This window comes from Agelaius phoeniceus, chromosome Z (assembly GCF_051311805.1).
Source record: "Agelaius phoeniceus isolate bAgePho1 chromosome Z, bAgePho1.hap1, whole genome shotgun sequence".
In the NCBI taxonomy this organism is placed as follows: Eukaryota; Metazoa; Chordata; class Aves; order Passeriformes; family Icteridae; genus Agelaius; species Agelaius phoeniceus.
The window spans coordinates 49,114,603-49,186,691 of NC_135303.1; the positions used below are offsets into that span (position 1 = coordinate 49,114,603).

General features: G+C 42.1%; 1 long non-coding RNA gene across 1 annotated transcript; it reads right to left on the reverse strand.

The window, feature by feature from the left end:
• Positions 1 to 5,206: 5,206 nt before the first annotated feature.
• LOC143692186 (uncharacterized) lies at positions 5,207 to 49,236 on the reverse strand. The gene is made up of 6 exons (XR_013180042.1): positions 49,035 to 49,236; positions 41,610 to 41,788; positions 38,274 to 38,380; positions 37,276 to 37,391; positions 37,087 to 37,182; positions 5,207 to 10,569 (listed from the first exon to the last, which is right to left on the reverse strand). It is a non-coding gene; the product is annotated as an uncharacterized LOC143692186 (long non-coding RNA).
• Positions 49,237 to 72,089: the final 22,853 nt, after the last annotated feature.

The following is a 72,089-nucleotide window of genomic DNA, read 5'->3' on the forward strand; positions in this document are numbered from 1 at the left end:
CATGATCCATGAATGGTTGTTCTCTTTTCTGCTGCTTTCTACATATAACATGACCTCCTGTGTTCCTCAGTTATGGGTTAATATCAAACGAGAAAACAACTTGAATTGGGAAACTACACTTGCTGCTAGTAATTTTGATTTTCCTAAATTCATGGCATTTGTGTTACAGAGCATTCAAAGGGCAGACTATCTTGGTAAGGTTGTGGTGTGTTCAACTAATGCACACTGTAACACAGTGACAGGACCAAGCCCCATGGCAGAGCAAACAACATCTAAACCACCCTTGACTAATATTCCTCCAGTTTGTCCATATGGGAGGCCATTCACTGAGTCAGGGCCCACCAATTCCTCATGACTTCTGTTTAATGACTGCCTCAATTATAGCATGTAATGGTGGCAAAATTATGGAAAAGTCTTTAACACCTAACCTATATTTCTGTCCCTTAAATTAAACAAACTACTTTTTCTTCTGCTTCTCTTGGCTACAAGGTACAATTGATGATCATCCTCTTCAATCTTTTCTATACATTTGAAGATTTACCAAGTCCTGTTTAACCACTCCTTTTTCTAGATCAAACTCTAGCCTTTCTTCAGAACTCATGTTTTAAGCCTTTTAACATTTTCCTCTTGCCTCTCTCCAATTTGTCTGTATCTTCTTAGAGCTGGCATACAACTTCAAGAGTTACTGTAATGCAGTAGATTGCATACATGTGCATTACCAACCTCAGGATAATCATCTTTTCTGTCTCACAAACTATGCTATTAATAAATTCAAGGACAAAATCTGGCTTTTTCACAACAATATATTCTGAAGAACCTAATCAAAGGCCCTGACATCTCATCCTTTTCTTATTCTCTTGTTGTAGTTGAGCATTTTATTTCTTTTTCATTACTGAATTTCAGCTTTCTGATTCAGCCCACTTTTCCAGTTCATTAAGAACAACTTGATGCACATCAGAAAGAAACAAAAACATTAATGTAACCATGATTTGGTTTGGTTTGGTTTATTTTTTTTAACAAAATACGAATCTGTTCTTGAATGACAAATTCCTTACCTAAGTTAGAGAAGCAAGTAGGAGAAACAATGAGATAATTGAAGAATTTATTTTCAAGGTAAACATGTTTTCATCTTCCATAGCTACCACATCTTATTTCAGAGAAAGTTTAGATGTTTGTTCTAAAACTAAACATTTCAAAACAGACAGTCTGAGGAAGTAAAAAAAGATAGGTCCTCACTGTTCTTCAAGCAGAAAAAATAAGTTGCAAACAAATTAAAACAGGTACTCATAGAAGAATATGTTGCCCAACCTTACTATTATGTAATAGTCTACTCTCATAGCAGCTTAAAACATCAAAACAAAACATGTTTCCAAAAGATCATTAATTTCATTACATCATTTAACAATGGTTATTATTTTCTGCAGTACTGCACTGTTGTGAGGTGGTTGCCTTAGCAACTGAAATCTCTCTTAACTCAAGCTCCCATTCCTTAATAGTAAAGTCATCTTTTGACCCTAAGTCTTATCAAATCAAAGTACAGTGAGGTTATAAAATAGTGTGGGGAAAATTTCCTGCAAGCTTATTCCAAAATCTCTGAAGTTCAGAAATGGCATTTCTTAACTATTCCAGCATGAAGTCCATTCTCTTTCATACTTGTTTTTTTAATCATTTGCAGCAGCCTGAAGGAACTTTTACTGAATCAGCCAAAACTCACACAGCATAGAGTGTTTAATATCAAAACTCCATCTCCATTTACCAGGACACCAGTATTACCAATCCATAGCAAATAAATAACTACAGTGCATATTAATTTGCATACTTCCTTCCCCTGCATATTCTAAACAAAAAAAAAAATTGGCAGCAACATAAAAAGAGTCAGGCAGATATACGTGAAAATTGAAGAACATACACTGAGCCTTCAGTGTGAATGGCAAGTGTTTGTTCTACATTTCTAATCTAGAGAATAAAAAGGAAGAGGGACATGTGGTGTCCCACATGTGACCACTCCAAATTAACCAGCATACATCAAATCTTATCTTTTATATCAAGAACTTGCAATGAGCAATTTATAACTTGAAAAGCAGAAGAGTGGTAAGTAACCGCAAACAATGAAACCTAAATAAAAGAATGGCATCCTTTATAAAAAATCAAATAAAAAAAGAAGTTCCTAAAAACTGCTTGCCTAGTCTTCTTTCATCACCCTTTCCTCTCTGAGAAGGCCTGACTCATTTTCCTTAGCAATATGTTCCTTTCAGTAAATATCTCAAAATAGTGAAGATGACAAAAATCTCAAAAAAATTTTGGTTTATAAACTGGTTCACATCCCTTGACTTTAGAGACTAAATTTCTGCATAGAGGGAATAAAAGTACATGCAGAAACTCACAGCAAATTATTGTAGTGCCTGCTTGGGGAATAAGAGATGAGTTATATCTTCATCAAGTTTTGCAGAAAGAGCTCGATTTGCAGCTTTTGTGCTGACTGGAAGCTTGAAACTGCTGGGGCTAAGTTAATGTCCTGTGCCTATGAGGTGACTCTTCCCTAAGTAATATCACAATGATACAGCTTCTACACTGATTTTGGCTCAGGGCATGGAATGATTGACCCCTTATCTGCTTCCACAATACCATATAGACTTACCTGCAGAAATAAATCACTGACAATGTTTTTACATCTTATTTTATATGCACCGTATTTTACAACAATTATGTTTCAGGTGCAATTGGATCCCCAGTAAAAAATCATCAAGCCAACATCTGTCTGGAGACTGTCTCAAGAGTTAAATAACCTCTTAGGATTTGTTTTCCTTCATTTTCAAAGGATGACCTACAGATAGCATTTTCCTATCTGTAGTCAATTATTGTCACTCTGCAAGCCTTCTCCAGCTCTTTCTAATGTACATAGGAGGAGTGTCATCAGAGGGCACATGGGCTGTGAGGATAACCCCTAACTGTACCTCTGAGCACTCAGGGAAGCCATACACTCCCAATCTGCAATGATGCTACAAGCATGCCAGAAATTAAGAAATTCCACTTGTTGAATCCTTAGAGAATCATGGAACAATTTATGTTGAATGCGGCCTCTGGGGGTCTTCAGGGCAACATCCTGATTTTGAAAATCTCCATGCTCTAAGAACTTATCAGTCTGGTCTCTGTTTAAGGGAAATCCTGATTTCAGGTGATTTTTCTTTTTTTTTTTTTTTACTGTTCAGTCAAAACTTCCCTTGCTGCAACTTGTTTCCATTGTTCCTCATCCCTTCACTCTGCACATTTGAGCAGAGTCTATCTATCTCCTTCTTCTCTGTAACCTTCCAATGGGCAATTTAAGATGGGAATAAAAAATCACAGAATCATAGGATTATTTAGGTTGAAAAATATTTTTAAAATCATCAAGTCTAGCTGTTCACCAAATACTGCCAAGACCACCATTAAACCATGTCCCTCAGTGCTACATCTTAACCTCTTTTAAAGACTCCCAGGGACAGTGGCTCAACAGCTTCCTAGCCAGCCTGTTCCAGTGATTGGCAACCCTTCTGTGAAAATATATTTTTCCTAATATGCAAACCTAAACCTCCCCTGATACAACTGGAGGTTGTTTCCTCTCATACTGTCATTTGTTGCCTGGGAAAAGAGATCAACCCCCACCTCTCTAAAGTCTCTTTTCCAGTGGTTGTAGAGGACAATTAGATCACATCTGAGCCTCCTTTTCTCCAGACTAAACACCCCAAGTTCTCTCGGCCACTCCTCGGATTGTGATCTCGAATCCAGATCTTTCAAGATCTTTCATCAGTTCCATTGCCCTTCTCTGGACATGCTCCAGCTCTTGCAATGTCCTTCTTGTAATGACAGGCCCTAAACTGGACTCAAGGTGTGACCTCACCAGACCTGAGTACTGTGCCCTGGTCTTGCTGGCCACACTGTTGCTGGACTGTTGGGTCGTGTTCAGATGGCTGTCAAACAAAACCCCCAAAATTAGAATCCCTCTTAGTATTTCACTTCTGGGCTAAACAAATCCATCTCCTACCAATAGACACCTTGGATTATTGCCAAACTCTTCAACCTAATCCCTATCTTGTGTTGGAGTCACTCCAGTTTCTCAGTATTTTGGGCACTGAAGAGCCCAAAATTTTACATAATATTCTAGATGAGGCCTCAAATCTGCTGAACAGAGGAAATAATACTTTCCTCTATATGCTGACTACAATTTTCATAATGTAACAAAATACATGGTTATTCGTAAATGCTTCAAGGGATCATTTCTGGTTCTTGTTCATCTTGCTGTCCATCATCAGGTTCCTTTTTAGCAAAGGTCCTCCCTATTCCGTTAGAACCCAGCCAAAGTTGTTGCTTGTGGTTATCTTGTCACAGACAGGAATTCACACTCCCCTTTGCTGAAATTCTTGAGGACCTATCCGTTAATTTCTCCAGATTATTACATTCTTGTAATGGGAACTGGTACATCCAGTGTATCAACAATGTGCTTTGATCCTAGATTTGTCACCCAAAAAAGACATAAAATGCATTTTGTCCATCATCTATATTATCAATGAAAGTATTGGCTCTGACATTGACTCCAAAGGAACATCACTCTCTCAAAGCCTTAAACTTTGAGCTCTCATAGAGTGCATCTGCAAATGCACCCACAGAATCATTTCCTTTCATGTCCAACAGGACAGGCAGAAAGACATAAAGACCCTGAAGATATTGTCAGCTCTTTTCAGGTCAGTGAAGGCAATCTGAATATTTCAGTTATATGGGATATCACAGAGGCTGTTTGTGTGAAAACAAAAGCTTTTAGTGGCAGGATCTGGCTTTGGCATTGTATTTTTTCATAGGGTTTGCCTCAAATGACACATTTATCCTATGCTGATTCACACTGTTCTACATGACTGTTTAAGAACAGATTGTGGTCTCACATGAACCTTGTGTATTTACCCAGTCATCATCTTTAATGTGAGTCTCTCCTGGTGCAGGTGTCCTCCTCATGAGCAAATCCAGCCTGAGCTCACTAGCAGATTGCTTGTGCTCACAGCATGCTGCACACAAACACACACAGACACCTGAAATCCTCTGGGAAAAATTGAACACCTTTCATTCTTTCCCAGCTAATGACGCTTCAAATATTGGGCCCCTATTGCTGGTTTGAAAGTAAACCAGTGGGAGAAATGAACCCCACACAAATATCTTGAGAGATATTTCAGGTTGGAGTTATGGTTTAATAGAAAGATTACAAAAAATGCAACAATACAGGAAAAGTAGCTTAGACCCACAAAGTCAAAGTAAAACCTGTCACCCTGTTGGACAGGGTGGTCGCTGCACTGTTGAAGTGATGGTTGCAGACTTGTCAAAAGTGGTGGTCCTGTGGAAAGTCTGGTCCTCCTATAGAAGTCCGGGTCCTCCTCTGCATCTGTCCAGTGGTGGTGGTGTCCCAAGTCCCCAGAGTGCCCAGTTTGTATGGTCAGATTTAGGCAGGAAGGTTCAGTGCGCTGGGCAACTGTTGCAAGAGACCTACCATTCACAGTTCACCAGAAAAATGTAGGTGGGAGAAGAATGCATAGCTTGGTTACATCCCACATTGTAACCCAGGAGAAACCTTCAGTCTGTGTTCTGGCACTCAGACTCAAACAAATGCACCTTGAAAGGAGAGTGAGGTGGTAAAAACAAATAGGAAGAGGCTGTTATGTACCACAGCAGGTGCACCTGCGGTCCAGGTGCAGGATTCAGCCACACCATGTCTGTGGTCAGCAACCTGTTTTGCCCTCTGTGATACTCTTCCCACACCATCCATTCACCAGACCTGTTGCTTCAGGATCCACCATAATGGATCCACACTTCCTGCTTTGGCCCTTCTCTTGAACATCTTGTAAGTAACACACATCCCCACTGTCATCTTGAAAAAATCTCTTACACAATCCTACAAGACTCAAAGGTTTCTCTCTCCCTTAAGACACATGGTAACCTTATTTTTTCCCTTCCTGTCTCTCCTGTCTGACTTTCTCCAAGGAGTGACTCCTACCCAGCAACTAGTGATATTTGAACTTTGGTACTGTCTGTTACCTCCTGCTTGTTAAGATTTGTGTATCTAAGTGTGGGTGATCAGATTTCCCATCACTTGCCCTTGATTTTATGCTGAATACCAGCTAACAGGATACGTATATATAGCCTTCCACATATCCTTCCACAGGCATTTTTTGAATGACACTACATTAGGTCAGGTTACATAAAGGAAGAGGAAAATGAGGAAAACAGGGAGGAAACAGTTCACAGATGTCAGATGTCTACACACAGCAATGTACAATATCTTGCACATCCATACACGTCTTTCCAAGGCTGCAAAATTTCTTTGGAGCATGCAGGCAACATTTAAGGAAAGCAATACAGAAAATGTTTTCAAGCATTTACAACAGGGTCTTACCAGAGTTTTACACACCCTTTCTCTAACCCAAGATATCACAGAGCTGTAACCTAAAACCATCAACAGTTTCAGAGGCATCCTACTGAGTCAGCCCTTTTGTTAAATCTCCAGCTTGGATGGTCATGGGAAGGAGGACTCAGTGTTGAGCAAGGTTCAGGGTCATGCAAAGAGAGGGATGGGGACATGTCTGGATGCAGGAACAGCATGTCCCTGTCTCAGCAAGCATGTCCATCAGGCCTAAAGCAGATAGTCTTCTCATTTCTTACACAATCCTTAGGGTGAGTGCTGTGATGTGCTATGATGGAGCAGGTACTTGGTGTTCATGCTTTCATGCCCTTTCACACTGCACAAATGTGCTGCTGGAGTCAGAGAAGAGCAGGGACCCAGATAGCCCAAGTATATTTCAGAAAATATATATTTGAGGCACATGTTTACCAGAAACCCCACTGCTTTGAAGAGAGACTGACAAAAGGAGACTGGCAAAAGGAGACTGACTTGTTAAAGGGAAAGTTGAGGAAACTCTTGGTGCAGGAAAAGAAAATGAAGAGCTAGAAACAGGTCTTCCTGCTTTGTGAAACAATTTTTTTTTCAAACAACTTTTTACCCAAAGTACCCTATTTATCAGAATGAAGATTATGACACAGTGAAAAGTTGTTGACACCAATTTAATGCAGACCAAATTGGAAAAAAAAAGAGTAAAGAAACATGAGAGAACTTTCACAGATTCCTTTTACACTATAGACATTTGTTTCAAAGTATAACTTTCATGGAAGCATCATTGAATATTCTTCCTGGCAACGGCTATTCCAAGATAGTCTGCTGACAAACTCCAGCATCCTTCCAAAAGAAACACAGCTCAAACACTGAACTTAATTAATGTCTGCATTATTTCTTCAGTCCTCTTCAGAGCTATTGACTACATCTGCCTTAAGATAGAGGAAAGGTATCAATGTTTTTCTCACAAAAAGAATTAAAAGGGCAGACATTTCTTTCACCTCTAACAGCATTTTAGCCATTCTGAAAAAGTAGCATGATAATACACCATCACATCAAGATGGACAAGATAGAATTTTTTCAAAGGAAACACAAACTGCTCAAAGGAGGTATTGAAGCAGTTTTGCTGGTTAGTTATGACATGACTTTTATCCTAGAGTAAAAGTGCAGACACTTCACAATAAAGCTGGAAGCACAAAACATCTGTAAGACCATCTAAAGACAAATCTCCTTGAAAAATCTCACAGCAGAGATTTAAACTCCCATCACAAATGCAACTCTATATTTATCTTGTCAGAATAAGCTGGAATGCTACTGAGTCTTATGAAGCACGATGCAGACAGAAGCCACTTAACCCTCACAGATTCCTCCTGCAAGGCACATCCACATTTGTCCTGTTCATAGAAGAGGAAACAAAGTACAAAAGTGTTGACTAAAGACCTCACAGAGAAAGAATGATGATGCTTTTCTCAAATTATCTCTGCACTGTGGCAGCTAACATCAACAGGCTTGTACTGTCTACTGCTAAACATGGAACTCTGTGAAGCTTTGCAGTGCTTTGGAGAGGTGTGATGACTGTGATGTGAAAATGGTTTAAAAGGAATGCTGTTTTTTTACCCATGAGCAATTTCAGGCAACAGAATCCACAGAGAAATTATCCTCAGCACTGCAACAGCTCAAGTTTCCCACTTAGGATGAAGGTGAGAAGCATTCAATGGCTAATTTTCTCTTAAAACTAATTTTGTCCTAAACTGAAGACTTTTAGAAGAGCTCAGGAGAAATGAGAAAGAAGGGAGCAGAAAACAGTGAAAGAGCCTTAGAGAAGGCTGGGAGTCTGCTGTCTGAGCACCTCTGGTCATAAATACATGTATTTAGGGATTGTACAAGTATTTGCTTCAGCAGGGAAGTGGTACAGTCATTCCACTGTGGAAAGCATAAGAATAAGCTGGAAAGCATAAGAAGAATCAAGGCACAGAGAGGTCATTATTTGCTAGGATAGGATAGGCACCCACTACAATTTCTCATAGCCCCAGAGGAAATCTCCAGCCTAAGATGTGCACCAGCTTTAAAGCCAGACAACAGAATTATGGGACAGCTATGGTAGGGATATTTGGTCAAAAGCAAGTCATAATTTGACCATAGTTGGTTTGGGTTTTTTTTCAGAAAACAGCTGGATTTATGCCACCCTTTTATGACCAAGAACTGTAGACCAGGCACTGGTAAAACAGCTAAGACAGCAAGGTTGGCAGAAGACATATACATGGGGACCTGGCATTAATAGTCCAACCTTTTTGGAAACTAAAGATTTTTGTAACACAGTGTGTTGGATATACCAAGCATCATGATCAGCATCCAGGAAAGTATGTCTCAGATTCTTCTAGCATTGTCCTGAGCTTTTGCATCTGTTGCTGCATCATTAATGCTCATACGACTATTGTTTTTCCTGTCAGTCTGCAACAATACCTGGCAGTAGGATAAGAACAGACAAGATGGGAAGAAACTTTCCTTTTCATCTTTCACAACAAAACTTGATGCTCTCCATATCATACAGCTATTCTGTAATCTACCAAATGGATGAAATTTTCATCCTTGATTTCCACCTATGGAATCAACCTCCAGATGTTACTGCTGCCCAGGAAGCACACTCTTTCCTCAGGTGGCAGGGATCCCTTCTGTCCCACTGCACTGTCTTACATACCTTTGTAGGCAGCCTAAGAGATCAGCACAGTGCCACAGCAGGAAACATAAATTTTATCTTGACACACAGAGACAGATAAAATGTTTGCACCTCAGTCCTCATAGCATTTGAGTAGTGCAGACAGCTGTGTGACAAAGAGCTGGTCTCATGTTTAGATCATCTGCTGGGATTGGCAGCCTGTGCCATGGCCACGCCACTGCCATAGCCAAACAGAGTCACTGCTCTTACTGCAACATGCAAGCTAGGCTTCCAGAAAAGACAACCACCAAATACAGACAAGCTAGCTGGCTCCACCAGGAACTCCTGTGCGCATTGTTCATCAGAACAAGATTGCTTGTTCACAGCTACTTCTTTCCCCATTTTCTTAATTTAACCTCACACAACTGTCCTTGACCTGTGAAAGGTGGTGGTGAACACAATGGCAATGGCTGCTTTTACCACCCAAGTGTGTAAGAGTTATGCTTCCTTCCACCAAAGCGAAGGGAAGGCAAAGAGAGGAAGGGTACTGGTGAGGAAGATGGGGCTGGGGACAGGAAAAGAAGGGGAGGGGAGGATTCTAGTGGGAGAGTTTATTCAGAACATAAAAGCTATGTGGTGTTCTTCCAGAAGTATGATTTAAAGTATCATTCATTAGAAAGCATCATATCTGAGCATCTACTACATAATTTGTCCCTCTGGTGCAACAATTCACTAACAGCACTCAGATAAAGGAAAAATGTTTCTAAACTTGAGATTAGTACCAACAATGAACAATCCCAATCCTGCTGCTGAAATTGTACACTGAAATAAGGTAAGTTGTGTTAGATCCTATCCTGAAGTGCCTGAAATCCCCCCTCCTCTGTGCCTTGCATCTGGCAATTAGTTTTCAGGAGACAGAGCGTTGCATCGGCACATCAAAATATGATCATATTGCCAGGTCAGCAGACTTGGCTTTGTCCTTCAGAAATCTGTATAACCATGCCAGATCCTTTCAGCAGGCAACGGCACACGTTCTCCTGGCATTCTGCCAGACCTCCCTTCAGTCTCCAGGGCTCACTGAACTTCCTGTTGGTTGTTCATGGCCTGTGTAGCATTCAATATTGGGATGAGCAGTGTCAGGCATGTCAGTTGCCACCCTGGGCTCTTCAGAGTGATTGGCAGACATCTCATTGAGAGAAGTATTCCAGAGAGGGCCAGCTGCTTTTCATGCCTTTCAGGACTTGCTAAATGTTGTTATGCAGTTGTTCAGCAAGAGGAGAGACTGTAACTATTCCGTTTGAATGATGACAGCCTCCTTAAAAACCTTTGCTCTCAAAGCCCACTTTCGCCCCTCAAACGTTAATTATACATTAAATATGGTGACTGTATATGTCCTGTGCATGTAGTTGGTGGTATTTCTTTCCTTTCTTGTTTCCTTAGCAGTCAAAAATAGAGAGGAGGAGAAAACACAAGAATATTCTCCTAAGGTACCTGATGGTCCCAGCACCTGGAAGACAGTAAAGGACATGTTTCAGCAGAATAATACCTGTTCAGAATAACAACAGTTCCTGCAGCACAGGCTGGGAAAGTGGGAGGAGGGAAGTATCACTTTTATGTCTCTAAATGCAGTGATTTTCCTTGCCAGAAATCTTTGCTATTGGGGTGTGGTTGACCTGTGCAACACACTCTGACCAAATTTTACTGTGCATTGCTGAAGCATATATAAGATGGTTGTTGATGGTGAGAAATGTCTTCTGAACTGCAGGAACACGTATGCAAACATGGTGGTTTCTGAGTAATTTTTTGCCAGGTGTTCCTGCAAGAAACTCAGAGGGCAGCTGAGAGCCCAAAAACTTCTCTGGGGCAAAGGCATGTGGTCCCTTCCCCCACTCTCAGCAACACACACACAAAGACATCATATTACCACTGCTTCTTCACATGAAAGGAGAGCTGAGACTGTTTACTGTTGTGAATCACTCAACATCTTACTCATTAGCAAACATATTCTCTCCAACTGTCTTTTTGTTTTGCAATATTGCACACATCTCCAGCCACTCCTTATTTTCTTCACTTCTAAATAAATAGCTTTTGTAGACAGGAAGAGAATAGCATTACTTAGAATTACCTTACTTATACTGAACCTATATTCTTACTCAATGTAAAAGTACAAGCCATTGTTCTCAAAATCTATTTCAAATCCATTTCAAATCCCCAAATATTTTAGTTGTAGTTTACCACATTCATACAGTCATTACTTCTCAGAAGCATTTTTGAAAGCTAATCCTTTAACATATATCTCTTCTGAACAAAAGCAAATGCCTATTGTTTTCCTGTACTTGCCTTTAATTATGTGTGAAGAGAACATATGAAATCACATGGAAACATTTACCAGCCTGTATCCGCAGAAGTTGCTCAGATTCTAGCAGCAACGCTGTTTGCCATCAGCAAAGGAGGATTTTATCAAACAAACCCTGCATCCTCCACCTGCCAACCCTGCTCCCCACAAAAGATGCAGCTGGATCAACAAGGAGAGAAAAATGTAAGAGTTCACAAGTCCCTCCATAGTATATCCATACTATCTGGGAGAAGATAGAGCATAAAACACTAGATCTTTTGGTAGAGAAAAACTGGACAACTTGACCCTGGGTGCAGCAAATCCCCATTTTATGTTTCAGCATCCCTCCTGCTGAAATCTAAAATTTGCCAGAAATGCTACCGGCCTAGAAAAGCCATTGTGCTTTCTCAGTTACTTTTAATTAACTGAGTGATCTGAATTTGTCAGGGTGCAATTAAACAACCTATATGGCTAGTGTGGGACTCTCCGGCTGCTGCACCGTGATCATCAACACCTCTGTCAACCTTGCTGGTAATGAACATGGCAGAAGGTCAGTGTGATCTCTCCTTCTCCTTCTGTGTCAGGTTTTACTGCTCCTTCCGTTAGCAAGGAGTTAATCACCAGGGCTTTGGATCAGTATATAGTGTAAAGTGTCACATGTGACAGCAACATTTGGTCTGCAAGGGGCAGAAAGTGCTCAGGGCTCTGGAGCTGCAGAAATAGGCAACAGAGCTGAGCAGGATTCTTTCTTACTAACGGTACAGGAGGCTGGAAGCAGTCCCAGCATTCTCTACAGCTGTGGAGGAATTGATGATGAAGCAAACTACATCCCAGAGCATTGTCAAGAGCTGTGCATACTCCTGCTCAAATGATTCTTAACAATCTCACCAGAAAAAGTATGACAGATTAACCAGCTGTGGGCAGCATGTGATGTCTGCAAGTTCATAACCCCATCCAATTAAAACCAGCACTTTTGCAGAAAGTTTCCAAAGGCAGGCCTCCCCAGTGAAGTTGATTTCTAGCCTCCTACCCTGGCCGTTTATTTCAGGGACCTTCTAACAAGCATAGGAGGATTATTTCTGCAGTTCCGGAAAGCAGATTTCACCATTCGCATTGGAGTCGCAGAAGGGCGATCTGTGCTGAGTCTTCAAAAGGAGTCACACAGACAAATCACAAAAGTTTGCTTGGGGAGGTGGTGGAGGAGCAGGCTAACAGCAGAAAGTAACTGTTCGGTCAGGGCACCTTTTTTAGACCAGATTGCTGTCACCCCTATCAAAGTACTGCTTATGCTTTTGGGACACAAAACACTGGAGCTATGCCTTAATTGCAATACGGGCACTCTTCCAAATTGGATTTTTTGTCCAATTAAACTGAAGAGTAAAGTGAACCCACTAAATTTGCATGCAGGTGAAAATTCAGCTGTTCTGACACTTTGCATGATGGGATCCAGCCCACAAGACCCAGAAAACTACCCTACCTTGCCCCTGCCTTCTTGGATACTCAAGCCCACAAGCAGACTCTGTGGAACTGTCACGGTGACAAACTCCCACACTACAACAGAAAAATGTTGCTCCTCTGTCAGGCTTGGTTACAGCTGGCCAATGATGGATATTACTGGGCTGCACCTATTATTTTGGTGGTTACCCATTTTTGTCAGGACAAAAACCTGACCTGTTCTGCACCCCTGCACCTCTGCACATTGGTTAGAGGAAAGTGAGGGCAGCTCTCCTTCACTGCAGGTTACCTGCCTCACCCTCCCAGGGACACTGCTAACAATTATTCACTGATCTCTTAAAAAATGTGCAGTGGAAGGATATCTTATTTCTTTCCTTTTCTCTCTCTCAGAAAAGTGTGTTCTTTCAAGATTTTCTGATTACAGACTTTCTCACCTTTAATTGCTCTTTCTTCCTCCTGTGGACTCTTCAGTTTGTTTCTAATTTCCTAAAGAAGACCTCATCAGTGCTGAGTACAGGACAATAATTGCCTTCTCTGCTGCAGAGAACTGATCTGCTGTTAACTGCTCTAAGTACTGCTGGCATACTAGGAGGAGGAATGCTGTGCTTTGCCACCAGCTTTATTCTCATCAATTGTGAGCCCACAGAGATGGAGTCAGAGGAGAAATATGACAGACAATAAAAAGGGTAGCTATAGAGAATGGGTGAAGAGCACTGGGAGGTGTTTAAAAGGGACTGACAGTGTAAAAATGGGAGACAGACAAGTCCAGCTCCTGAAAAGATGTTCCTGCCAGAATAGAGGGCAGTGGGAAGCTGTCATGCTTAGTGTACCAGAGTGGCAGAAAGGAAAAGACAGATAAAACTGCACTCCCCTATGTTAAGTAGTTCTCCATTTATCAGGATGTCACACCTGCCTATTTTGGTGCTTGTGGCTGGAAGTTTGGGAGCTTTTGTTTAACATTCTTCTTACCACTTACTTGGGCATCATACTGCTGCTACCCATAATATCCATTTAGAATAGGATGAATTCCAGTTGGAGATATTTGGAATTCCGTTTTGTTCATGTTCCATTTGACAATACAAGAACATATCATAAAGCAAAACCAAGATACCCTCCTGAATGAAGTGCTACTTGCAGAGAAACAGAATATAAAGCAGCTGATTCAAATTAGATAGGCAGGAGACAGAGTTATCTGCAAAAAAAAAGTTAAATCTGTGTTAAAGATTGTTTAAAGTTAAATCTATGCCAAAAGAGGATGGAGAGAGGGGTGAAAGTCCCATGAACATTCAGAAAAAGAAAGGAAGAGTCCAAGAAGACAAAGAAAGAATCAATTTGAGACACAGGTATTCATGAGAGAAAAGAGTCCCAAGCACTACCTGACAACAGAAATCTTAGCAAAGATGGGAAGTTACAGGCACTGAGCACATGTGGGTACTAGGGCAATTCTGCTGTGTATCTGCTTGGAAGATTAATTTCTCTGATTCTCCGAACATTTAAATGTCAAATTCTAAATTCTTCACTCCCAAAAGCAAAGGACTGCTAGCAAGGAGAAGCTGTTGCTCATGTCATTAGCCTATGTCAAAAAAACCCAAAACATTTCTTTTCCTTAGGGATGTAATCTGTGAGTAGCAAGGTTGAGGAGAGTTTAACTGAGTCCTACCTGTGAATTTCTTATACCCTTGGTTTGTGTGGGAGTCTTACAATCACGTCAGCTCCATTTTTAGGGTTTCTATATCTTGTGCATGTCATGCTGTTGCTCAATAATTGTCAGTGTGCAGTTTTGTCAGGAAATAATACTGTTTATTCTCTGAGAGACTTTGAATGTTGTTCTTCATATTTTATAAGCCACTCTGAGTCACTAGCACCTAAGGGACAAAGGCAAAAGGAATAACATAAGGAAAAATAAAGGCAGTTGCTTGACATTACATTTACTTAGCAAAAGGAATTATTCTTGGAAATTTAAAGCTACATTCTTTATTTTGTGAACCCAGTAAAAGCTTTTCTTCAGGGCTGTTGAGAAAAACAGAAAAGATTTTCAAATGTACAACTAAATTCCCTTCTGTAACAGGGTGTGGTTCAATGCTGAATAGAAACAACAGAGCAGGTGTTGGAGAAGCCTTGTGAAGTCTTGAAAATATTTATGCCCACTTAACGATACTATGCTATAAACTATCAGCTATAAAGACTTGTGCAGCATGACAGGTGTAATGTGAGGACAAGGACTGAACAGTTTCTGTGGTATTTCAGATAAGGCTTCCCACAGTCCTGCTTCTCATAACGTTCAGGCATGGGCAAGTAGGTAAAAATCTTTCTTTGCGCACCAGGTGGAAGTGAAGCCCTCCCAGGAGGCTGATATACCCAAACCTCAAGGTGCATTTTTGAGCCTTGGTGAATGTCACATGCCAAACCTGTGACTGAGCAGAGGTAGCACAGCCAAATATCCCTGCTCAACTCCAGTCTCCCTGATATATGCAGACTGTGGTTTCACCTCATATGGCGTCTCTTTAAGATCTACTTCTGACTGGGACTTCTTAATGATACCATTTCCTACATGCTTCACTGGACAATGAGCCTCTCCTTAGTTACCACACTTAAGATTAAACATGGTCAGATGATGTGTCAAGATCTCCTGTGGAACTCAAGTTGTTTATTATTTCATGTTAACTTCATGCTGAGTCCCCAAACTCTTTGACTCATAGCATTTTTCCAGAAAGGTCTCCCACCTTTGCTCAGAGACAGCTCAAGAGAGACACCAATTCTTAAATGGCTTTATTCTAACATGGTTAAAAATACACATTCCTCTCCTTTAGCCTGAAATTCTGATCTGACATTTAACTATTAGTTCCCTGTTACCTTTATTTTCTACATTTAGAGCTCCCCTCTGGTACTTGTGCTCTAATGGCACTTTAGACATTAGAGGAAGGGACCACGTGGAGATGGGGAAAAATGAAATCTCTTGAATGCTTTCCAAGTTTATCTCTACAGGGGATATTGGGCAAGATTATCTGAATTAATTCTTAAATCTATGTTCCTTCTATAAATAAGCAGACAGAGAGAAAGACATTTCAGTTAAGTTTTGCTTCCTTTTCTAGGGGAATAAACTATTTTCTAATGAAGTACAGTCATATTTTCTGAATGAGGACAGGTAAAAATCAAGACACCTGAGTTTAGTCTTTCAAAAATTTGTATTTGCAGCTAATCCAAAAACATTTCCATATCACCACAAAGTAAAGGTCCAATTTCCACATTTCAAGATAGTTTTTGCCTCTCTCTCCACAGCTCCCAGTTCCCACACCATTTTCTCTTTTCTGAAGTATTTTCTGTGGTCATGGACAAACACTGTATTCCTATATTGAATTTTCAGCATAGCTTTTCTAGACTTCATTTCTCAATTGCATATATCTCCAAAGGCAACATTACATCCACTTGCTGTGGCAACAACTGTGTTTAAATATTTCAGTAGTTTTATCCATTTTGATCCCCAAGCTATTTTCCAGGTTGTAATCCCACCCCCGGCAGGTAAGGCCACCATTCCCCATCCAAACTTGCACAGCCTTACCCCGAACAGTAACATTTTTCATCAAGTGGCCTGCTGAATAGTCCTCATTGCTCCTTTTTTGGAGTACAGTAGTTTTTTGCACATGGTTTTGCAGACATTTCGTCTGATGTAGTGTCAGCTGTACTTTCCAGGGAGTTTGTATTCTCCTTCAGGTATTAGGAAAGATATCAAATAGGCTCAATAGACAATTTTTTAGGACATGCTGTAAGAACACATATTTATCATGACTTCCCTTAAAACTACTTATGTCAGCTAGCCAATTCTTAGTGCCTGCACATTTCAGTGTCAAATAGCATGTGTTTCTATATCAAAAAGGCAGTGCTATAAGATTAATATCATTACAGCGAACCATATACCTCCACAGCTGCCTTCATCAATAAGATTTATTATCTGAAGGAATAAAATAAATTCTATTTGACAAGGTATATTTGGTATAAATATATGTTGACTGGCATTAATTCTATTCCTACGCTTTATTTCTCTGCAAATTGTGTCCTATACCAATTTTTCCATTATTTTCATCAGGAGTCATGTTAGCTCAACTGATCTACACCCTCCTGTGTCATCTTGTTCACCTCCTAATAGTCAAGTTCTAGTCTTCAGATATTTAATCTGAAGTTTTCCAATTATTTTAATATTTTTTATAAATTACTATTTAATCCATTTTCCTATTATTTTAATAAATTTTTATAAATTACCAATAAAATATTTGCTTTTTCGGTGGCAGAGGGTAAGTTGTATCTTTCTTTTTCTTTTGAGATCATGAAAGCAAATTACTTAGACTACTGATTGAAAGTTTCTGGTGATTTACCTTCAGTTTTTATCAGTTAGGCAGCATTCCATGTTTCTTCTTCCAAGCGCAGAAGACAGGAAAAACTGGAATACTTTTACTACTCCTGCTCATTAACATCTTCACTGCCCTTATGTCAGATCTTGATTGCCTTATATGCCCCAAACTGTCTTGGTCCACCTGAGCATGAAATTTCTTCTGTTGACCCTGCCCTTCCTTAAAAACTCTTTCCTCACTTAAAACAAGCCATAACACAGTTTTGCACATCTTCCTCCCTCTCCCATCCATTTTGTATTTTCTACTTTGTCTTTATCTACAGCCCCACTCACTGCCATTAGGAAAGACACTTACACAATGCATTCTGGATTCACAGCTTTGGGGGCCAGCAAATACCTTCTTCTGAGATCACAACACACTGATTGAGAGCCTTGTCCCCAGTCTTGTGTGAACTCCTGTTCTGGATGTTTCTTAAGTTTGCTTTGCTCTTTCCTGTCTTATTCATTAGCAGGACTATACCTTCTATGCAGAATGATAGCATGTGCTTTTCTCTGTTTTTCTCCCCTCACTCCACAAAAATCTGCACTCTCCCCTGACACATGCACAGCTGCGGCACCCTCTGCTTTTGACAGTGCCCTGCTGTGTCTCCATTTCCAGACCCTGTGTCAGCCCTATACAATTCCAGTCTCTTGCTCACACTCTGTTGCTTCATTCACACTCTCTGCCGCCCCACAGAGATGCTGTGGTGCAGGGAAACATTATTTCTACATGCACAGATCCCAAGCGTGGTGTGCTGCCCTTCTCTTCTCACAGCAAACAATAAGGCTGGGAACCTACAGTCCTTGCAAGTGCTTCACAGCTGATGTGAAAAAGCTATTCCAAAATTGCCTTTGAGGAGGCTCAGTTTCAGTATGGCTCAATTTCATTTTACTGGCATTGATGCTATTGCTCTGAGAAATGAATGAAAATTATTTTAGGAGCTTTCCATGTTTTCCCAAAGTTTAAAAATGAGGTGTGGAATATTGCTGTTTCAGAAAGAGGAGGTTTGGGAGACACTGTGCAAGAACTTGACAAATGGCACCTAAAGATAGCCTGTGAAGATATAAATATCCCATTTGGAGGTTTTCTCTTTAAAAGATTCCCTACATTGACTTAAAGACATATCTCCCAAGGCTTTGATTGCTGCTGTGGAGACACATTTTGGTGATGATACTAATATAAAACATGTATGTATAATTTTGAAATCGAGATTTTAAACTCCCTAGGATAGAAAATCCATGTTCTCAGGGGATTCTGCATTGAGCCCTATGACACATCTGAGCTCTTGGATGGCTTTGAGTTTGGCTCTCAGTTTTGCAAGGTCCGTGGACACCTTTTATGAAAGTTCATGCCCAACTACGAAATGAAAGGGCAGGATACTCTCACGTCAGGTTATTTGAGAAATCATGTAAATAATTAAAAATCAAAAATATTTATTTCTTATTTTCTTGGAAATTACACACTTTCCAAAAGCCTTTGTTCACCTCTAAAATTCACGCTTCCAAGATCCAGTTTCTAGCAAGTCATTTTTACTAATTTTTTATTCCTAGACCTTGTAATCTCTGCATACACAAGCCTGCCTAGTACTGTTAATAGTAACAGTGATTAATCTCAGTGCAGCTCTTACAGATTCTGCATGGTAAAGGAGTCTTCCTGGTAAGAAAAAGCAATACTTCTACTTCCAACGGGAAAGCATAAACACCAGAGGCATTCAGGGTAGTCACTAAAGATCAATACCACATCTCTCTTACAGGCCTGTATCAGAAAATAGCAGAGACCATAGCTTGTAGCAAGACCCCAGAAACTTTCAGTTGAGACCACCAGAGCATGTAGAGCTGGAACATGGATGAGAGTAAAATGGTAACCTTGGCAGAGATTTGCAAATGCACACTATTTAATCCTGTGATGTTAGAGGTGGAGCTTGTCCTAAAAGGTGACATTCATCTCCATACAAACCACCTCCTCAGAGGTTATGGGGAACTTGCAGGGCCTCTTGCTCACCTGATGGTGATGCCTTGAGATGGAGCATCACACAGCAACAACTGACCTGCTTGGGCTGAGCTAGCTGCAGAAACAGGCACAGATGTGGCTTCAGCAAAGGAAGACTAAGGAGACTTCAGCAAATCCTAGTTATCCTGTGTGTCTGATGTGCCAGTGTGAGCACTTTTCTTCCAGAGGCCAAGGGATCTCCCACCCCACGCAGGGACAAGGAGCATGTTTGCTTCAAAGCATGTCTGACTTTGAATATCTCTGTGCAAGGTGGTACTGCATAGCCTATGCTTCACCTGGAGGGTTCCAGAAGAGAGCAAGGAATGTGGAGGGCCAGAGTAGCAGGTGTTGCTTAGCAAAGGTCCCTGGCAGATGGTACTTTGGACTGCCTTGCAGCAGCTCAGGGAGGGCACATCCTCATCTGGAATGTACAAAAGAAATTCCAAAGACCCTGGTTAAGTGTTTGCAAAAGTAAATATCAGTACCAAAAGGCTCTGGGTCTGCTGCAGGACAAACAATTAAATCCACTTCTGACACAGGAGTCTTGTTATGGTGAAACCACACGCCGCACCTCAGGCATATCTGCTGAGTTCAGCCTGTTTGGGACTTCTACAGAATCTCAGACCTCTTTGTCTCTGATTAGAACAACCTCTTCAGCAAGATTCTCTCAGGTCATTTGTCAAATATATTTAATTCTAGTTAGATCCTGTGGCAGAACTGAGTGAAAAGGCGACCCCATCCATAGCAGATCTCAGCTTCATTTCAGCTGAGAAACTGTTACATCTCAGCCTCTCTCACAGGCTAGCTGCTATTTCTAACCTGTCCAGTGCTGCATTATGTCAAAGGTCATTATTTATTCAGAAGAACTAGAGGGTGAGATAGCATCCCCGTTCTGTTACAGGGATCAATAGGTGCCTTTTCTATAATGAGAGCAATTTTTTTTCTTTTTAAAGCCTAATTTCCGAGCACTTAGAGAGTAATTTCTAATGTTGAACCATTAGGGATTGTTAAAAACATCAAAGCACTACTAAATGATCTATTAAAAAATATTATTGTTGCAACTGCTATTATGCTAATCTACGTATGATCTTGTTATTCTACATAGTTACAAATTCCCAAAGCTAAAGAAAGATAGCAGCATTAAGACTAGGAAAACAGATTTTCATGGAAAATTAGTTACCTGTTAGTATAGACAATTTTATTTTCTTTATCTTAACTTTGCAAGCCAAAGGCTTCTTTCTCTTAAATGTCTGGAAAACAAGAAAATTAGATGTGACATAATCACTTACACAGTGCTGAAGATCTCACTTTCCTCTCAGAAAGAGCACCATGAAAATCTGTCATCTTGATTGACAAGTAAGGTAATAAATCTACTACTATTACGAGTAGAAGTAGTATTACTCTGCAGCAGCAGCAGCTAATAAAAATTACCTTGTATTAGTGGAAAGTGGCAAGAGAGGGAAAAGTAGCGTTTATTCTGAAAGAGAAAACAAACCAAACCCCAGAAAAAAGTCCAAACGGAGAGGGACAATTCTTGCATTTTTGGAACTTGCTGCAAAACTCTTTGACAACCCTGGGGAAACTGAACCATCCTTGGATCTCCCTGAATATCATAAGGGTTCTTAAAAACAAGTGAACAAAATCAGAGGTCAGATTTTGACCAGAATCAAAAACAAAAAAGTGTCTGTATACTTTTACTATCCTTTCTTTATAGAGAATATCAAAGAGAGCAATCAAAGCAAAAATTGCATCAGATTAGGTTCTGTATCTAATGGAGACAAGAGATGGCCACTACAAAGGCAAGGGAGCAAGTGTTTACCCTCTGTTAATTCAATCTTATCTATTTCTTAGGTATTTTCCAGTAGAATATATATTAAAAAGCCCTATAAAACTGCACAAGGATAATGGTGGTTTTCTTAGTGCCATGGGTTTTTCTTAGAGCCCAGAGGAAGCTCAGATGTCCCTTAGACAGACTACTATCTATACTCACAGGAGAGAGAGACTGCCAATAAATAATGTGAAGGCGGAAAATACAGAGAACAAAATTTCTCTTTTACCAGGCAGAGCTGGCAGCAGAACCCAGGAATAAGGCAGCAAATAGGAGAAGCTGAGGCTGTTGTGTGCTTTTTTGGGTCTGTGAAAGGATTCTGCATATAACTGAGAGTGAATCAAAGCCGTCCAGTCATTATTGCTCCCTTCAGCATACAAACTTGCAAGCCGAAGAGGGTAAGGCTGGTTTTGTCTCCAATAGGTTACAAAAACAAGAAGAGACTCGAACGTGAACATGCATGAGATAGCACTTTGAGGGGGTGGAAGGAGGAGGAGGAGGAGGAGAGAAATACGCACTGATTTGCAATAGAAAGCCGCCTGTAGCATCGCTTGAACACAGAAGATTGGCTCCCCTGGGGACTCCATTCAGAAGGGGCCAGCATGGAGGGGCAGTATTTACACCATGCGATAGCAACATCAACGAGAACTGCTCTCAGGAGAGAAAAACAAAGCCAGGGTTGCTCTCTAGAAAACAAATAAACACACAAAATTGCAGATTCTTCCAGAACTGCAAACCTTTCCAGATTAAAAAGGGCCAATACCTGTCTCTGGGGAATCTGCATGCAGATGCCCAGGAAGCACCCACAGCACCCACGCACCCACAGCAGGGTGCAGAATGGCCAGGCTTTGTGGGCAGCAGAGGAAGGCTGCTGTCCTGGTGTGGGCAGACATGCAAGGCTGCTGCCTGGCCTTGCACAACAGCTCATGGGGAGTGGTGGCTGTCCCCAACACAGGGACACAACCTGCTGTTCCCTACTGCCACAAAGCCAGCCTAAACAGGTAGCTCAGATGCTGCATGGTGCTGTAGTCAGGAACAGGTGAAACAAACCCTACGTCTGAAATCTCCCTGCTGCACCCCTAGACCTCCTCCTGTCCAGAGTAAAGGACAGCAAGGACAGAGTGACAGTCTTTCTCCCGGACCCAGAATGGCAGCCTGGTCCTGGTCCACTCAGTCTGGGATTAAGCTTGCAAAAAGACACTGAAATCAGGAATTAAAAGGTGAGATTGTCATCACTAATACCTGGGATGCAACCTAAGATTCATTAACTAAAGGAAGAGTTAGTGCCAGGGAGATGGTCATTACAGATCAGACTTCAACGTTGCATTATCTGTTTCTCAACACTTGGCAATAACTTTGAATTAGAATTTTTTTATTTAATTGGAGAATTTATTTTATTTCTTTACTAATTGTACTATTTTTTAATTTATCTTACAATGGAATGCAATAATTTTCTATAATATTCCTCCCACTACTTAACCTACTTAACAAATTTCAACTCCCTGCAACATAATGCATATAAAATTGATTTTAGTTTCAAAAGCAGTGGAAGAGTTTTATTGCAGACATTTTAAATACTATTCACATACTGCAAATCCATAAGGCATGGTGTGAGATCAAATACAAAGTTACGATCCTCCAGACTGAGCAATTTTGCATTTAAATCCTTAAAATGCATTATAAATGGAGATAATATTTTTTTTAAAATATATATATATACACACAGAGAGGCTTTTTTTTCTAATGTAATATTTAATCCAAATTTTCATTTAAAAATAAATTGGCAAGGTGCATTATATATTCTCAAGCATTAATCAGCCAAACATCAGCACTTCCTAATGTCAAAGGATACCTACAGCACCTGCAATATGCAGGTTTATAGGGGATGAAAAAAAATTGAAGCTCTTTGCTTACAGGCAAGGATAAACTCTGCTGTACTCTGTAGCTGAAATTCCAACACTGGAATTCTAATAGCATGTAATAGCTTGAAAATTATCTACCATGATAGATGAAATGTGGGCTCACACATTTCTGCAACAAATATATGGACCAGACAGAAGGTGGGAAGAAAAACAAATGAAGTATTTAAGAACACAGGCTAAGAAGCAATAAAGTCAGGTAAAATGTTTAAGTTGCTGAAGACCCTGACCTGTATATAGTCTACTAAATATACTAAAATATGTGTGTGTCTGTATGGAACCAGGCTGGGGTACAAAGGAAAAGAGTTATTAATAAATTTTTCACTGTTGTTCTTCATATCTGTATACCCATCACTCACACATTTGCTATGCACAGTTGCTCTTAGTATAAGTGCTCAGTCCAGCCTTATTCCTGGTTCTTTTCCAATTTGAATGAAACCAACATTCTAAAAAACAGCAAGATGTGCATCCTTGTTCCCACCTTCAAAGTAGGAAGGGCATGCAAACTCTAGTCACAAGCATGGGAAACACCCAACTGATGGATTTTTTCTACAAATAACACCTACCAGCATTTTGCCTCATGTAATAATTTAGCCTCATACCCTCGGGTATATATAAATAGCTCAGAAAAATGCCTGGACTACTGGTGGATTTTTGAAATGACCTGAGGTTCCATATTCTGGAGACTTGTCTGCCTCCAAAAACAGAGCAGAACCACTCAACATTTTCCTTTTGCTGGACATACTGTTTTTTTAATTTAAAGATGGCCTCACAAAAAAATTTCTGGGCCTGCACTTGGGAATATTTTCAGAAAATTTTGCTTGTTAGACTAGCACAATTCTTCAGACAAATTAGTTAAGTGATTGATTTATGATTTTTTTCCTCCACATTTTTTTTATTTGCACACATTCCTTGCTTACTGCTAAAGGTTCAGATTCCTTCAGAGTCATTGGAGAGTCATTGTGTGCACTCTGGGGTCCGGCTAGGCAGGGTCTGTTCTCTCCCTGCAGATAAGAGAGAAAATCCCTGTTCAGGATCATGCCTCTTCTTCTGGTATATGCCATTTACTGAACAGCAAGCACCAGAAATCCCACAAAACCAGCCAGCAGCTTGAGCCTAGGAGGAAGATAAAGTTTTGGAAGCTGTAGGGTCTGCTGCATCAGGTTCTTTGGATGGACCACCTGAAGATGCACTTGATCCTTAATGGCTGAAACTGCAGCCTGAAGTATTGGGGTATTGGGAATCCTTGTAGCAGCACCCCATAAACCCCAACCAAGAGCAGTAACATGAGGACATTGCCTGCTGTGCAGGACACCAGAGTATTGCATCCCAGACACTTATCCCTGTAAGAGCACTGTCCTCCCTGAGGGCTTGGCACTGCCCTCAGCTGCACCAGTGCAGGCAAGAGGACACTTCAGGGCTTTATGTTAAAGCAAAGGGGGGGAAGCAGAGAAGAGTGAGTGCCCAGGAGAGAAATCTTCTTCCTCTCCAGCTCCAAGCCCAGGACTTTTAACAAAGTTTTAGAAATCGTGAGAGACATAGCCATGATTTTTCAACAATAAGAATATGTAACTAATTAATAACCTGCATCTCACCCAGTCTCAAAATAGGGGACCAAATACCTGAGTAAGTGATTATTGAGTCATTAGAATATTTCTCTGTAAGCCTGCTTTCTCATGTTTTTTTAGCATTTCCATTTTTTGCTCACGGCTGCTGTACATGCCTTTATTATTATGTTATGCCTTTATTTGGCATAACATAAAAAATTATCCTCTTTCACCAAAAGCAAGCAAGAATGAGCTTCTAGCAAAGACAATTAAGCAATTCATTATGCAGGCACATTCAAAAGCTTTAGCAAGATCAAGATAATACTGGTTTTTGTTTTCTTTTTGTAAATCCTTACCTTGATTCTAATTTTTTTCCCTCAACAGTGTTATAATTAGCTATGTGTTTGACTTCCTATGGCAAAATCATAAAGACTACAATTTGAAAAGGAATTACCATAGGCTGATTTTAAGAAAGTATGTCTTCACTGGGACCAATTAAGTCCTTTCAGTTAATCATTAAGCAAGTGCCTTAGTGAGCTGGAGAAAGTATCCTCCAAAAAGATTATAAAACAATTTCTGTGCAAGAGATTGGAGGGATTTCATTTTTAACTGTGTCTAGGTTTTTGTAGAACAAACAAAGAAATTAATCCTACGAAACATCTTATTAGTGCATTGAACTTTTTTCCAACAAATTATGTAGCTTCTGCAAGTTTATTGTGCACAGTGTTTGATAAAATCTAGGCTTTGGTGAGTAATACAGTCATGGCAGATTTTTTTTTCATAATATATTTCAGAAAGCTAGCAGCTGTGTGAAAACAAAGCCCATATAATTAGAAGTGTTCGTATAACAGCAGTTCCTTTCCCGTGTTCCTGAGCCACACACCGCCAGTAAAAGAGAAATTGCATTTCCCCTGGAAGGCTTTACAGTCGCACCGAGGGGCTGATACCTGGGGGGGACCCATGCCCCCAGGCTCCAAAGGCAGCTCTGTGTCAGGCAGGAGCTTGTGTCCCCATCGCCACAAGGAGCCGGAGCCCAGCCCGAGCCCGGCTCACCCTCCGTCTGCCCGCAGGCAGCCGCACCACCGCTCCCTCCCCGGCCCCGTCCCACACGGGAGAGACGCCAGCCCCTCGCCCCTCCCGCATTCCTCCTCCCATCCACCCACCCTCTGGAATGACTCACATCTGAATAGCTCAGGCGGGATCATTAATAAAGCTAGCTGAAAAATGGGTTTGGGTGGGAATCTCTAGAGCTTGCAGTTTAACAGGCTTCATGATGTGCTCTTTTTAAAAAATTAAAATTCCAAATCTTAAAAAACAGTAAAATATCAGTGGAAACCATTCTTGCAAAGGGCTTCATTTCTCACTGGACATTTTTAATCCCAAATACTGGAGTGGTTTTGATTTTTTTTTTTTTTTTTTTTTTTTTTTTTACCAAAACTGCTTGCCCAACATTGGAAGGGACTTCTGCTTTATAAGAAATAAGGAAACCATAGCAACCATAGCAGTTGTTTGCATTTGGCTAAGAAACCAATTTTCCATTGAACAAAGCAATCCTGGTAGAGGGCTTTCACCTAATTTTGAAAAGAAAAAGCCTTCCTTCCTAAGGCCATGTGAAGCACATTGCACACTTAATCATGTATGGGTCAGCCAACTAGATGGACAAATAATACCTTTGTAAGTAGAGAACAGCAAAACTTACACAAAAAAATAAGTGTAGGATTTCTTTGCCCTCTGGATATTGGAGGATGAAAGACTAAGGTGCCTACTAAACTACAGCTGTTACTCAGCCTCTTCTCTGATCAGCCTCTTCTCCAACCTTGTCATGTTTTTTACTATGAATGGAAAATAATAAAATAGGGCTTGCTGTATGCAACTGCTGGGTGGTATTTATTTATAGCTCTACTGTGGATAGTGTGACTGGCTGGGCAATGCAGTATTAATCATCTTTCCAGTGAAAAGCTGAAAAGTGTTCTCAGAATAAGATTAGACATTAAGAACTGTATTGTATATTTTTGGGAAAATCGTGTGCTGGCCAGAGTGGAGCTGGGGGAGGACTGTGCCCAGCACATCCTAGAGAGAGCATGTGCTGCAGAGGATGGGACACTCTCCTCAGCTAGCCACCTCTGCTGCGTGCTGCACAGACACAGCGGCACAGAACTGAGCATTGCTTTCTTTCTCTGCCTTGCCTTTCTCTTTTGGAGGGAAAGGCAAGGCAGAGAAAGGAGGGAAGACCTTTACTGGAAACAGAGAAAGGAGGGAAGACCTTTACTGGAAACAGCCTTGGACCAAGGGCAAAGCAGCATCCCTCCTCTCCAGGCAATAAAGGAGAACACTGCTCCATGGAAAGGCTGGGTGTGGTGTTGGCTGAGGCACTGGTGTTGCATGGTGACTTGGAACAAAGACCTCAGAGGTACAAGAAGTACTAATAACCCTGAGAAAATGTCTCTCAAAACACTAAGAGATAAGCAGCACACATACTGCTGAAATTGAGAGGAGCTGGACAGAGAAAAGCAGCAGCTCTAACTGCAGCCTGAGAAGTTCAGTGCTTTGCAACCACAAAGCCCAGAGACAGAACAAAACAGAGCAATGCAGCAGCAATGACTGAAACCAGCAGCACAAAACAGTGACACCCAGAAGGTGATGTACAGCTAAAACAGGGAGAGAAAAAGGTCTCAGCTCCCATCAGGAAACCTGGCCCCTCCTTAAAGCAGGGGTGCTGGATGGGGCTGGTGGCTCTACACAACTCTACAGGGATGGAGACTCAGGCGTACTAACCAACTTTGAAAACCAGAGGGAGAAGTACTCCCTGTACTCCTGTACACACCTGTACTCCTGCACCTGTCTGCAGCACCTGCCTGTGCTACAGGATGTCTGTTAACACTGCAAGAATGCCCTTATTACTACTACAGCCTGTGAGGTTTGAAGGAAGGCGTCAAAACAATGCCCAGTCACTTCAGGTTCCTGACAACTTGGGGTCCCTCTGAGAGCTGCAATCCAGGTAACTCACTGACAAAAAGAGAAGACAAGGATCAGGCGTACCTGGTCAGGCCTCTAACTCCATGAGGGTCCAACTCTGGTTTTTAAACATGATGCTTCATCTTGACCAGCATATTTTAGGGCACACTTGTATCAAGCCTTCAAATACTGCAGATCTTCCCTGCTTCCCATGTGTACACATGGCTGTCCTCCCAGGGGAGCTCCCACCCCAGGAACCACAGCAGCATGTCTACAGAAAATTCAGTGTCAATGTGAAGCCCCAAATCCCTCTGTCAATCCCTCGTTTCATTTACCAGGTGTTGGCTACCTGAGCTCCCTTCCTGTACTTATCCACCATATAAGCATATCCCTGACACCCATCATTGCCCTTGAAAGCTAGCATCCCCACAGATCACGCCCCCTGTGCACAGCTGGAAAATCGGGCAAACTCTTCTCTCATCCCAGACACCATTTCAAAGCACAACATCTGCCAGGAGCCTAAAGCAAGGCTCAATATTTCAAGGCAAATCAAGGGATGTTGTACCTGCAATGTAAAGCCTGTCCTCTGAGATTGTGATGTGGTCTGGAGGATCTCAGGTATCCCCTAGACTGCTGCTGAAGATCTTCCCTTTGGTTAATGAACCCCAGCAAATAAACAGACCCCAAATGATAGGCTTGATTGGCAAGTAAGCATGAAATGAGCGGAAAGGGAGAGCCAACGGAAGGATACAAGCAATAGGAATATAATTATGCAGTGATTCATCTTGGGCATGCTTGCAAGATGGGAAGGGGGGGGCAGGAAAATAGGGGGAACCAAGATTTTTCTTTATTTTATTTTTTTGGACAGTAGTGGAAATCCACAGAAGATAATCTGTGGGAGTAATTTAAAAGAGACATAGGTGGATATACTGCAAGGATCAAGGAAAGTGAAGCAACCCTTTGATTCTACCTGAGCAATACAGAACTGTGCTTCTACAGTGCACAGTGAACGCTTTACTGAGATCACAGATTCAGGGGCTTAGAAGGCATTTACAATGCTATCCTCTCTCTCTGTAGCTTAACCTTCGTGAAACACAGAAGTTTTCACCAACCTTAAGGAAAAACTGTGGGATGAGAATTTTCATAGGCAGCCCACCAGTAGTCTATAAATATATCTGAGTAGTGGCAGAGGCAGATTTCAAGCACATACAAAAGATTGCTTTTGGGAGATCTTTAAAGCGTTGCAGAGCAGGTGAACTGCTTTGAAACCTTGAATTGTCATTTTGAATTAAATGCTCATATCTATTGTATCTATCAAGTCAAATTACTTGCCAGTTGTTACTGGCAGCTGGGGAGAGTGATACAGAGCATACTCCCTGTGAGCTGTGTGTGATCAGCTCAGTGGGCTATGAGTGATCAGAGCTCAGGAGCAGCACAGTTATTCTACAAGTCCATCTCTCAGCTTCAGCAACAGGGCTGCCAACTGGCAAAGCAGCGGGTTTGCTTTTTGTTGAGAGCCGCAAGTTCACTTCCATGGCCATCCTTCTCTCACGACCTCCTGCTTCACACAGTATGGATCACCCTCAAGAGCTTGCAAGGACACACATGCCCTCAGAGCAGTAGCTTTCCCTCTTCATTTCCATAACACATACTGGTGGAAGTCACGCCAACTTTGGCAGCTCTGCACAAGCACTCACCAGTATGGCTGGAGGTGCTCACCCTGTACAGGCGGACAAAGAATACTTCTCCTTTCGGGCAAATGCAGGTAAAATTGACAACCAGGTCTTACAGCAACATGTGAGAATCACGTGCATGTTGGCTTGTTGCCTAGTGCATGGCTCTTCTGCTTTTAAGCTTTCTAAAAAAAAAATCACAGTGAATAGACAGTAAATGAATAAAGGTTGATTTTTTTATGTGTGAGCCAAATTAATTATAAATGAGCAGCAAAATAAATCCAAAAGGCTATCATCCCATCTACCATTCAATAAGTTGAAAGTATAAATAAACTAGAATGATATAAAGTGCCTGTGGCACACACACAGACCCAGTGAGCTAAAAAAGGAAGGAAAACATTTCCAGTCTTCATCTGGAGAGATGCCACGGATTTCATCAGGCTAAGATGAAGGGGAAGAGTTTTTGTAACTACATGATTTTTATAGACTGAACCTCCTCTCAGCAATCTACCTAGGGGGGAAGTATTTTCTCATAGCCACTAAGCATCATTGCTAGTCATGTGCATGCACACACATACATCAAAACTAATGACCCAAGCAATCTTAATGATTTCAGCAAGGGCAGGAGGCCTATCATCAAAGAGATAGGAAAATGTTTGCTTGGATAAGGGCCGAACTTAACAGAGACGGGCAAACCCAAAGACATGGCATTGCATACGTCAGTTTGCAGCAAAATCCTAGTGAAAGGTGGTAAAAATGTGTTGTGCAGAAAGAGACAACCAGATAAACATCTTCTGCACAGTGATACAGTGATAGCTGTAGTCTGCAAACAAATTTGGTGTCTCGTAATCCATTCCAAGAAGCATTTGAGAGGTGTGAAAGAAAAGGACCCAAGATAACAACACTATTCCTGCTCAGTGCCAAACTACCACACTTTTCTCTTGGTAGAAAAGAATGACAGTCCAGGAATAACCTCCAGCTGCTGCAGAAGCAATCCCTGTGGCACCCTGAATTGACTTTCCTCCCTCTGAAATGACTGGTCAGGCATCAAATGCACTCCTACATGCAGGTCAGCACAACTGCTGGACTTCCCACAAAGTCCACATTGCTCAGGCCAGGTTCCCTGAGATCCACTGGCTGGAAGCTCCTCATAGAATCTTCTGAAAAATTTACCACCAGTCTTGTTTCCCGTATGGAAACAACCAGCAAAGATTTCATATTGTGCCTGCATTTGCTAATCAGCTGTACATATTAAGCAAAGACAGATACACAACATCATCCGCTGCAATCATTGCAAAACACAAGGCTTGAGGATGTTTTCAATAGTCCCAGAAGGCTCAGTTTCTCTCTGTGTTAAATTTTTGCCTGTCTATTCTATATGCCACCTCCAAGGAGCTCTCTTTATTTATGGATCAGCTTTCTCTTCTGAAAGCCCAGCGGGGCTTTAGCAGACTGAGTGTGAACACACATTTTAGTGTTCTCCATAATCAATGCAGAAAATTCATGAGCTGAAAGCTGTCTGTGTTAAAGCTGAAGTCTGTAGCTCAGACACAGTCTCTGCCACCTTTGTCTTGAAGAGACAAGCTGCAATCACACACACACTCATAATTTCATTAACCAGTCCTCCCAGACTCTCATCACTGGGCTGTTATGTCCAGCTTCCTAATAGGTTTTCAGAAATTTGTTGCCAAGCCCTGAATGCAGCAGCTGAACTGGAGTAGGTACAGACAATGCCTACTTTATCCTTGTTCCAAGACAAAGTGCTTTTGGTCAGGCAGTGCAAGAAATACAGCATAATGATAGATAATTCAGCATTGACAACGGTGCCCTGGCCACTCCTCCAGCTCCATGCTTCCCACATTGTTCTCACCCACAGAGAACATGTGTGTGTTCCGTTTCAGATTACTTTATATTTTCTCTTTTTCAATGTCACTCTGATAATTTTTTGCTCCTTCCACCGCTCTCCCCCTGCCAAAATTTTGCAATATTTACATGATGCTATTTCCCTGTCCTCATTACTCTTCACATTTGAGACTTATACTGAACCAGCTGAATTATCCACATTAAAGAGCTGTACCTAATTTCCAGGTAAGGACAGCAGCGTCAGCTGTTAAACACAGGAGGCAGCCACACCCTGTGGGTGTAGTCAAATTCCTCATTTAAGAGGCACAGGCTGACCAATGCCATTTCGAATAGAATAGCATTTCCATAAGGGAACCCAAAGCCATTTTCCTTTCTGGCTTCGTCCTTCCTTCCTTCCTTCCTTCCTTCCTTCCTTCCTTCCTTCTGCCACTTCCTTCCGCCACTTCCTTCCTTCCTTCCTTCCTTCCTTCCTTCCTTCCTTCCTTCCTTCCTTCCTTCCTTCCTTCCTTCCTTCCTTCCTTCCTTCCTTCCTTCCTTCCTTCCTTCCTTCCTTCCTTCCTTCCTTCCTTCCTTCCTTCCTTCCTTCCTTCCTTCCTTCCTTCCTTCCTTCCTTCCTTCCTTCCTTCCTTCCGCCACTTCCTTCCGCCACTTCCTTCCGCCACTTCCTTCCGCCACTTCCTTCCTTCCGCCACTTCCTTCCTTCCGCCACTTCCTTCCTTCCGCCACTTCCTTCCGCCACTTCCTTCCGCCACTTCCTTCCGCCACTTCCTTCCGCCACTTCCTTCCTTCCGCCACTTCCTTCCTTCCTTCCGCCACTTCCTTCCTTCCGCCACTTCCTTCCTTCCGCCACTTCCTTCCTTCCGCCACTTCCTTCTGCCACTTCCTTCCTTCCGCCACTTCCTTCCGCCACTTCCTTCCTTCCGCCACTTCCTTCCTTCCTTCCGCCACTTCCTTCCTTCCTTCCTTCCTTCCTTCCTTCCTTCCTTCCTTCCTTCCTTCCTTCCTTCCTTCCTTCCTTCCTTCCTTCCTTCCTTCCTTCCTTCCTTCCTTCCTTCCTTCCTTCCTTCCTTCCTTCCGCCACTTCCTTCCGCCACTTCCTTCCGCCACTTCCTTCCGCCACTTCCTTCCGCCACTTCCTTCCTTCCTTCCGCCACTTCCTTCCGCCACTTCCTTCCGCCACTTCCTTCCGCCACTTCCTTCCGCCACTTCCTTCCTTCCGCCACTTCCTTCCGCCACTTCCTTCCTTCCTTCCTTCCGCCACTTCCTTCCTTCCTTCCTTCCGCCACTTCCTTCCTTCCTTCCTTCCTTCCTTCCTTCCTTCCTTCCTTCCTTCCGCCACTTCCTTCCTTCCTTCCTTCCTTCCTTCCTTCCTTCCTTCCTTCCTTCCTTCCTTCCTTCCTTCCTTCCTTCCTTCCTTCCTTCCTTCCTTCCTTCCTTCCTTCCTTCCTTCCTTCCTTCCTTCCTTCCTTCCTTCCTTCCTTCCTTCCTTCCTTCCTTCCTTCCTTCCGCCACTTCCTTCCGCCACTTCCTTCCGCCACTTCCTTCCTTCCTTCCGCCACTTCCTTCCTTCCTTCCGCCACTTCCTTCCGCCACTTCCTTCCGCCACTTCCTTCCGCCACTTCCTTCCGCCACTTCCTTCCGCCACTTCCTTCCTTCCTTCCGCCACTTCCTTCCTTCCTTCCGCCACTTCCTTCCTTCCTTCCTTCCACCACTTCCTTCCTTCCTTCCTTCCGCCACTTCCTTCCGCCACTTCCTTCCGCCACTTCCTTCCTTCCGCCACTTCCTTCCTTCCTTCCTTCCTTCCTTCCGCCACTTCCTTCCACCACTTCCTTCCTTCCTTCCTTCCGCCACTTCCTTCCTTCCTTCCGCCACTTCCTTCCTTCCTTCCGCCACTTCCTTCCTTCCTTCCGCCACTTCCTTCCGCCACTTCCTTCCGCCACTTCCTTCCGCCACTTCCTTCCGCCACTTCCTTCCTTCCTTCTGCCACTTCCTTCCGCCACTTCCTTCCGCCACTTCCTTCCGCCACTTCCTTCCTTCCGCCACTTCCTTCCTTCCTTCCGCCACTTCCTTCCTTCCTTCCGCCACTTCCTTCCGCCACTTCCTTCCGCCACTTCCTTCCGCCACTTCCTTCCTTCCTTCTGCCACTTCCTTCCGCCACTTCCTTCCGCCACTTCCTTCCGCCACTTCCTTCCTTCCGCCACTTCCTTCCTTCCTTCCTTCCGCCACTTCCTTCCTTCCTTCCGCCACTTCCTTCCTTCCTTCCGCCACTTCCTTCCTTCCTTCCGCCACTTCCTTCCTTCCGCCACTTCCTTCCTTCCTTCCGCCACTTCCTTCCGCCACTTCCTTCCGCCACTTCCTTCCGCCACTTCCTTCCGCCACTTCCTTCCGCCACTTCCTTCCTTCCTTCCGCCACTTCCTTCCTTCCTTCCTTCCGCCACTTCCTTCCTTCCTTCCGCCACTTCCTTCCTTCCGCCACTTCCTTCCGCCACTTCCTTCCTTCCGCCACTTCCTTCCTTCCGCCACTTCCTTCCTTCCTTCCTTCCTTCCTTCCTTCCTTCCTTCCTTCCTTCCTTCCTTCCTTCCTTCCTTCCTTCCTTCCTTCCTTCCTTCCTTCCTTCCTTCCTTCCTTCCTTCCTTCCTTCCTTCCGCCACTTCCGCCACTTCCGCCACTTCCGCCACTTCCGCCACTTCCGCCACTTCCGCCACTTCCGCCACTTCCTTCCTTCCGCCACTTCCTTCCGCCACTTCCTTCCTTCCGCCACTTCCTTCCTTCCTTCCGCCACTTCCTTCCTTCCTTCCTTCCTTCCTTCCGCCACTTCCTTCCTTCCTTCCGCCACTTCCTTCCTTCCTTCCGCCACTTCCTTCCGCCACTTCCTTCCTTCCGCCACTTCCTTCCTTCCGCCACTTCCTTCCGCCACTTCCTTCCTTCCGCCACTTCCTTCCTTCCTTCCGCCACTTCCGCCACTTCCTTCCTTCCTTCCTTCCTTCCTTCCTTCCTTCCTTCCTTCCTTCCTTCCTTCCTTCCTTCCTTCCTTCCTTCCTTCCTTCCTTCCTTCCTTCCTTCCTTCCTTCCTTCCTTCCTTCCTTCCTTCCTTCCTTCCTTCCTTCCTTCCGCCACTTCCTTCCTTCCGCCACTTCCTTCCTTCCGCCACTTCCTTCCTTCCGCCACTTCCTTCCTTCCTTCCGCCACTTCCTTCCGCCACTTCCTTCCGCCACTTCCTTCCGCCACTTCCTTCCGCCACTTCCTTCCTTCCGCCACTTCCTTCCTTCCGCCACTTCCTTCCTTCCGCCACTTCCGCCACTTCCTTCTGCCACTTCCTTCCGCCACTTCCTTCCTTCCGCCACTTCCTTCCTTCCACCACTTCCTTCCGCCACTTCCTTCCTTCCTTCCTTCCGCCACTTCCTTCCGCCACTTCCGCCACTTCCTTCCTTCCGCCACTTCCTTCTGCCACTTCCTTGCTTCCGCCACTTCCGCCACTTCCTTCCGCCACTTCCTTCCTTCCGCCACTTCCTTCCGCCACTTCCTTCTGCCGCTTCCTTCCTTCCTTCCTTCCTTCCGCCACTTCCTTCCTTCCGCCACTTCCTTCCTTCCTTCCTTCCTTCCGCCACTTCCTTCCTTCCTTCCTTCCGCCACTTCCTTCCTTCCTTCCTTCCTTCCTTCCTTCCTTCCTTCCTTCCTTCCTTCCTTCCTTCCTTCCTTCCTTCCACCACTTCCGCCACTTCCGCCACTTCCGCCACTTCCGCCACTTCCGCCACTTCCGCCACTTCCTTCCGCCACTTCCTTCCTTCCGCCACTTACTTCTGCCACTTCCTTACGCCACTTCCTTCCGCCACTTCCTTCTGCCGCTTCCTTCCTTCCTTCCTTCCTTCCGCCACTTCCTTCCTTCCGCCACTTCCTTCCTTCCTTCCTTCCTTCCTTCCGCCACTTCCTTCCTTCCTTCCTTCCGCCACTTCCTTCCTTCCTTCCTTCCTTCCTTCCTTCCTTCCTTCCTTCCACCACTTCCGCCACTTCCGCCACTTCCGCCACTTCCGCCACTTCCTTCCGCCACTTCCTTCCTTCCGCCACTTACTTCTGCCACTTCCTTACGCCACTTCCTTCCTTCCGCCACTTCCTTCCTTCCGCCACTTCCTTCCTTCCGCCACTTCCTTCCGCCACTTCCTTCCTTCCTTCCTTCCTTCCTTCCTTCCTTCCTTCCTTCCTTCCTTCCTTCCTTCCGCCACTTCCTTCCACCACTTCCGCCACTTCCTTCCTTCCGCCATTTCCTTCTGCCACTTCCGCCACTTCCGCCACTTCCTTCCGCCACTTCCGCCACTTCCTTCCTTCCGCCACTTCCGCCACTTCCTTCCGCCACTTCCTTCCTTCCGCCACTTCCTTCCGCCACTTCCTTCTGCCGCTTCCTTCCTTCCGCCACTTCCTTCCTTCCTTCCTTCCGCCACTTCCGCCACTTCCGCCACTTCCGCCACTTCCGCCACTTCCGCCACTTCCGCCACTTCCTTCCGCCACTTCCTTCCTTCCGCCACTTACTTCTGCCACTTCCTTACGCCATTTCCTTCCTTACGCCACTTCCTTCCTTTCTTCTTCCACTTCCGCCATTTCGCCACTTCCCTACCCCCTTCCTTCTTTCTTTCCCTCTCTGTTATCCACACTGTATTTTTAAGTCTTGCTGCATACACCTAGAAACTCACACACAACTGAGTTTCTAGGGACTCACTTGTACTTTCCTTCCTACCCACAACCTGGACCTCATTTACTACATTTCTGTCACCTGCCTCAGTCAATTCATGCACCCCAGATACAGAGTTTTCATCTCAGTGCCACCAAACAAATACCTAAGTAACAGGCCAGGGCTTCCCCTGCTGCAGTGCAGCACAGAAGTCCTTTAATTTCACTGGAGTTGTGTGATTCCTTGTCACTCCACAGTGACCACCTGGATCGACCTCCCTGACAGACTGCTACCATCACACAATCAGCTGATCACACCAACTAACTTCTGTTCATCTTAGTGGGTCAGAAATCCCAAACAAGCACACTTGCTTTGTGGTTCTCTGTGGGCTGTAGCACAGCCACTACCAGCCACCTTCTTCAGGACCTCCATGAAGGATGGACATTAGAGTCATGGGGCCTTGTGAAAAGACAAATATGACCATTACATAACTGTAACATTAAAAAAAAAGCAACAGCTGAAGAATACATTCTTGCATACAACATTTATGTTGGATATGAGCACACACATAAACGTAATGTGTAATTTCTTACACAATCCCTGGAGTTTAAAATGCACCTATTTTGCCTAAGAAAGGCACTCAGCAAGATCAGTTACATAAAAAATTTAATTTCCTGTGCCATTGTGGAGCAGAACACAGGGTGAATGCACGCTGCATAGGTTACCTAGGCTACTTTGGTTTAGCATAATTATTGATAACACCTTAGCTGGGGCAAGGCAGAGTAAAGCATCTTTATTAGTGAGCTGGAGAAGGTATTGGAGCAGACTTGTCTAGAACTCAGCTGGCAGCCAATTGTATGGAACAGTCAATATAGCATTGCCTTGACAATCCCACTGTACCTATGGAATGGGATCAGTGACACAGGGCTGGGGACTTCTCCTCTTGGGAGGATGAGGGGTAAAAGTTGAACAAGTGTTTCAGACCAGGTATAAACAGAAGGGTTTTGATGTATGGACTGGGATCCGAAAAGGACATCCAGTCTCAATCCTCAGAGTTCTTCAAGACCTGACTGGACAGAGGCTGAGTTCATTTCACACTGAAGAATCCTTCAGTCCTTTGGGTTCTTAAAGATCCAAAGTTATGCATACAAAAAAAAAACTAGAGCCTGGTTACAGGAAGGTTCAAGACATGGACATCTACAGGGCAGTGGTGTCCTAGCTCCTCTGCTGCTGAGGGTGGATTCCAAAACCACGCACCCTGACGGATCTGGTTCACTGTACCTCTTCTCCTAGTACAATGTTGAGTACCCAGCCCTGGATCTTTACTCTGGGATGGCCTTGCAAATGCCTTATCTGTGTCCTGAGAACATAGGAACTGTTTTCACCATGCCACACCATGAACAGGACTTACTGGAAATCTTTTCAACACTGCAGACCTCTTCTTGAATTCAGGAAGAAAGTGCTGTCTTTCTTCATCCCCTAATTAAGCCACAGTCATTTGTATTGTCTGGTAATCATGAGAAATTGTAGTTACTATCTGAAAGCCAAGAACAGTGGGTGATAATGTCAATTTCCAGGCAAGAGAGACCTCATTGCATACCTGAACAAAAAGTTACCCTTCCTTTTACAGCCTGTTCGTACACTGTGGGCAGTAGTAGGTGATTTAAAATAATAGCTGTGTTCCAAGCACTCTCAGTGTTTGAGAAGAGAATACACCTGGAATGAGAAAATAACAGTTAAGAGAGAAATGGGAATACAGCAAGCACCTGCAAACACAAAGGAACAGTGGCTGGGTGCAAACCTGATGGCTTCCAACAGTCAAAATGTTTTCTCACAGAATCATAATCACGTAAGCCCATTTAAGCACTCTGCCCTTGCTTCAAAACTTTCAATTTTTTTCCCCTTTTAATATAGCTAGTATTTTGCAATTGAAGTGGCTTTGCATAGACAATAGATGTTCCAAAGAAGCTCCTTTAGTAAAACCTTGCTGCGTACTAACACTGGGGCATCTCAAAAATCTAGGGATCACTCACATAGATGTAAAACATTAGAATAGCATGAAGTGCTTTTGTTCCACCTTGGAACCTTTGGGAAGGCTTCAAAAGCTCTCTGCAAGGCTTTTTTCCAGGTAAAAAACACTGCCCTGAAGTTCAGGCGAACTTTTGTTCCCAAACCACAGAGAAACCTTGGCTAAATTCCCTGGGATTGTAGTGTCTACCTGCATGCTGCAGGCTGTCTTCCATTACAGATCACAAGCTGGGTCTAGGACTCCAATTTCTACCCATAATTATCTTTCGGAGAACAGGAATTTCATCTTATTGGGAAAGCAAACCTGCAAAAACTAAGCTTGGTCAGAATGTTAATGCTTCCTACTAATTCCTCATCCTATGGAGCTGAAGTAACTATGGAGGAATTATCCAGGTTCTGTTCAGCTGAGCTATCATCTGAAGCATTCTTAATTAAGTACAAGTTGCAAGGTTAATCCCAGTAGATGTAACTGCCAAACACAGGAAACCTTTACATGAAATTTAGCACTCAGGGTCTTTCATAGCAAAATTACATGCAAAACTGAATCATGGTTAGACTTGAATATCCTACCTTCCATTTGATTGGCTCAGCAAGCACTTTCTGTTTGCTATCTCAGCTCATTTGCTTTGTCGCTCCATAACAGTCAGAGCACTGTTCATCTTTCTCCCCAAATTTTTCTGTAATTATAAAGATTGCCTATATTTTAGATAATCCTTTATGTCCTGATAGAATCTGTAGCATAGTTTCCTCATTATCTGGATTAGTCTGAACCACATTTAGAAGAATGGAAGATTGACAAGTGAAGACTAAGTAGTACGTGAACTGGATATCTGTAAATTAGGGTGAATTAAAGACCATGGCAGTTCTGTACCATTGTGAAGCTGGATGCAACATTGCAACTTTCTTCAGTGACAAGATCCCAGAATGACTGAGGTTGGGAGGCACATCTAGGATATCTCCAAAGACACCTAGACCAAGCTCTTTGCTCAGACCATGATTGCTTGCATCAAGTTACTCAGGATATCAAATAGTCAGACTTTTAATATGTTGGAGGATGGAGACTCCACAGTCACTCTGTCCAATTTTTGCCAGTGTTCAACCACTGTAACAGTGAAACGAACAAAAACAAACCCACAACCCAAAATCTCCTTTGCTCCCATTGTCACTTATCCTTTCATTGGCCACCTCTGAAAAGATTTTAGCTCCATCTTCTTTGTTCCTCTCCAACAGGGATTCATACACAAAGGTGATATTCACCCAATTTACCCAATTCTGCTGTTCTGAAAAATAAATAAAGCTGTCTCAGCCTCTCCTCTTATGTCACATGATCCAACCTCTCTATCCTTTTTGTGACCCTTTGCTGGACTATTTTCCAATATGTTCATGCCTCTCTTACATTGAAGAGCCCAGAGCTGGAGTTAGAACTGTAGACAAGTCTTGATAGTGCTGAGCTGAATGGAAGGATCGCATCTCTTGATCTGTTTGCAGCACAGTTCCTAATTCAGCCAAAGATGATGTTGACCTACTTTGCCACAAGACCACATTGCTCACGGATGACAGGGGATTAGAGCTCCATTTGCCACTTCTTCCTACTTTGTGCCAGTGTTAACTCCAGTGTTTTGAATGAAACTACAGCAGCCTGATTAATCCTGGAATAAATTTACTTCAGTTAAGTTTAGCTTTACAATGCAGATGGCCCCTACACTTAAAACTTTAGCTAGACTGTTTGAAAAGGAGCATTTGAGACAAGAACGTATCCTGACTTCACTAGTGGATTGCTACATTAGTGTCTAAGAAACCATAAACCAGGACTGTTCAATTGGTGCTCGTGCATGCTTACAAGCATCACAGAGCTGGCCTTCAGCCTTCTTCTGCACCACACCAGAGGAGCAGACTCACTTCTGAACTCTTTCTCAGCTTCCTGGATGGTGGCAGTGTATCACAGCAAAGTGATCAGTGCTTAATACTTTCATTAAGGGAGTCTGTCAGATCGGCCTTTTTTCATAGGAGAAATCTTCAACAATTTTTACTAGTCATTAGCTCCTGGAAGGATATCTCTATTTCATTGTATGATATTTTTCCGTTGAGCTAAACTAATCCACCTAATTTAAATAAGTTTAACTTCACTGTTTGAAAACAGGGCACTTACACTGAACAGATAAATCCAGGGCACTTACACTGAACAGATAAATCCTTCATTAGTGGTATAAATTGTCCTGTGTAAGAAGGAAATAGCGGTCTCTTGTTGTGAGTTGCTTCAGGGTTGCCTTACATTTATATGCTGAGATAGAGTATGAGGCTTCTGAAGTGTAAGAGTAGCAGCAGTGATTGCTCTCAGAGTCACCAGGATGAGTGCTGGTGCAGGAGAATATCGCTTCTTTTGACAGCTTCCCACTGCAGCAGTAGATGCACCTGCTTTTCTCTCTTCAAACAAGTGTAAATCAGAGCTGTACCAGATGTTTTTGTTGAATAGGCTGCAAGAACTGCACTGAGTCAGCATCTCAGTACACCACACCAAAATTTCCCTGAAAGTTTTAGCTGGATGCTCAGCAATAAAACACATGTAGCCACTTAGCAGGAAGAAGAATAGGTCATTAGGGATTTGGCTTGGCTTCTGTTCCTTTTGTTGAACATGCTTTTCCACTTTCTTCCACAAAAAACTACAAAGAATTTCTGCAAGATTGTCCCCCTATGACACACCTATGACTAATGTAGTAATGAGACAACCACTTTAATTCACTTCTCATCTAAGGCTACCTTCAGTACTTCTTTTGCACACAGCTGCTATCAAGAATTAGACCTACCCACTCATAGGGCTACGGCATTATCTGCAGACCTCCTCAGCAAGCAGGTGAGCAGCCACATTCAGCAAGCAGTCAGGAGTCATTGCATGCCCCGTAGTGCAAAAGTACATCAGTCCTGAATTTACTGGATGGGAAGCAAGGCTTTTGGAACTGTCTCACATAACATCCTTGTAGGTAAACTCAGGAAATGTGGGTTAAATGAACAGACAGTGAGCTGGATCAAGAACTGGCTGAAATGGCAGAGCTTGGAGGGTTCTGACCAGCAGAGTAGAATCCAGTTGAAGGCCTCTAGTGATGGCATTCCCCAGGGATCAATACTGGATCCAGTCTTACTCAGCTTGTTTATCAACAACTTGGATAAAGGGATAGAAAATTACACTTTTGCAGATGTTTGCATAATCCAGTTTGCAGATGATATAGAACTGGGGGAGTGGCTGGCACACCTGAAGGCTTTGCTGCCACTCAGAGGGACCTTCAGGAGCTGGAGAGTTGGGCAGAGGGAAACCTAATGGGGCTCAACAGGGGCAAGTTTAGAGTCCTGCAGCTGGGGAGGAACAGCCCCAGGCACCAGCCCAGGCTGGGGGTGACCTGCTGGAGAGCAGCTCTGTGCAGAAGGAGCTGGGGGTCCTGGTGGACAAGAAGCTGTCCTTGAGCCAGCAGTGCCCTTGCAGCCAGGAGGGCCAGTGGGATCCTGGGGGACATCAGGAAAAGTGTGGCCAGCAGGTCAAGGGAGGTGATTGTGCCCCTCTTCTCCACTCTAGTGAGGCACATCTGGAGTGCTGTGACCAGTTCTGGGCTCCTCAGTGCAAGAAAGACAAGGAGCTGCTGGAGAGGGCCCAGTGCAGGCCACAGAGAAGACTGGAGAAGAGAAGACTAAGAGGGGATCTCATCAATGCACACAAGGCATGTGCCCAGAGGATGGTGCCAGACTCTTTTCTGTGGTGACCAGTGACAGAACGAGGAGCGATGGCCATAACCAAAACACAAGAAATTCCACCTCAACATGAGGTAGAACTTCTTTACATTGAGGGTGTCATAACACTAGAACAGGTTGCCCAAGGAGGTCATGAGGTCTCCCTCTCTGGAGACATTCAAAACCCACCTGGACATGTTACTGTGTCCCTGCTCAGAATGACCCTGCTTTGGCAGAGGGGCTGGACTGGATGTTCTTCTAAAATCTCTTCCAGTCCTAAGGATTCTGTGATCTTGTGATTGTGTGAAGGTCCTGCCATTCTCCATCTTGCACAACACACTGAGTCAGCCATTGCACTGAAGCTCCAGCTAAAATAAACAGAAGAAAGGACATCTCTTTGGCTTCCATAACTACACAAAAGAAGCCAAATTCCATCCAAGGCTGTACAGACAATCTACAACAAAGCCAGGAATACGAGCCAGACATTTTCAGTTCAATTGCAGTTCTTCAGCCACTGGAGTTTTACTGATTTAATTTATGTGAGAACATTCAGAAGAGCAGGGCACTGTCTGCCTCTGCATTCCAGCCACAGTGGGTGGCCCATGGCAGTGCAGCAGTCTGCCTTGTAATAGCACAGAGAGGGCCTAATCTGTACTACTTGTAGTCTTATGAACAGGAATAAAGGGACATTAAATTAATTCAATATTTTGTTGTGCATGTTTTTCTACATCAAAAAAATTTATCCAACCGAGTATGATCAGCAACTTGTGTGGTTTAAATTGGTATATTGCAAAAATTCAGACAGTATTCCCTTTGAGACAGCAAGGATAAAACCTCCTGCAGACTGGTCTTGTACCCATGAAAAAGAAGCTTCTGTGTGACTGCTCAGTAACCTCAAGTAGCCTACCTGATCTATTGCTCAGTCTGTCTGATTTTGCCAACACCTAAATCGACACTGATCTATTCTGTTGGCTCTTAAAATTGTATCCTTCAGACCTGGCTTCTGCAAAGGCTGTGACATCCAGCAAGAAAGCAAAAGGAGAGCAAATACTATATTACTAGATGAAAATATCTGGTTAGAAAAAAATGCCCTGAAAAAAGCCAACAAATAATAATATTTCACACTTCCTACTGCCTCATCACCTCTCACATACTGTTAGTATTAAATGTCAATAAATCAAGACATTTTCTTCCAGATAAATTCCATTCTCTATTATGGAGTTACATGTTCTCACTTTGGTAAGCTTTTTCTTTAAGAGCCTTTATTTACTGCCTTTAATAACTTTCGTATCACCAAAAATCTTCTGCTTCCTAATAACAATATTTATTTTGAGATAATGGAAATTCAGTCAAAAATTCTTTTGGTTGGTGGAGGAAAAGCTGTTATATTTTAACAATGATGACATTTTGTAAAATGCAGTTTTACTATCTTACTGCCAAGATATTCAACCTGGCCCTTAACCCTGAGAAAATGTTGATGTTGCCAATTGTCACTGCAGAACATGTTTTGCAGACAGCTGGATGTTTTAGTACGTAGTGATTTGCCAAGGCTAAAGTCAGAGCAATCATCTATTAATTTTCCTTTTTTTCCACTAACAAAAAAAAAAACCCAAACAAACAGGCCAAAAATAAACCCAAAACAACAAAAACCCTTTACATTTCCTAAATAAAAGATACTTCCCCCCTTCCCTTATAATGAAATTGTTGTCAAAGTGACTCTTAAAAGACTGACAGGTCCTGAGAGACTAGCAAATGTAATGAACTTTTTGTGTTTTTAAACCCAGCTGCATTTCTAATGACATCTTAAAATCTAGCATACATGGCCACATTATCCTGGTATGCTGATGTCCTCCTTCTGCACTTGAAAATAGTTCTGCACTCAACTAACTTGAAAAACACTGGACAGAGGACAAAACGCAGCAAAAATTGTAAATATCAAGAAATTTTAGAAATATCAGAAGATAGACAATATGGATCCTGGCAGTACTTCACCAAAGAGGAAAATAAAATAAAAACTTGATCCTTATTAGGATCAATCCAGACAGAAGAATATAATCCACCAGCCGCCACAGTGTACCCACTTCTCTCACTTTCGTAATGCAGATTCTATGACAGCAAATTAGGCAGAATGGAAAGATCACCTTTTTCATGTGGGCCTGCCAAAATCATCCTGTCACCTGAGGTTTTCCCACTCTGAAATAAGGAGTGAGACTGAGATAATACTCAGTATGATTTAGAATTTTTTAAAAAGCCAATTGATCACCCACATATGGTGAACACCATTAAGCATTTAACATTTGTCCTTAATTTTCTCTTTAAAAAAAGAAGTCATATTAGATGAGCATGGTCTGACAGTCCATCTAAAGAGGATGAGTCAATCTAAATCAACCCTACAATCATCCCAACATAAAGTAGCAGGGATCCAGGAAGTCAGAGACACATCAGTGAAGGAGAGAGGCCATTTCATGTAGATATCCTGGACCACAGCTTTATGACTTATTCGACAAATGAGATCTCTAGGGAATGGGAAGAAAAACAAAAGTACTTTCTGCAGTGCAAACACATTGTCCATTGCAGTGAATATACACTACACAATGTGTCCATTTCTTCATGGGTTTGTGGATACATCTTATCCTCCAGGCTTCTAAGACTAATTAATCTCATTAAATGCTATCTGGGATTCCAAAGATGACCATTTTGCTGCAGAAAGAGAGTGTACATGAGGCAGAAGGTTTGGAGGTTCCCAAGAACAATACTGTACAAAATGAATGCAGCAACAGTTTTTCATATTAACATGAGGACAGCAGCCTGATATATTATTTATGGACAAAATGGCCAGGACAAAATAACTTTCTCCTAATACTCCCTCCCAAGCTTGTTCTGATCTGTCATATCTCAGTGGCTGTGAACTTAAGGCAGCCAGTGAAACCCTCAGTGCACAGACATACAAACATAGGAAACAGTGCCAAAGTTAAGCATTAGTAAATAGCAAATACCTGAAAAAAACTTTTAAACAAAAGCAAAAACAAAACAAAACAAAACAACAAAATTAAAACCAAAACAAAAACAAAACAACAAACAAACAAATCAGAGCCACTCTGTGGCTGCTGCTGGGAAGTCCCTCTGCAGACCCTCTAACCCAAACCTCCCTTTCCAAGCAGAGCTCATGAGAGCAGGTTTCTCAGGACTGCATACAGTTGGACTCCCTCTAGTTTGTGGATTGCTGATGATGCCCTCTGTCCCTCAGCCAAGGCATTCACAGAGATTCAGAAAAGCATTAACCCCAGTATCCATCCTGGGATGTCACTGATGGTTAAGGGCTTTTAGCTGGACTTTGTGCCACCGACCACAAAATGGTTCAGGTTGGAAGGCACACTTAAAGGTCTTCTAGTTTAATCCCCCTGCAATGGGGAAGGACACCTTCCAATAAATCATGTTGCCCAGAGCCCTGTCCAATGTGATACTGAATGTTTCCAGGGATGGGGCATCTACAACCTCTCTGGGCAACCTGTGCCACTGTTATATCCACCCCAGCACAAAAATTTTTTTCTTTATTCCTAGTCTGAATTTATCCTTGTTGAGTTTAGAGCCATTAATCCATGTCCTATCAGCATAGCCCCAACTAAAAACTCTGCTCTCCTCATTCTTATAAGCCCATTTAAATACTGAACACCATAATAAGATTATGCTGGGGCCTTCACTTTTCCTGGACAGCCTTAACTCTCCCAGCCTTTCCTGTAGGAGGTCCTCCATCCCTCTGATCATCAGCTATCCCTCCTCTGGACTCACTCCAGCAGTCCTTTGTCCTCCCTGTGCTGGGACCCCAGAGCTGGATGCAGGGTTCCAGGTGGGCTCTCCCAGAGCAGAGCAGAGGGGCAGAATCCCCTCCCTCCCCTGCTGCCCACGCTGCTCTGGATGCAGCCCAGGACACGCTTGGCTTTCATGGCTGGGTCATGTCCAGCTTTCTATCCAGCAGTACTTACAAGTCCTTTTCCCTTACAATACTTGAACCTGAGAAGCAGTTGCAGCAAAGGGGAAAGGAAAGAGGGTTTAGAGGGTTTTTGTTTGCTTGGTTTGGTTGTTTCTTTTGCAGTTTTTTTTTTTGTTTTTGTTTTGTTTTGTGGTTTTTGTTTTGATTTTCTTCCTGTAGACAGATACAAGCCAGTGTTTTTTTTATTGCTTGTGCAAGTACCTGGCACAGTTGTGCTGTTGTAGTGACTGCAAACAGCTTCACCTACTCCACTGGCTACAAATTTTCCCTCCAAAATTTCAACACATTCCCTGTTTTGTTCTATCTACCCTGGCTGATGGTGCTCCCTTGCACAGTGCATTTACATGTCTTCTTTCTCCACGTTTCTGAGGAAGAGATGAAAATCTGCCGCCTTCCTGATTAAAGTCCAGGTGACCCTAAAACCATGGAGATCATTCTTTCCTCATGGGCCACCTTAGCCCAAGCAACATTGTTTTATCTTGGCTGGCAGTGACTACCTCTGGAGGTGGCAGGCTGATGGGACAAGCCTCTGGACCCCCACATGCAGGTCTGCTAAGGTGATGTGGCAGGTTGCAGTGGCTCAGAAGCCCTTCAAAATGCAAGAAAATGCCCAAGAGGTAGGTGCTGCTCAGTGAGTGGTGGAACGGGAGCTGGATTTGGCTTTCACAAACCACCCTCATGACTTTTGGGAGCTGGCTCTGAAGCCCTTTGGCTACAGGTTTAAGGATACACAACAGGCAACAAATCCAGACAGAAAGCAGATTTAGTGACACTGTCTCACTCAGAGAGGTGGTTTCTTCTAACTTTTAGCTATCATGGAGAAAGAACAGTGTAAAGGAACTGAGCACCTGCACACAAGAAGGTTCCTCATCAAAAAGCCCAGCACTGTGCAAAGGCTAAGAAAGGATGACTTTTTGAGTATTTCAGGCTATTTCAATGGAAATGTTATTCCTTCTGTACCTAATGAAGTTTTATTACCTCCTGGCATTGCTGTGCTGACCTGACTTGAGTTGTGCAAAGCTCCTTGCCACTCCACAGGCATGCAAACTGTCATGAACCAATTATCTTGGCTCATGAGAGCTTTCAGATGATCTGACTCAAAGTCCCACCACACCCATGCATCCAGAAAGAACATGCAGTCATGAGGAGACCTTGGCCAAAGTGTCCTCTGAGGCTATGTCCTTCCCTGTGGTGGGACAGGCCCTTCAGCTCAGCTGAAACTCCTTCTCTGGGTTTAAAACAGCTTCTCTTTTGGATGGCTGTGCTTTTACCGCAGTAAAACAGCACACAGCGGACACAACAGCCTCAAGTCTAGTTAAGGTATTTTACACCTAGACTGACAGTGACTAATCAAAGAGATAAGAAGTGACTAATCAAACTTCTTCATGGAAAGGGTTGTCAAGAACAGACTGCCCAGGGAAGTGGTTGAGTCACCATCCCTGGAGTATTTAAAAGATGTCTAGACGCTTAAGGACATGGTGTAGTGGTGGACTAGGCAGTGTTAGATTGACAGTTGGACTTCATGATCTTAAAGGTCTTTTCCAAACTAAATAACTCTATGATTATGTGACCTTGCAATAGTCTGTCAGCTTTTGAGATTGACTGCTGGAAAAACAAGCAATAGAGCAATGAAGAGATTGTTCTTCATCAGAAAGCATCTCTTGCTCCCAAACAAACTGTGATGATGAAGTAAAGGCAAAGTGTGCTTCAAAATAGAAAGATAAAAGTGTTCAGTCAGTATTTTACTGGAAAAGCATATAAAAACTTATAGAAAGAAAAAGGAAGTGGAAGAGTCTTTCAGGTGCCAATTTTTGTAACACACCAGTAACTCCTAATGCAAGCTGAGAAAATTCTTTTTTAGGGTAAACTTCTTGTAAGATAGTCCACCCCAATGAATCCTGTACTTAAAAGATAATGGTTATTTAAGTCACAGAAATAGCTCTTAAAAGAAGAAAATTTCATTATCATCTACTTCCAAAAAAATGCAGCTGAAAAAGAAGGGGAAAAAAGGAAGAACTTCTGCAACCTTTGAAGTCTGCATTCGTAACATGAGGCAGTTCCTTGAAATCCAAGTTTATAGCTTGAGGATCAGAAACACACACACCAAAAAAATCAATGATAAATCCTGTTTAGCCATGAAAAGATAATTTCAAAATCTTCAACCAAATGTCAATTTGTGTATAAAATAGCAAAATATGAGATAGTGTGTCCAAAAGAAGTGCCTAAGAATTAGCATGTACAAAAAATTGCTAGTCTTCCTAATACGGCTAAGTAACTAATGAAAAAAACTTCTAGTATATAACAGAATAATGTTAAATGTAGGGCACAAATCCAGTCATTTCAGAAATTCAGATGTATGCTGAAATGACAAGACACATTTCATGGAGAAAACCATTAAGATTCTGAGTTGTGAAGATTCATGCTGATGCACTGAATGTTAAATAATCTAGTTAAAAGAACTCTTGCTCAACTTGCACAGTTTGGAGATACAATTCCTACTAGAATTTTCTGAGGAAAATAGAAGACAAACAGAAAAATATTTGAAGGAGTCATGGGGTATTGTATTAACCCAAATCTCTAAGGACTACTTCTTAGATCTGCAATCAGCAGAGCTACAGGTGTTTCCAAAAGCACATAATTATCCTGCAGTTGGTTTCTAGTAGCTTAACTTTTCTGAAAGTAACTTTCTAAAGCTAATGAGGGGATATTTTATGGACATAGTTAAGAAAGGTTTTTTGAAGTGAAATTTCACACTGTGTACCAATCAGTACATACAGAAAATTTTTTTCTTGTTCATTACTTTTGTTCAGGTTCAAAATTCCAGTGGCTTTTTGGAAGTAAAGTTTAAAACCAACCTTTTTGCCTCCTCCTCCTTCTACTACTGTGCGTAAAGTAGCTGGGCATTTCATAAAAAGCTGCTACATTCAGACCCTCTCCATTGCTTCAGCTCTCAAATGACACTTGTCAGTCAGATTACTTCACCCTCAAAGAATAGAAAAATCATTGTCTTTTTCCATCACTAGTTGTAAAAAAATATTTTTCAGATCTTTTTAACATGCACGAGGTGAATTGTAGTTCTATGCATATAATATGCAGATGCTAACCAGGAACATCCAAAACTTCTGCTCCTGTAGGCCAAATCCCCCTGAATGAATGGGAACCTTCCCACCAAACACAGTGGAAGTGGGATGAGCTCATAGACCATTGAACTATAAACATGGGATGTGCTAAGTGTATTACAGAAATGAACTCTGAAAAAAATCACTCAAAAATTTCTTATCCCTTCTGTTCTGTGCTATATTTTATATCAAACCCATTTTTGATAAGTATAAACTGTAAAGGTCCATTTGTAAATTGCATTTATAGTAGCAACATTTGGTGTGGAAAAACAGTTCTTTTATGACAATATCAATCTGCATAAGAACATGAGCTTTCAAATCTGGTAAAAGATGTAGAACCTCAAGAAAATATGTCTTCAGTGGAGTGTTCTATGTCATTTTTCTCTCAGAAACATATTAAACCAAAAACCCACTAAAGGAAAATAAGAGACAACCTATTAGAATGCAGTTCCAGAGCCATTTGATTCAGCCTCTATATGGTATCCAAGAGTAAAAATTACTTACATTTTGCTTACGTTCACTCCCTCCTCTACATGGTATAAGACATTTCATTCCATCCCAGAGAAAAAAAACTCTTCTTGACTGCAGCAGCTATACTTTATAATAGTTTCTCATCCTCAACAGTATAATTTTTTCTCATAGAAAACAGAAACAAAAAAACAGAGAAAAATCCATCAATTCATCTACAGGCATAAAAATGTAAACCTGTCCTCAAGACAAATAAAAGTGGGACAATACATCAGGCCTTAATAATTTATTTATTTATGAATAATTCCAATTATTTATTTTAGTCTATTTTAGTCTAGATAAAAACAAGAGCTAGAATATTTGTCTTCTCTAGGAGAACACAAAATAATATTGTAGAGGGATGACAGAAGAACAATGCATAAATCACTCATGTAAAACATCATGTACAAATATTCATTGCTATTAAGGTGACATTGAAATACCTGCCCTGTCTCAGTCTAAATAATGTATCAAAAACAGCACCAAACAATTATACAGACGACTGATTGGGACTCTGTCATGAAAGACCAAATTTTTTTCCATACCATGCAGGTAATTATTTATGACAAGATCAAAACAAATAGGCAAAGTGAATCTTAAAATCTTTTTTACTTCCTTTTGTCAAGATTTAAATGGCATCACAAGGAGGAAAGGAGAGAAGAATGAGCTCTTATTCATGCATAGTGACTCATGGCACTTCTGGACTGATCAACTAAGGACGTTAAGCAACCCAGAAAAGTATTTCAAATCTTCCATTTAACAAACTCAGCATGCCTCATTTTTCAAAGCGTTATGCTATCACAGGAAAAATGCAACACTGCCCATTAAGATCATACCTTGAGCATCTTCATTGTCCAATCATTTCCAAAAATATGTGTAGTCTTCTCAAATTGAATAATTTAGCTTGGTTATGTTTCACAACCTTGTGTATTTTATTAAGTCCCTTAAAATTTCCCTCTTTGACAGTCTAGGCAACACTAATGACCTCCTCCTGAGGTTCATTTCAGGTGTCATAGAGCCCATTTCAGACAGACAGCCTGTGTAACACAGTCTTTTGGTAAGTAAGGTGTGTAAAATAGGTTTTTAAAATTTGAAAACTTTGATTACAGCATTCAGCATTAATGGTATTGATTAAGACACCTAGCTGGCATCTGAACTTCATTTGTTTTCTGAAGGTACTTACATGCTTTACAAATTTCTCTGTAAGGTTTGCACAAATACTTACTAGAACAGCGGAATCCTATGTATTCTTTCTTTTCTCAGAAAAAGGAATTTTATATCATCTTCTCCACAGTGACACTAGCAGCAATATGATCTTTAATCCTTTCTGTGAGCACTGAGAAGGTAGGATTGTAAAATATCCCTACACTGCCATATTTTGCAGTCCATACTGTAGTAAGGTAAAACAAGGACAACAAAGGCAGAGAAAGGTTAGTTAGAACCCTCTGTAAGACATCAAAGGGAGAGGTGAGCTCTGGTGTGCTGGTAAAACTTGACTGCTGCCCTCAATATTCCTGAAAAGAACTGTTCTCCTCTTCAGTATCTTTCATAGGCCATTCTTCCAAGTAATAGACTTGACTAGCTCACATGAATTCCAAACACAGATCTGTTTATAGATCTCTTTTTTCCAGTGAACCCTTTCATGTGGACTTCATCTTCCTGTCTACATGTGTTTGATCAGCTTCAAGGAACATACTTAATTATTTCTTAAACTTCTCCTCTAAACTGCTCACTTTTTGTTAATACCATAAGATTTCTTAATATGATGCTTATCCCTCTGCTTATCCCTCCAGCAAAAGCTCCACTTTGCACTGGACAATGCAGTTATGGAGGCCCCATAGTAACTCATTGAGTTACTATTTGCCTAACCAACCAAATTATTTAGTTTTAATTATCCTATTTTCAGTCCCAGGTGATTCTCATGCTCTTCCGGGAGGTCTTGTGAGCCATTATGACTGCTGCTCCCCAAAGCACCCATGTTGTCCTCTGAGGTATCATTTCATATGCTTCTGTTAACCCACTATGACCTCAAACTGTGATTTCTTCAACTACAGCTTTTTCAACAAACCTTCCATCTTCCTTGTGACACTAAACTTTCAGAGGAGCTATACTAAAAGTTTATCCTCCTCATCATTTCCATGATGAGGACACCAGTGTTGTGTGTAGGGCAGGTGATGTTGTGTGCTTTGACTGCGCATTTGACACAGTCTCACAGAGCCCTGACCAGCAAACGGGTGGGACACAGACTGGGTAAGTGGACCACGCAGTGGGTAGGAACCGCTGGTGACTGGTAGCCAACAGCACCCCTTGGGGACCAAAACTGACACAGAGGCTATTTCATGTCTTTATCCATGACCAAGATGCTAAGATGGTGCCTTCTGTCATCAGATTTGCGAATGATACCAAACTGGTTGAGTGGAACAATTCACTGGAGGGAAAGGTTACTCCTCAGAGGAACCTGGAGAAATGACCTACAGGAACCTTGCGGAGTCCAGCAGGAGAAAATTCAGGCTTGCTTCTTGATGGAATACAGGCCAGGGCTGACTGTCAGAGAAGCAATTGATCTTAGTGTCCTTGTGAGCCAAAAGTCAAACATGACCCAGCAGTGTGACCCTGCAGCAAAGAGGGCCAGCTGCATTCAGAGCTGTTTTGGTACTTTTGTAACTGTCAGGGCCAGCAGAGCTCTTTGGCACTTGCAATGCTGCATTTAATGTTGTGTCTATTTCTGGTCACCAGAAAAAGGATATTGTCAGACTGGAATGAATCCACTGGAGGCCACAAAGATGGCTAGGATTTGGAGTACATGAAGCACAAGAAAAGGCTCTAAAAACAGGAACAGTTCCTCTTGGAATGGAGAAGGGAAAGGAGACACATTTCTTTTCACTACAACTGCCTGATCAGAGGTTATATAGGGGGTTAAACCAGACCCTTCTCAGCCATGTACAGCAAAAGGACAAGAAGCAATGGACAAAAGTAAGAAGACAGGAAATTCTGATTAGGTAGCAGGAAATATTTTTTGCTATGAAAGTTGTTAAATAGTGACACAAATTGCCCAGGGATATTGTCAGATTTTCATCCTTAGAGGAGGTCAAGATTTAATTGGCCATGGCCCTGAGCAATCTGATCCAATTAAACCTGCTGGATTTGGGCAGTTTTTGGGCAGAACTGTCCATCTCTCCAAATACATCTTAAATTCAGTTTACAGCTTGTATAATAGTCCCTCTAACAGAGGATACAAAACAAAGCCAAACAAATCCTTCATGCCAGTAAGGGAGGATTATTACAATGTATTATAAGTGCTCATATTATAAGTGCTCTTTCAGACTGTTAGGGGAACTCACAGAACACGAAAGCACCAAAAACACCTTTCTTGATAAAAATTTAAGGAGGTATTACAATCCACGTGCAGTTTTCAAGGCACTCCAAATGGCAAAATAAAGTGTGTCCTAGAGATCATGGCTCTTGTGTACAAAGTAGATACATACAAACCCTAGAGCAGCATACCACTCCAGCCACCAGACTGGGATCATCTGTCTGCACCTGCTGTTATGCATTAATGGGAAACTTCTTCCAGATGAAGGAATAGGCTTCGTTGAAAAAGAATTGTTGAAAAAGAATTCAGAAGTTGTGAATTTAAGCAGTCACAAAACCTTTCCTAAAAATCACAGTATCTGTAAATAATATCTTCATCCAAGAATCATCTGAATGTAGGCCTTGTTCACTAAAATGACATAACAAATACAAGTTTTTCTTCATCCTGAATTTTCATTTAAGATTTATATAATTCTATCTGCTTGTGTGACCTTCTTAATAAACAGGGAGGTCCTCCTCTTCCACTCATAAATTATCTATCAGATATTTTAAGTATTCAGTAACTCTAATATGTGAATGATAAAATAATAATGCTTTAAATAATGATAACCAAGGATGAATAATAAAACCTTTTTCTGAATACTTTGGAGAGCAATCCCTGCCCCAAATACAAAATTTTTCATTATGTGATTTTCAATAGGCAAACTTATGAATAAAACAACCTTTTATTTAGGTGTCAGAGAATACAGAGGTAGAAGCAGTGATGAAGGTGAAAGAGATTGAATTAATCCATCAAATCCACTTTTGCCAGATTTGCTCTACTCTATTGTGGAACTGTAGAAGATCAATAAAGAATAAACTTTAAAAAAATACAGAATAATTACACCAGAAACAGTTGCTATTAGTAAAAAAGCTGTGATCTATATCAATAGAAATTACACTGTTAAAGTCACGGTTAAGTTCTTTTATTTGGGGTCTAGTTCAACCTACAGTTTCAGCTGTCACTTCAGCAAAGTTACAGTGATGTGTCCTGAGATGGGCTCAATCTTTCAGCTGTCTTTTATTTCCACTTTATGACTCAAGGATAAATGATTTGTTTCATGTTATGACTTCCATTCATGTAAGAAATAATTTGAAGCTTATTGGTTTTTGTCTTTGTGATTTTATTCCAGAAATTTAGGGGTGAGGTGCAAATACACCTATTTCAGGATATATAATGAAATTTCAAAAATCTCTTTGAAATACTTGATAGCTTTCTTCTTCCTCTTTGGAAAGCTCACATTCAAAATTTCCCCACATATTGTTCTTAAAACATGTTCATGCTTCAAGAGAATGCATCAAACAGGAAAGTTAAAAGAAAATTTACAATGTATTTGTTATTTTCCCTCTTCTTAGAAACTCTTGATAGACTTCTTATTTTTGCCCTTGTTTCTTATGTTCTCAAATAGAATAATTTATTAGCAGATTTGTCATCACTGTAAAACAAGCATACGCAGCCTGAAAAAAAGAAGTTATAACTTCTGTTGAGAAAAATTACCTGCTGAAAACCTTTCTGATTTTCGTATTTATGGGAAACAATGTCCAAATAATTTCCTAAGTTTTTTTTCAGAACGTTTATAAGGAAGATGAATCTGGGAGAAAATAATGCTGTTAGGACTAACTCAGTAGTGGTATAGCAGAACTGTCAATATGAGCACGATGATGCTATGTGTGAAAATTATTCTTGTAACACAGGGAAGAATTTATTAATGGATAGAAAATGAAAATTTGCCATAGGCTCAAGCAGCATTCTTGCAGTATTGTGTGAGGAGTCAGTAGGAAAAGTGTTTAGCTTTCTCTGGAAACAATTTTAGATCTTTTCCAGTGCAATAGCGTTAATCTGATCTCTGGTGATATAGTGACCCTCTGAGCAAAAATCTTTGAGTGCCACTTGGCAGATAGTCCTTGCTGCTCATCCATGGAAAATCCTTGCTGAATTCTGTTTCACAGACAGTCTCCTTCTTCTGTTCTCCTCGGAAGGTTTGGGGTTGGGGTATTTTTGTTTTGTCTCTGAAGGTTTGGGGTTGGGGTATTTTCGTTTTGTCTTTTCTCTGTTAAGATTTTTAACTCAGTTTTTCAGCAGTGACATTTCAGCAGATAATTTTTTTCATCATGACATTTCACTGTTACCTGTGCCACATGCTTCACACTATTCAGCACATCCACAAACATTGTGAGTCCTTCCAGGGTGCAAGGACACAGTCCTCCACACCAGGTGTGTTCTGGGATGGGAAACTGAATGCTGCTTCATTGCCCCACTGCCAAGAAACAGCAGAAGAAGCAGTGCTCCTTGCAAGCATGGTGGGAATAACAGCCAGGAACACACATGTTAGCAAGTAAATATTGGAAGAGATGCTGATAAGTGCCTGAAGATGAACACTACTCTGGTCTTGCTCCCAGCCTGTCTGTGCCAAGGACAAACTCAAAGTGTGACACCAGATTGATTAGAAAGAAAGAAAGTATTCTATGCAAACCAGGCAAATCCATGGAATGAAATCCAGATTCTATCTAACTTGAGGAATACCTCACATTCTGGAAGACCCTGCACTGGGAGCTGGGAACTATGCTAGGAAAGTTCACAGTATATTTGCCTTTCTCCTAGGTACTCACCAGTGGCCAACTGATGGATTGGAAGCACTTTCAGAACTTTTCAGTGTTGTGCTCGTCCAAATCAGTTTTAGATTTCTCATTTCCATCCTAAGATGAGCAGTGTGGGACAAAGAACAGAAGTTGGATGGACTGGAGCAAGCAATAAATAAAAATCTTGTTTTCTTCTCAGCACACAGTCCCAGAACACCAGCACATGGCACACGAACAAAATAGGTATTTTAGTTTTCACTGAATGAACTGCAAATATAAGGCGCCTTTTTACCTGGGTCCTTCCCAGAACAATTAATACTTACATTGCACCAGATCATCACAAAAGCTAGCCTGAGAGGCCCACAAGGGTCTGAAGCAATAAAAAGCACAAAAGCATGGGATTTTCCTCTGAGGCTGTCAATGAAGCTCCAAAAAGACAAATACTACCTCACTTGACTGTATCTGGGATGCTAAAGGAGCCAGAACAGAACATTTTCTCAGTCAGTGAGAAGGGAAAAACAATGCAATTACTCATTTGTACATTCAGTGCAAGCATTATTTCTAACTGAAGAATAAACATATGTACCAGAAGGGAGTACCCCACCATCAGCTGTGACCACCAGTAGCTTCCTAAGCCAGAGACAGTCAACTGCTGTGCAGCCTGCAGCAGAACTTTCTTCCATGACTTTATCCATCTGTTTTATGCAACTGTATAGAAACTTGGGTGGGAGGTGCTTGGAGAGATGGTCCTGAGCCATTAGTGTTATTGCCTGCCCTCCAGCTCCTGGATGAGAAGTGAATTTCCTGTTCTATTTCCTGCATGCTATTTATCATTTCATAGACCTTTATGTATTTTCCAGGTTTTGAACTCTGAAGAAGCCAAGTAAGTTTATGCAATTTCTTGCTTCATTCTATACCTTTAAGCTTTTGACTGTATCCCTTGTAAGATATTAGTAATAATCCATGGTGTGAGATTTTACAAAAATAATTACTGTATTCTGCACCCGGCACAGAGTAACTCTGGACAAAAGTATAAATTCAGAGAAGAGTGGCAGGACAGCAGCCCTGGAAGAGAGATCTGTGGGTGCTGACTGACAGCAGGCTCAATGTGAGTCAGCAGTGGGCCCTGGCAGGCAAGAGGGGAAACATCCTGAGATGCAATATCAGCAGCTGGTCAAAAAAGGTGACTATCCTGCTGTGTTTAGCATGGGTGCAGCCTCAGTTCCAATACTGTGTGAAGATCTGGGCCCCAGACTTTAAGATGGATGCAAAGGTCTTTGAATGCATCCAGAGGAGGGCAATAGAAGCAGTGAAAAGGATGGAAGGCATGTCCTGTGAGGACCAGGTAAGGACTCTGGCTTGCCTAATTTGGAGAGCAGAAAGCTCAAGGGGGACCTCATTGCTCCTTATAGCTTCCTGAGGAGAAAAAGGAGAGGGAAGCACTGATGTCTTCTCTTTGATATCCAGTGACAGGTCCTGTGAAAGTGGTTTAAATTTGCATCATGGGAGGTTCAGACACAGCCTTAGGAAACACTTCTTTACCAAAACAGTGGTCAACATACTAACAGACTTCCTGGAGAGGTCAGTGTTCCATGCCTGTCAGTGTTTAAGAGGTATTTGAAAAACACTTTTAATAACATGCTTTAACTTCCAGTCAGCCTGGATTGGTCAGGCAGGGGGACTAGTTAAGCACTATGGGTCCTTCTACTGAATTATTCTATTATATTACTGATTAGGACTGTGCATGGTAGGGACAAGCTGCATGGATTTGTGCAGTGAAATCATGGTGTATTTAGTTTAGTCTTCTATTCCCTTCCTAGTGTTACCTAGTGCTATGTTCTGTGCCCTTGTTTGCTTATTACCCCTGTGTATTGAGCTGACATTTACATAGCCCCTCTGTAACACTGGGATCTCACACCTTGGTAAAAACAGTCAGTCCAAAGTCCTTTATGTATAAAGCTAGGATTGTCCTTCCCATGTGTTTTCCTTTACATCTGCCTACACAGAATTTCAGCTGCCTGTTTATGCTCCATTCAGTCTCATGAGATTGTTCTTTGATACAGTCCCAACCTTTAAAACTCTGAATAAGGTTGCAGTATCAGCAAACTTTTCTTCTCACTAACCACTTCCTTTGTCCTCATAGAGTTATACCTGAGAGTTACCCTGTCTAATTCCACTGGTGACTTGATTCTAAACTGAAATCCCCAGATTTACCATTTATTCTACTCCTCCACTCCCTAGTTTAGGTGCTTATAGATCCGTAGAATACATTGGGAAAAATTATCACTTCTGCTATAAAATGTACAACTACCTTACTGACTTACATATTTGGTTTTGCTGCTCCCTAGATATTACAAGGAAAGCAAGGAAAGGCCCAAATCTAGACACTGAGTAGGATGGCAGTTGGATTAGTAGTAACTCAGGTTAAAAGTATGGCAGGTTTCACAACTACAGCTCTGGCAGTTGAAGTAAATGTCACTTTATATTGTCCTCTAGAAAACATTCACTATTACTAAAGGATTCTTAATGCCTGAGCTGGCAGAATTGCTGCAGTCATTTAAACGAACAACATGCATTTTTCTGTATAAAAATAACCTGGCTCTTTTTTGTTTTTTTCAAAATTAAATGCCAGAGTTGCATACAAAATACCTAAATAAAAATCATCGGATTTCATCTCATGTGCCTCCCACTATAAAACAGAAAACTCATCTACATAAAATTGCAGAGGTCAGCTCAAGAAAGCAGAGCAATCATGTAAGTACTTTTTAAAGTAGAGTTTGACAAATGGTTCAGCCACTGATAAGATTGGCTGTCCATGACACTTAGTAACACTTCCATCACCAATATCTTGTGTGCATATATTCACACAGAGTTGCAATCGTCTGGCATGAACTTACACTCCTGCCTAGGACTGACTTCTCGAAAAGACACACTTAAAAGAAAAAATGGCAAAAAAACCCCAAAAAACTGAACCCCAACCCCTGAAAAAACAGGGACAGAAGAAAAAAAAATCCTGTGCCTGAAAGTTTACATGGTACCCAGCTATGTACATTGAATTGCCCATTATACTGGCTAATTTAGTAAAACTTAGTATTCACACACAAAATCTTGCCTAGAGCCCTCAGACCATCACAGCTACAAGATCAGGAAGACGTAAACTGACCACCAGTGTTTCTAGTCCAGTGACATGGAACATCACTAGGCAGCCTCCTGCTTTCCTCAGAAGTAGGACCTGATAAGTCCAACTGTAGTTTACTGTTAAAAACTCAGACTATTTGGAACTCTTTGTTAAACCAATCAAGATCAGCTTGATGACTGTATTGGAAAATACCATCTCCAATGAGCAAAGGAAAACTTCCCTCTAGGAAACCTGTGTCACCAGCTGTGCTGAGCTCTGCTCAGACTCATTTTAACTAACTAGGCTTTTTGGAGCATTAGTTTACTATCCAATCAGTATATACCTGTATCAATTCCCCGGATTACTGGCACCAAGAATCTAGCACAACAACCAGTTCTATTAAGAAAACTTCCAAAATGGAAGCAGGTGATCTTTTCTTCTTATAGAACACCACAATACAGCCTCCATCAGCAACACCACTTGTCACCACTCTGCACCTGACCTCTTCCTACTCACCTCCCCAGACAATCCTCATCAGCACATTGTCATTTCAGATAGTCTTCTGACACCCGTGGCCTGGCTCTGCACAACTGGGGTTGAGCTCACAGCTAATACAACTTAAAGTAAAACAGATTTGCCAAAGATTGGCATCTCTCCTGAATTCCATGTACTAGCTGAAAAATCCTGTTAGCAAACCTATTTCACAGTGCCCTGGTGCTCCCCCAGAGCATTTCACACCCTAGTCTTCTCATACCAGTCAAGACAAACAGGCACTTATTTAGCAAGGGAGTGCTCAATCAGTTAGACATCAGAGGGATGCCACCACACAGCAGCAGCCCTTCTTTCCTACACTCTGTGCTCTGTAGCACACCAAGGATTTTCATATCAACACATTCCACAGGCATTAATGCGGTGTGGGCATCAGCATCCCGCACACACAGTGACTACAGGACAGAGTCCTGGCTTCTCATCTCCAGGCTGTGTTCCCCTGCACAGAGCAGTATTTCAGTCATTTGCCTAGACTCAGAACAGTTATTCCCAAGCCCTCTAATTAGCACCAAAACACGACCTTCATCTTTGCATCCCTAAACTTCTTGTAAATTTAGAGGTGGCATATTTTTTCCCACATCTGAAAAAACCTGAGGTCTACAGGCTCAAAAACTGCTATGCTGCACTAGTCAAAGTGACTGATAGGACACACACTGGAACGAACAGCACAAGGGCCTCACCTAAGAGAAATCTAATTGATTTTACAATGACTTGGTAATTCAAAGTCTGACACAGATTTATTCTCCTCCTGTCACTTATGTCCCATGGGTCTTTGGACATATAACCTTTCTAGCTGTCACACTGGTGAAATGGATGATATTTACAAGCCCGAGTACTCTGGTTGCTCTAGCATAAAAAGACAAGTTTCTGGTTGTGTTCCATAATGATGGCAGCATTCAGAAACTGTGAAACCGAAAAGTGTGATATTACAGTGTATTGGATCTGGCTGAGATGGAGTTAATTTTCCCCACAGTGGCCCTCGCAGAGCTGTGCTCTGTACTAATAGTTAAGAAGGTACTGGTAACACACCGGTGCTTTGCCTGCTGCTGAGCAGCAGTACAGCACCACCCCCAAAGGCCAGTGGGCTTGGGTGACCCAAACTGACCAAAGCCATGTTCCATACCATATGACAGCTGCTCAAACAAACAAAGCTAAGAGGAAGGATGGCCAGAGGCATTTATTATTAAGTTTGTCTTCTGGAGCCACCACAATGTGTACTGAAGTCTTACCTTTGACAAAGTGGCTGGATATCATCTGTTAATGGAAGAGAGAGAATAAATCTTCTATTTTCCCTTGCTTCCACATGCAGACTACGGTTGTGCTTCACTAAATTGTGTTTCTACTGACCCATGAGATTTTCTGTTTTACTTTTTTGCCCCATACCTTGCTGAGGACAGGTGTGATAAAGTGGCTTGTGTCCAGCCTAGGTCAGCCTACCACATACAGAAATTACTGCAATCCACTGAGAAAGGGATCCCAGATAGGGCCAAAAGAATGTTTCTTATCCCTTTCTTCCAGTAAAACAACTGGAGAAAGCATAACCACTCCTCACCCCTACATTACAGGGAATTAGACTTGGTGGGGCAATGAGGACAAGGAAAGCTAACATAAATGCAGCTGTAAGTCTGTATAAAAGCTATCAAAGAACAGAAAACACTGGAGAGCCAGACACCTATGTGGTCTTTGTTACCTGGGAAGTTTGCTCATACTCCTCTTTAAATGTGCCAGAAATTGGTCCCTGTTTTGTAGGTCTTGAAGAAAAGAGAGAATGCAAATAAGTGTCTGGAGTGGGCACTGGTCTATCTGTTCCTGCTTCACTACATCCACCAGGACCAATGCACTCTTCAGGCAAATTTAGCCAAAGCCTTCCCTACAGGAACCATATTCCTTTTGGAGTTATGAGAACTCTCTCATAAACCTCTCCTGAGGTGCTGCAAATAACTGCCTGTATTCCCAACTCTGGAAATGCTCCTCATACTGAGGAGTTAAGACTGATCTTAAGACTGCTACTGGTTTTACCCTCACATCCCTTCTTTTCACACACAGAAAGGCACACCCTGCCAGCTGCTTTATGACAAGATCAGAGAAATTTTTCCCATTTTTTACCAATACAGGAGTCTGCCCATAACAATGAGTGACAATTGTTTGCTGGGACGGTGAGAAGTTTCCAGTATGAACATTATCCTGATTTAAAAATGAAGTTAATCACTTAAAAAAAAAAATCAAGTGAAACATAATTGGAAAGTTCCAGGCAAGGAAAATAGGGGTTCATGGTGTTACATCTTTACAAGGGCTTCACGAATAAGCAGGTGAGATTGTCTATTCTCCTGCACCCACTGCCTTTGCTTAGAGGGTGAGCCATTATCACAGCATGAAATTCCCCCTAAAGCCCCACTGTCCAAGAGCACACATAGCTCTTAAATGCTTCGATTTCTCTGTTTGAAATGTGTTTTCCCCTAAACTTTCATGATGTTTTTCCCCAAAGGGGACAAAAACCAGTATGACTGACCCTACACAGTAGCACAAATACACAGCCAAGTGTTACTGGCTTGGGATTGTATTGCAAAGGCTATAAACAGTGCCTTTCTACTCAAATTGAAGTCAGCAGGTTGGCACCCCATTGAATTCTCAAAAGTTCATGTACCCATTCATGTCCTGCAAGAGCAAGTTGGAGTGAAGTTGCTGAGTAACAAACCTGCCCTACTCACCCACTTCATGGCCTTAATGGAGTAGGTGAAGAAAAGCAGACTGACAAGTGTGGACACAAAAACACACACCAGGGAAGCAATGCCATAAACCAAAGTGGCAGCAAAAAAGCATCACAAATAGGCAAACCAGAAGGGCTGCCATCCTGATTTCTTTCAATGGCTCTGAAAGCTGTGCTTTGTAAACCCCTATGAAACTAAATCCTACAGTCCCCACTCAGCTTTTGTTGGAGCAAGCTTCCCATTGACGTCAAAGAACACATTACCTCATAAAGGACTGCAGAGCTACTTGCAGAGACATCCCTCATTATTCACTGTGACTGCACATTTTGTGTAGAAGTAATGCAGCTTCATTCTCTCCTCATACCCTTCTATGGAAATTAAGAGCAGTCTCCTGTGATGCAAGAGCATCTGCAAAATCAGTCCAGAGGTCGGACTGCTGCACACTACTATGCTACGTTATACAGACACTTACAAAAACACACTGTTTTTCCTGGGATGTAGGGAGAACACACTTGATTTCCAGTCACTGTGAAAATTGTTCTTCTATATGCAATAAGGATTCCTGCAGATTTAGTAAACTGTCCTAAACTGGGCAGCAGGCTCTGCTCACATTTTCAGTCCAGTCAGCATGGGATGACTAGAGTGGGTCCAGGTTGCAGATTTCTGTCCTTTTCCCTCTGCCAGTTGATGAGCCAGGCTCAATGTGTTGTGTACATGATCTACAGCTGCCAAAGTTCACAGGAAACATTAAGAAAGAAGCACCCACAGGGTGTCTGCAGGAGATATGCCTTCCATGCAGTCTCCTTCTGCTGGTGTGAGAACAGCTGCCAAAGAAGGGTAGGCAGAAAGGAAGGGGGAAAATAACCCTGGATCAGATGACAACATGATGCTCAGTGCAAAAGAATAACTGCATGCCACATTCAGTGAATTATTTGTCAGCAGAGTCAACTTGTCAACTACAAGAAGCCACATGGGAAAGATATTTCATGTACCAGATCAAGTGCTTGATCAAATAAATACTGTCTATATGAGAATGGTATTCAGGTGGACATGCCAGCAGGGCTAACACAATATTGAAGAATAAACTGGAATGAATGGCAAGTGTGAAGATGAGGCTAGGTATAAGCAAAACCAGGTATAAGCAACACCAGACAAGTTTTTCTATAGTGTTTGGTAAGATATTTATACATTATTCTGTCTCTTAGCAAATAAATGGATTTAAAATAGTAAATAAGTTATTACTGCATAAAAGCAAGAATATCCGAATCTAGCTTGAAATTGCCCTCATTAGAGATAAGAAACACATTTTACATCATCATGGGTTAATATATTCAACATTCTTGTCACAGACTATTCAGTCATTACTTAAATAAATAAGTGAGGATTGATTGGATCTTCCATTTAGATTTACCATTTATAACTTGCTCCTACTGCCAACTTTCTCTGTCTGGCTAGAATCCATACTCATACAGCTGGAATCAATCAGTGGATCCAGAGCTGTCAGGTGTTGTACTTGATTTGGGAATTCAGGTCAGTTTTCCTTCTGGACCATTACTTAATTGTACACAAACAGCATCCTGATGGGCCATTGGGTCCCGTGCTGAAACCCAAGATCCTAGCCCACCATCATGCCTCTACATGGATAGGTGCTTCTGGGGAAAGTATAGCCCAGGTGAGTCGTCTGTTCTGCATTCAGAGAATTGGACCAAGGTACACATCAACACATTTCTGTTAATTATTATCCAGTCATACAAAATAAATGCAAATCTGACTTCTCCTTCCCCATTTTAAAAGACCCTTCTGTAACTTCAGCAACTGTATCTTCTCCTGGAAAAGCAGAGACTGAATCTGGAGCTCTGCTGGAATCAGTGTGAGGAAAATATCCCTTCACACAACAGCATGTTTCAGGCCTTTCCTTCAAATTCTCTAATCTGAAAGGTGGGTGCACTGGCTATTTTACAACTACCCCTGGTTGCCAGCTACACTCTTGGTTGTGTTGCTGATCTCATACATCTCATGCCCACTGACAGCCTTTCCTTCTGCTTCAAGAGAACTAAAACTTGTCAAGTTACAAGTTTCACTGGTGTATTTCAATGACTTTCATTGCTGATCCTCAAAATTCATTATCTTTGAAAAGCCTTTGCCAATGAATAAAAATAATTGGTATAATTCTTTCATCTTTGCAGCAGCCTTTTTTAAGTAAGAGTAAACACAGTTGTCTTGTCTTTTCTCTGACTGAGCCATCTGACTGTCGAGTCCTTGTCTTATTTCACAAACTCCTCTGATTTTCACAGCACCCTTCTGTGCTCCTCTCTGCAGTGAACAGGGATCTGAGAACTGTACTGAGGGTTGTCCTGCAGCAGGTTTGCTTATTCCACTCTTTGCTTTCCCTTCAGTGCACCCTGATTTTCCTTTTACTTTCTGCCCAGTAACATCATGGTTTTGACCCTATTTCTCTTCTGGAGGTGCACCCACTGGCACAGACCCTTACTACTGCTTACGTTTCCCATTTTCTGGGCCTGATCTGAAGGGCACTGCTATTTGCTGTTCTCTCCTTCAATACCCCATGTGGTTTTCCACAGAGAGCAAGGAATCATCAAATGTAGGGCAGAACAGGAAGTGGAGGTAGAAGTCCACATTTTTCTAATAGTCACCAAACAGAAAAAAAAAATAAACACCATCTGCAGCTGAGAGTTCAGGATAGCCATCAAATTGCTCTTCTGCTACTGACCCTGCTGCACCATGTCCAGATCCACTACTCTCTCTGACCAGCACCAGCCTCTGAGTTTCTTGAGCTTTATGAAAAGGGAAAAGCTGAATAAGCAACAGCTTATCCTGAATATAACTGAGGGACGAGCACAGAGTCCAGGTACCTTATCTTCCCACATGTAGAAATTCAGTCTTCCAGCACCTTTTGTTCACTATTAAATACTAAATTAGGCGTCTATGACTCTCAGCGGCAACATTTCTTACCTAAACTGCCTGCTTTTCCCTACTTCATCTCCCCTCTTCATCCTTGACTCCCCTTAGAGTTTTTTTCCCCTTTTGTTATATCCCTTATTTCAGGGTTATACTTCTTATTTCAGTTCCTAATCCCATGTGCCTGCCTCCCTGAAGACAAAATCTGGGATTGGAAAGGTACATCACTCAAGCAGATGCCTTTCCCTGGCCTCTGCCCAGCACTGTAGCTCTGAGCTGATGTACTGGATGCTCCCCAAACTGTGACACAAGTGATACAGTCCAGGCAAAAATATCCTGGCAGTATTCCTGAATATTTGTAGTAGTGTACAAATGGGCAGAGTACTCCCTGCAAGTTAAGCATCAGTCAGAGGGTGTAACAGTGACATGGGTATGATGGTGTCTATGTGAATGACTAAAATAAAAAAATCTAAAATGTGAACTTCACAGGGTCACTGTGAAGTATATCCTTTTACTAAAAGGGAAATAAAACTAAAAGTGTTTTTGCCTGTTCTAATCCATAGAGTTCTTTGTCCATCCCAACTTTTGAGGAGAGGCAGTTCTGGAGATGAGATGTCACCACTCTGTACATCATCACTACTGCAGCAGGAAGTCTCTTGCAACACAGAAAGAGTAAGTGTTAGATTTTGACATTTGTATGACTGTAAGATTTCATCTTACAGAAATAGTGACACATCTGTAGAGCCTGTCAATGCTAAATGCTTACAAATGGCAGAGTATGAGACAAATAACAGAGAAAAGATGCTATCTCTTTTATAAACTCCATCTCCACTGCTGAAGTTCACTGGAGAGGAACAAGCACATAGAACATGAGCTATTTAATAAACCACCACAGAGATCTCCCACCAGGGAACAGAGCAAGGATAGATACACACACAAAACAGATATTAGCCCTGTTCTTTGCTCACAGCAAATATCTGATGCTGCGATAATGGACACACTAACAGGACAGAAACGGACATCCTGCTGTGGAAAACAGCACAAGTCTCAAGAGCTGCACCCAAGCAAAACCATCAGCAACCCAAAAGCCCCCCTATAACCTTTTTTGAGAGATTAAAAAGAAAAATACATACATAAGCAGCCTCTATTTGCCCTGTGGAGCTCATAGGCTTCCCTCCAGGAAACTACGTGTGTTCTTCACCCACACACAGATGCTGCACCTCTAGCTGTCTCTGAACTGCTCCCCTGCATTAGTGGAATGGCAACAAGGCACCCACTGATGTGAGACTACTACCCAAGCTCAGTGATAGTTCTGCTGACTCAGTTGTTGTGCCACCTTCATCAGTGCTGCAGACAACTGGTAGTTGCTGGTTTTGTGCACTGCTAATGCCATGACTTGTTTACTTTGTCCCCCTTCCTCTTTCCCCGAAGTTACCCGGATGGACACACACCACTTCTGCATGCTTTGAATACTTCCATCCAAGTGGAATGGAAGTATTTGCAGGTGCAGAATACCATCAGGGTATTCTCTTGGCTTACCCACAGCCTTGATGGAACTGGGAGCACAGAGACTTCATTTCAGCAGCTCTGTCTGCTGTGATCCACAAGCACTTCACTATTAGGAAACCCAGACTTGGATGTACTGACACCAGAGCTCTGCTCAGCCCACCTGGAGACATAGGAGCAGTGATCACTGCAAGCTCCTTCCTCTTCTAGCTGCTGAAGCTCTGGGGACTTTCTAACACCATAAAGGTGCATATCCAATAAATTCTGCAACAGATTCCATGCATGAAGCCTCAGATTATCTCCCCTGCTGAACACGATCCTCTCTAAAGCATTTAGCTAGTCCCACCTTGAACATCTTTAGTGCTGCTTTCACCAAGTATCATTCATGAACACAGTCTGGTTCAGGTTCTCCTCATATGAATGGGCTCTGTTGAGTCCTTTTACCTTTTGCCTATGGATGCAGCATGAAAGCACATTCATACTCCACACACCAACACCAAATGCCACCAAAGCAAATTAAAACAATAAATATGGTATGATGAAAAGGCTAATTTCAATATTTCAATTAGAGTGCATGATGTTAATCTTGTGCATGATGTTAATCTTGTGCATGATGTTAATCTTGAGTCTTCCTTTTTGAAACATTTTTGCTCTCCACTACTTCAAGTGCACAATGTCCCTAACACAGCCACAGGAGAAATTACTTGACTTTTGCAGACTGCATATCTAATGAGAAAATTGTTTGGGTTTATTGCATCTTGATATATATGAATATTCACTGCAGGATAAAACTCTTGAAAAAAAAAGTCTTATTTTCAAAGTGTCCTGGGACACAGCAGGGAGCAACAAACAAATAAATTGAAAAAAAATTTCACATTGGGAAAATATTTTTTACATCAATTCCACCGTAACAAAATACTAATACTAATACTTTACTAATAATAAAAAATTTAAAAACATAAATCCAAACCATGCAGGCATTCCCATTTTCATTCCAAGAAAGATAAGGTACAGAAAAAATAAAAGCATAGACAAAACTCCTTCCCAACATAGAAGGATGGTTCCTGTAATCAGAATTTTGGAAGAGGTAGGAGAAGGGAAGGAGAAGGAGAAAGGGAAGGGAAAGGGGAAGGGAAAGGGAAAGGGAAAGGGAAAGGGAAAGGGAAAGGGAAAGGGAAAGGGAAAGGGAAAGGGAAGGGAAAGGGAAAGGGAAAGGGAAAGGGAAAGGGAAAGGGACAGGGAAAGGGAAAGGGAAAGGGAATGTTTCATGTATCCAGCAGACCTATTGAAATAAGTATGTCCAGAGGCCTGGCAGATGGATTCAGGGAGACTGAATCAGGTTTAGAAGTTTTCACTGAAAAAGATGCAGAGGTGGCTCTGAGAAACTGATCAAATAGACCAGGAACCAAAGCACACTGAAATGGACCATGGAATGAAGTGGAGAATGAAAAAGAAAAGGCAAAGATATGTATAGTTTTAGCTCTTTACAGGGGCAAAGACTGAATACACTCCCATCATGAAGGTTTTAACAGCTGAAACTCACAAGGATCCATCCTAGTATATTTCAATGTACTCTAATCTGAACTTTAGTTCATGCATTATGTATTTTTAGTATTTTCTGTAACTTTAAGAAAGTGGGAATTACACCATGCACAAATCAGCGGCTTGGCCCCTGAGATCTGGATGCACAAGCAGTATGTCTCTGTTCACAGAGCATTCTGCACGACTGCAGTCCCTAAAAGCTTCACAGGGATTTTGAAACACTCTCACTGGAAGTAGCAAAGTGCTGGATTTGGCAAACTGAGTGTGCATGAAGTTTAGCAAGTCTAAAAATGTATGGCAATGCACTTTAACAAAAATAGCTCAAACTTTTACGTAAGCTGATGTTCTCCAAGTGAACTTTTATGTGCCATCAAGGGAAAGCCCTCTGAGTCACCACACGTAAGTCAACACTGTCAGATGCCCTGAAGCAGGTGAAGCAGCTACAGTGTGCACAGTGTGCACATGTGCTGCAAAGCATGCCAACAAAGTGATCTTAGGCAACTGCGTATTTTCTTCTTTGTATAACAACAGGAGTCTGGGGCCAGTGCTTAGAGACAGTTGTCCATACAGCTTTTCCCTTCATAGACCAAATGGAACTTTTCAAGGAGAACCTGGAGCAGCAATTAGGGTCTGTTTGTCCAAGTCTAGCTTTTCAGCTGTTCACATGGAGAGACAACGCATTGAAAATTGCAATAAGCTGCAGGCTCAGTCGTCACTCTGCTCCAAAAAAAACATGGCTGGGAGTGGGGAGGGAAGGGATTGCATTTTTTTCCCATCTTTTCTGAAAGCCCATATAAGATGGGGAAAGGGGTGAGGCTGTGAAAATGCCTTGTGGGATCCCTGTTCTGACATTTAACAATTGTTCAGGTATAGACTTTTTGCTGCTCTCCAGTGCCCGGTCCCCCAAGGTTGAGTTGTATAGCAGATGAAGTGAATGGGTAGGATGGATTCATGTTTTTAAAATTCACATTTAAGTGTTGCACCAGAGGCAAAATCTTGTGCCTTCCCTCCCTCACTGTTTCCAGAAGGCTATGATAAGCACCTTTTGAAGGTCCCTAGGTGACGCCTAGGAGGCATGAGGACACCCATGGTCACAAGAATTCATCTTTCATCTACATCGGGCCAATAGCAGAGCAGAGACTTTTCATTTGCTGAAATGTCAAATAGAACCAAAAAGTACAGCAGAGTGTCAGCCTCTCAGAAAAGCAGGCTAAAGAGGCACCTCAGCAGGAACAGCTCTACCTCAATGACCTATAGCAGATACTTGCCAGTCTGTTATTGGACAACTTAATTAACATCATTTCTAAATGTTGCCAAGCCACATGTTCCCCAGGAAAGTATCCAGACAGACTGAAAGTTTTACCTCAAAGCAGTGACCACTAATCTTGCCAGTAGATGTGACAACAGATGCTCCAATAGATGTGAGGTTACTCATTTCTTCAATATGGTAGTTTTTGCAACTTACAATACAAATCCCAGTGCCTCTTTGACCCATTTCTCCAGAAGGAGAATTCAACAGACTGGTATCAACACATCTTCTGGCAGTCAGCCTACCTTTCAGACTCCAAGCCAGGCAAAGGACAAGGTCAGCATGGAAACTGACCCTCCTTCCCACCATTGCATGGGCCCTTTCAGGCCAGGCAAAGGCTGGCCAAATGTTCTGATAAAATCACTCCCCAAATTTCCCATGAGCTGTTTATCAACAGCTCTAAACTAAATACCTTTAAAATCTATGAAAACAAAACAATATCCTACCTGCCCTCACATACATATCCACACCCGCACAGAGGCTAATTCTGTTTGTAGTTCAGCGTCTTTGATTAAAAGTTGGAGGAGGTAACACTGCTACTAACATTGCCAAATGACAGGATTTTCTGGCTTTCTGTGTTGGCACTGCACTTGCAGACATCAAGGTTTCACACAGCCCTAACTTTAGAAGGCATACAGCTTCAAGAAGAATAGGCCAGAACCAAGGTTGTTTGAAAACCCCACACCACAAAATCAATATTTAACATATTGGATTTCCTAGTGAGTCTTCAGAGACAAGTGTCTGATATTTGAGTTGTCCTGGGTCAATATTAATTGCACATATCTTCTCATCTGCATTTACTGCCTTGTTTCCACAATTAAATTATAAAAACTAAATGAAATCTCTGAGTTTCACAGCTAAATCTGCATGCTAAGTTAATTAACACTGTAATGGAAACCACAAAAAAAAACCCTCAGGCCTGTCTGATCCAAGGTCCATTAAAATAAGTGACAGCTTGATTATAATCTGAGGCAAATTAATAGCCACACAGCTTTAAAAAATGGGGTAGTGATGAACTGTTTCATAGATGTCAAGAAACAGTTTTGCATGGATGCCAACAGAGAGACCTCTTTCTGCCACTGTCAGCATTTCTGGCATCTCCTGTGTGTGCCCTCCCTGTTTTCCATCAACAGCACACAGGGCAGACCTTGCAGCATGCTCTAGCAGTCTAACTGCTTCCAGCTGCTCTTTAGGAGGCAAAATGCTAAAAAATGTGTCATCCAGCATCTGAAGCACCAAGAGCCATTGTCACATGATGGGCTGAGCTACAAAGGAAGATGCCAACTTTACTTCATGGGAGGTGCAGGATGGTGGGCCCCAGAGAGTGCCATAAGATGCCACAGTATGCTCCTCACACTGCATAAACTGCATCTTGCTCTTATTGCCAGACTGCATTTGTCTTTCAATCAATCAACTGTTCTTTATAACTTCCTAATGCATGACACTTCAGAGCACTTTCCAGCAAGAGCAACAACAGCAGCAAAATTAATATTAAAACGAAAAAAATAGGGAGAAGCCGACTTCAAAAAGAATAAAAGCCAAAATTTTGGCTCAGTGATTAAATCAGGAAGGTGAAGGCTTATTCACCATGTGTAGCACTTGGGCCTTTGTCAAACATAGCACATACTCATCTAACCAGCTTTGGCAAGGTAAGGAGTTGTAAAATAGGCACTGAGATGCTGTCATGACCAACAGCTCCCAGAAGCATCATGTGAAAAGCACCAATGATGCACTATGAAGATCCTGCACTCAGAGTCCTACAAGCTGCAAGTTAATTATGCAGACAACTGAACAACAAATTACTGGATTCAAAGGCATAGAACTAAAAGGGAAAAGTGAACACCTGGAATATGAATAAGTTTGTATAACCCAAACCTGCAAATGTGGATTTCTTAGTCATAAGCCAGCTTCAAAATACAGCAGAAGTGTTGCAAAGCTTAATATGGTTAATTGAAGTTAATTATACCTAATTATGTATGTAACATATTGCAGAGAGTTATCTCAAAACAAGTATGTTTAATAACTACAAACAGCACACATAATAGGGAACACCGCAATGGAGTTTTAAAGAAAAAACATAATGCTCAAAAGCAAAAGCAGAGTGACAACTGTTGAAGAGCAGCAACTGCTCACACCACCCTTCTGACAGTACCTGTCAGGGGCTGCCCTGGACCCCTTGTCTCCCCAAACTGGCTTGCTGAAAGAAACCCATCACCTTCCTCCTTCCAGCCCTACCCCATGGAGAGCACACAGACCTGACCACCCAGCAGGCACTCTGAGCAGACAGGCACTCTGGCATTTACAGCCCCCATAGGCTAACACAAAATGGGACAAAGAGGCCAAAAAACACTGTCCTGTCTCTGTCAGCGGGTTGCTCCTGCTGTAGGTTACCAAAGGAGACGCAACTGATGGTCAGGTCCAAATGTTTCACAAAAACACTGCCTGCTGTCCTGCATCAGAAAAACTAGGTATTTGATCACAGCCCTCTGGACTGGGACTGCCAAGAAAGCAGGCTCAGGCTTGCTGGGATGAGCTTCAGAGAAGGGAAAAAGTAACAATCAAACCCATCACCAAATGAATTGTTTTACAAAATGATAATGGTGGGATACAGCACAGGCTTCTGATCTAGCGAGACCCTTATGAGGTGAAAGGGGAATCAGACCATATCCTCACTAAAGAGTAGCAGGTAGTTGAGTCCTTGCAGGATTTTCATCCCACCTTGCTCGGCCTTGAGAGCTTGCTCAAGACAAATTAGTTCTGCATTCCCCCAGGATGATGGTAAGCTACGGAAGATACTTCAGACCCCCTTACAGAGGCCTGTGGCAATGTAGTACCAACATCTCTTATATTTAAGTGCTCACTCACTGTCACTCCCATAGGAAATGGGTTTCATGCACCTAAAACCATTCTTTCTCCTTCAAAGCAAAGTTGGACTACATGATGAATTCATATTAATCAGTTTCCCCTAGCTGTCAGCTCCTGGACTTCATCTGGGCTTTTCCTACCCAAGGAAAAAGAATTGCCTGTGCAGCACTTCAGCTTTGAAACCTGCAACTTTGTCCAAGGTTTTTTGCCATCAGAGAAGATCACTGCCTATCAAATAATGGAAAGGATAACTCACTTACAACACAGACCTACAGTGAAGACAGTAGGATCAGCTCTAGGGAAAGAACTGTAATTCTCTGACATAGCAACTGAAGAAAAAATTACCTTGACAACTGAGTGAGGAATTTAAAGAGTCAATAGGCAGGAATGAAGGTATCCAGCGTAATTAAGTTAAGAACAGAAATTAAGTTCTAAGTGCAGTGTAGATTCTTTCATGCTTTTGAAAATGAATGCAAGGAACAAAAGTCTGAAATCATGGCAGATGGGAAGACCTTAAAAATTTGTAGACAATAGATGAGAAGATTAGGCAGGCCAAGGATCCTTTACAGCATTCCTGAGTATGAAAAAGAATCCCTGATAAATGC